Source organism: Silurus meridionalis, chromosome 1 (genome assembly GCF_014805685.1).
Source record: "Silurus meridionalis isolate SWU-2019-XX chromosome 1, ASM1480568v1, whole genome shotgun sequence".
Taxonomy (NCBI): Eukaryota; Metazoa; Chordata; class Actinopteri; order Siluriformes; family Siluridae; genus Silurus; species Silurus meridionalis.
Window position 1 is genome coordinate 22,405,567 of NC_060884.1, and position 72,089 is coordinate 22,477,655.

Consider the following 72,089-nt stretch of genomic DNA (forward strand, 5'->3'; position numbering starts at 1 on the left):
AACCAAGTAGAATAACTCAGAAGTGATGATTAAGGACAAAACATTATATATGGAAAAATGCATGAAAACCCACATTGCATTTCATACTGACTAACCTTCAATTGGACATGTTAATACATGTAAGAAAAAAAAAACATGACTGATAGAAAAGAATCATGTAAATGTAATAAATGATATTAATTTCTTCCAAAATATGTCATTAGATTTTTTTTACTTTCTTAAATATAACTTGCTCTCTGTTTTCCTCTGAAAAAATACTTAAAATGAATACAGATTTTATTTTGAGATTTATTTAAAAACAGATGTCTTCACATAATTGGAAATGGAATTTAGGACTTTTTTAGGGTGGGGTGCGAGCCTAAAAGGGCTCTGTTAGACCAGTTACCAGTTTGTGATTGAATATTAAAACAGAAGGTGCTTCTAATCATCAAATCTAATATCTTCAGCACATACATAAAGAAATTACATAAATCTCTGTAACTAATGTCCAATGCATAAAGTACAGCCTCAACCTAGACATATTTCCGAAGGTGGAGCTTGTATTGGTGTTGCTAAATATGCTAAATGGGTGAATTTACCTTTTACCATTTACCTGTCCCCTTCACAAGGTCCTTATTCCTCTTCACTCACCGTCTGATCTACCAGTTACAACCATAGACCACCCGGACTACCTCTTTCGTTCCCCATGCTTCCATGCCTCCATGCTCCTGGCTACGCTTCTAAGGAAGCACCCAGCTAAATTTACCATTTGCTTCAGTCAGCTCTCTCGTGTATTTATGTTGAGACTATAAAACACGTTCTAATTTACCCCCGGGTTTCTCCAAGGTGTTTGCCTGGCCCCTGGATTTTGCTGACGACGTGATCCAGACCTCAGCAGAGGGCTTCGCTCCGCCTCATACCTCCACTGAGGGCTTCGCTCCGCCTCAGACCTCCACAGAGGGCGTCGCTCCACCTCAGACCTCCGCAGAAGGCGTCGCTCTGCCTCAGACCACCACAAAGGGCGTAGCTCCACCTCAGACTTCTGCAGAGGTCATCGCTCCGCCCCATCATATCAGCCAGAAAGTGCTTCCTCCTCCAGATCCCCTCCACCCACCCTGGATGGGTTGCGAGGCCTTCCTCAGAGTGCACTGGCCCACCTGGCAAAGGTAGGATTGGGGCGTCAGCAGCCGCCCCTGGAGGAGGGGGTAATGTCAGGGAACCACCAGTCATGCCCCCCTCCAATGCTCACACTCTCGTTCAGCCTCTCCCTCCTACTAATCACCTACACCTGTCTAATCACCCACACCTGTCCTCCATTTACCTGTCCCCTTCATAAGGTCTCTATTCCCCTTCACTCACCGTCTGATCTACCAGTTATGACCATAGACCACCTGGACTTTCTACCTCTCTTGTTCCCCATGCTTCTGGCTACGCTTCTAAGGAAGCACAAGTTTACCATTTGCTCCAGTCACCTTTCTCGTGTGTGTATGTTGAGACAATAAAAGACGTTCTATTTTACTCCTGGTTTCTGATGCCTGGTCTATCCGTAACAAGGACATCGCATTCTGATTAGAAGAAACTATAAGCCATCTGCAATTTTGTTTCTGAAAACAATAAGATCACAATATTAATTTAATTGAAAACAGCAGTAAACCTGCAGTCTAAATCTTTTACTATTTCTTTTATTAAGTGTTTTATTGTCAAGCTGCCAAATGAATTCAGCAAATCCTCATCCACACAGAGAGTAATTATCACAATTCAGGGCTGGCTGGAAGTCAATTAAAAATTAAGTACCACAGAGAAAATGAAAATCGGAGGCATTTGGAATTCCTTTTAATTTTGATAAATGGGCAACAGAGCTGGGATAATCCATTAGATCTCCCCCTTCAGGATTTATATGTATTTAATCCATAAATAAATCAGAGTTGTAATGAATCCTGCATTAAATAAAAGTAGAGAGTTTAACTATGTGGGCACAAAATTAAGAAAGTGGGGATACTCGTAAATGGCATCACACAAAAGTGTAAAGGTTTGAATACTAAAAGTTTTTTGATGATATGCTACAATGTTAGCTTCTAAGAACAAAATCCTTAATTAGTTTGTTCACTTATATAATGGGAAATTCATCATGCAAGATTTGCAAACAGCAAATGCTGGATGGAAAATTACAGGATCTGATGTAGTTATATGAGGCAACTACATGTCAGGGACTCAACTCAGCTAGTTAGCGATCAAGATGCAAAAGACTAACTGTATAAATGGTGATATTAGCATAAAAGCCTTTTTGTGAGGTCCAAAAAGTCTTATAGCACTAGTGGAAATTCATTGACTTTATTTCTAGTTTAAAATAGCAGTTTCAATTACGCATTTTGTAAAGCAGTCTGTATAGATGGAAACAGATGGACAGACACAAGAACTAAAACCATGCTGCACTGTTTTCTTTAACTAAAGGTGAAATTAGAACCCCAGTGGCACACTATTTATGTGTACACAAATTGCATTGTGGGTAATAGAGGAAACTGTTAACCAAAGTAAAAACAGACAAACACGGTAGAAAAAAACCCAGAAGAAAATGCAACTCAGAACATGATTCATTACAAAATAAATCTTTAATGCAATTGAATATATGTTGATTATAATGTCATTCAGGATAGAATTTTTCCCTTAATATGTTTTTTTTTTTTCAAAATTAAGCTCCTGATGTCTTGGAACAGAATTCAGTATAGGTATGATGAGATAAATAAGAAACCGCTGTAGTATCTGATTATAACATATAAAGTTTTCTTTTCAAAATACTGAACTACCTACCTGAGGGTGAGCTGCTGTAAATGAGCCTTCTGTCTGTCTGTGTCTGTGTCTGTGTCTGTGTGTGTGTGTGTGTGTGTGTGTGTGTGTGTGTGTGTGTGTGTGTGTGTGTGTGTGTGTAAAAGTGCACTTATTCACAAGGGAAAAGTAGAAAAGTGCTGAACAACAATTTAATTTGCTTTCTGCCTACAGTCGAATTCAAAACATCGGCCAATTATCAGACTCACAAACAATCCTAAGATGGGGGTATACCTAGCTGTTTTAATACTCAAGGGGAATGCAAAAATTTAGTCAGAATTCCTATATATGAATAGTACAAATACTTATGTAGCTAAGCCTAGTTCCTGTATGCATGTGTGCTTGTAGAAACAACTGGCGTACTATAAGCATACAAATACAGATGGACAGATCAAACATCATATCAATTTTTTGAGCTGATAGTTCAAATTGCACTATTACTTTTTTAAGCATTAAGTTATATTTATTTGTTCATCCTATGATCCTATCATCCCGATGAAAGAAACTATGACTGATGAAAGAAACTGTGTCCAATGATGTTCCAGGACACAGTAGTAGTTTATAGGAACGACATGTCACATGGACGTGTTAAAATGTCAAATTGTTACGTTATAAAAGGATTAAACTTCTTTGAGGTCATGCTGCTTTGTTAAAAAATATTTTTTGTTGTATTATTTGTGCTTCAGAAAAAAACAAAAAACAAAACATATGATCATGATAAATGTGTAAGTATTTACAGTTATTTTGTACCAAAACTTCTTTTTAGTCATTTAATCTTGGAAGGACTTTCTTAGGCTTTCAAAGACAGAGAAAGAGGTTATGATTTATAAACAACAATGCCATTCAGAGAAGTAGTGGTCTGTTTCTATTCTACTGTGAAAAAGCATTTAATTGCTTTGGCATTTGCAATTTCAAATGTATGAGTTAGCATTTTTGTTTCCCCATGGGAAACTAGCTTTTGCCATTCTTTTTTATAAGATCGGGTAATTAAGTCTCTGGAGAATGAAAGCTTTTTCTCTCAGTTGTGTGCTGATGATCCATGGTGGTCTTGACATGATAATGCAGAGCCAACTTTATAATGGTTTCAGCCTTTAGCAGAAATATCAGGTAAAGCAAATGGCACCATCATACTTTTCCCATAATTTAAACTTTTGCTATAATTAATATACCAACATGTAGCTGTATATATATATATATATATATATATATATATATATATATATATATATATATATATATATATATATATGTCAGCATTTCTTTATAACTATCAAAGTTACAAAAATTCAAATGGCTTCTACTAAATTTTATTATATACAATCAACTGTTAAGTATTAAAACCACTACCAAATAGTTTTCTTTAGTCCTAATGTTCCTGCTTGTTGTCTATACCAACATGTGAGATACAATGGGGAAAAGGTGTTTTTTTTGTTCCTTGATGCTCTCCAATAGCACTGACATACCACCAATAGAAAGCAAAACAAAATCAATACAAGTTCCAACCTTACTATTAAAAATACATTCTATTAGCTATTCTATTCTATTCTATTCTATTCTATTCTATTCTATTCTATTCTATTCAACTTTTTCCTAATCTTAATCATTAGGGGTGTTCACATACCTTTGGCTTTATAATGTACCGTAAAATGTAGAATTAAAAGAAAAGTCTGTTATAAAAATGACAAAAGATCTGTAGGAGAACATAACCAAACCCAACTCATCACTAAAAGGTATACTCTATATATACTTTATACTTATTTATATATTTTGATACTTAACAGTGGTGTGAAAAAGTGTTTGCTGATTTCTTATTTTTTTTGCATGTTTGTTACACTTTGATTTTTCATATCATCAAAGTAATTTAAATATTAGTAAAAGATAACACAAGTGAACACAACATGCAGTTTTTAATTAAAGGTTTTTATCAATCAAGAAATCTCTTAAATAGGACCTGCCTGACAAAGTAAAGTAGACCAAAAGATCCTCAAAAACTAGACATCATGCTGAGAGCCAAAGAAATTCAGAAACTAATGAGAAAGAAAGTAATTAAAATCTATCAGTCTGGAAAAGGTTATAAAGCCATTTCTAAAGCTTTGGGACTCCAGCAAACCACAGGGAGAGCCATTATTCACAAATGGCAAAAACATGGAACAGTGGAGAACCTTCCCAGGAGTGGCCTAGCTGCTGAGCAAAAAGAAAATAAGGCTCATCTGAGGCATTTTGTTGATCCTCAAGACTTTTGGGAAAATACTCTGTGGACTGACGAGACAAAAGTTTAACTTTTTGGAAGGTGTGTGTCCCATTACGTCTGGTGTAAAAGTAACACTTTGAATGGCTGAAGAAAAACAAAATGGAGACTTTGGAGTGGCCCAGTCAAAGTCCTGACCTGAATCCTATTGAGCTGCTGTGGCATGATCTTAAAAAGGCGGTCCATCCAATGTGGCTAAATTACAACAACTCTGCATAAATGAGTGGACCAAAATTCCTCCACAGTGCTGTAACAGACTCAATGCAAGTTATCGCAAACGCTTGATTGCAGTTGTTGATGCTAAGGGTGGACCAATCAGTTATTAGGTTTAGGGCAAACACTTTTTCACACAGGGCCATGTAGTTTTTGTTTTCCCTCAATAATATAAACCTTCATTTAAACACTGCATGTTTTGTTCACTTGTATTATCTTTTACTAATATTTAAATTAGTTTAATGATCTAAAACATTAAAGTGTGACAAACATGCAAAATAAATAAGAAATCATACATTTTCACACCAATGTATACTTTAATGGATGAATGTCAGGAGTGATTTGTGAAAGAAGGGTATCTGCAAGAGTGAAAGGGAAAGTTTATAGGATTGTGGTGAGACCTGCTATGTTGTATGGTTTAGAGAAAGTGGCATTGACTAAAAAAACAAAAGGGTGAGCTGGAGGTGGCAGAGTTGCGATTTTTATTGAGAGTGACAAGGATAGACAGGAAGAGAAATTAGGTTTTTAGGCCTTCCTCTGAACGCTACTCATCCAAAACTCAGCTGCACGGCTTGTGTTCAACCGGCCCAAGTTTTCCCACCCCACTACTGCGCTCCCTTCACTGACTTCCAGTAGCTACACGTATCAGATTCAAAACAATGATGCTTGCCTGCAAGGGTAGTATGGAGACTGGTGAGCTGCTTTGGCGACCCCTAACAGAAGCATCTGAAAAAGTAGAAGTAGGAGAAGATTATACTGCATTTTAATTAATTAAAATGAATAAAGAAATGTAATTACATTTGTTATGTATTTAAACTTAATTATACTTAGTTATAATTTATACTTATTTATTATTGATTAAAATGTTTTAATACTAATAAATAACCATCATCAGTCATAAAAAATTAAACAGCACATGCACAAAACTGGGTAATCATTTTTGTTTGCTGTTACGTCATAGGGGGAATCGCCGGTATAAACCGGATAAAACACCACAACAAGATCAATAGAAGATTAATCTCTACGTAAGAATATTCGTGACTTTCCCCCGAGAATATAAGTATGTATAAGTATGTATATTATTTTGTAGTTAATTTCCGAGGGCGGATCCCAAATACGCCTGCATTAATAAAGCGGCAAAAACCCCACAAAATATAAAATGGAAATATAAATCTATTCAGCATGGCAGCTGCCATAAATTATATATATATATTTATATATTTATATATATATATTTATATATATATATATATATATATATATATATATATATATATATATATATATATACAATTTTATTTATTTATTTTTACTACTCAGTGAAAAGTAGTTAAGAAAATAACGCTAGCTTTGTTGGAAATAATGTGTTTTTTGGACGTGAAGTATTTCAAATTATTTCATGGAAAATGGTGTTTAAATACAAGGAAAGCAACTGAGGTAAACAATTTCTCAATAATCGATTATTTAAAACAAAGACACACGAAATTTTACTTCCGGCAACAACTCACGTCATCTGGGTGCTTATTTATTTATTTATTTTTACATAATAAAAACAAAAACAAAAAAAAGGCTGTAACAAGCTTAAATTCTAATAGAAAATATGTTAAATAGAAAGTACATTTTGTGAGTTAATTGTAAAGTATATAATTTATTTGGAATCTGCTAGGTGTTATCAAATTGGAGCAAAACCACGTTACGTGGAATCTGGTGCTTGCGAAACACAAGTTAGGGTTTATATCAGGAAGACGCCTGGGGTGAGTTGAGTATGTGAGTCGTGCAGTTTTATTGAAGAGCTTTCACCTTCTCACTTATTTGAAATGAAAATGCGGAGGTTTAGAGGGTTGTTTAAGAGCTATATGGGGGTGCTTGTAACAGACTTGATCAGTGATTTAGGTATTATTACATTACATTACAATTCGCAGCAAGAAGTGCTGAGACAGTGGAACTGCTCAGTAACCCTAAAACTGTATTTAAAATGTATTGGAGACCGAATGATTTATTAATGCAACATACAAAGATCAAAATCTTATTTTCATATTTCATAAACAACTAAAAGCACATTCTGTATTTTACTTCTACAGTATTTGGACACCTTGCAGTAAGATGTGACCACACTGAATCTTTACTCTTATTTTCATTCATTCATTCATTCATCCATCTTTCCATTTTTGCAGAGGTGCCCACATGTTTTTCAGCGAAGGGACAAAAACAACTCTTGAGTGAGGGCCTTGGGCTGAAAATAAACGTTTTGTTATACCAAATTTAAATTATGTAAAACTTAAATTTGCCACGATTTCTCTCATTTATGATTTCATAAAATGTAAATAAATACACAGAAAACATTACTTTGTAATCTGTGTAACTAATGCGGATTCATCTTTTAAGTTTTAGTTCAGTGCAACTTATAGTACAATAAAAAAAATCAATCCAATTTACTTTACAATAGAGTTTAATTTTTAATATATATGCATTGTCCTCTAATGAGAGACATGAAGTTGGTCCTTTAAACGTTTTTCCAACATTTTGGCATTTTTCCTAATTTCTCTCTCTTCTTTAATATGGCATGGTGGACCAAATCAAAGGTCACCCCAGGCCATATTTGGAGCTAGTTTGAGCATCTTTGATCTATAATAATTGCTTTATCCCGATCAAGAATTGTATGGTGGAGACTTTCCCAGGGACATTGGGTGTTTGGTGGGAATATAAGATGCATTGGTATACCTAATCTCAAAACATTGTTACACACGGTTTCACACTTACTGGTAATTTAGCATGGCAAATCCATGTTCTTGGGAAGTAGGAGGAAAGCCAGAAAGCTACACAAACATGGTGAGAACAGGGATGGTGAGAGACTGTGTGTCAGCTCGGTGTGTCAGCTCTTGAATCCGGTCTTGTGGGACACAAACAGTACACACTGTGCGAACTATAATTTCAAACATGGCTATGAAAAGGCAAAATGGCTAGATTGTGCATTATATACAGGTTCGGAAATACAGTTTTGAGAAGCAGTCTTTTATTTCTTAAGCTGTTTTTTATCCTGCCGGTTAAACAAAATGGATTTGTGCCCAAATAGCAAGCAGAGTTTAATTACAACCCCGGCAGCAGAAAATATAAAAATTGTAGTTTTTATGCAAACAAATCTGTTACATTTCTTCTTCTGTTTATGCAGACATGAATACAAGGTGCACACTGCGTAGCCTCAGATCTCTTTATTGTTTCCTAGAGACCAATCCAATAAGGAAGTTCTGCTCCACAAAAGTAAGTAAAACCTCTTTTATTTAGTATTAATAAGTGTTAGATTTCTTTCTTTAAAATGCTCACGTTTGCTGAATATGCGTTTTGTTTTGGGTTTTTTCAGTACAGTATGGCATCTTTTAAACACAAGAATGCTAAACGGATAGAAGGACTGGACAAGAACGTATGGTGAGACTAATGAGCAAATTGAAAAACACTAAAAATGACAGATAGTGGGTTTGAAAAGTATTCAGATTCCTTCCGTCCTTCCCACAAAATAATGCTGCCACCATCGTGCTTCTTCATAATAACAGTATTAACTAATTGATGAGCATTACCTGTTTGACGCAGTAGTTCAGTCCAAAGTCATAGACAGTGTTTAGTCCCAAGTGTTAAATTTTTGTCTCCTCAGCTCAGAGAAACTTTTTCTTCTGAAGCTCTTCTTTAAGTGGCTGTTATATTTGCTTGTCATATTGTTTCTGTCTAGCCACTCTAACATAAAGGCTGGATTGATGGATTATTTTTGAGGTCTTTGTCCTTTTTTTTTTTTATATTTCTGCAGGGTATTTTGATAGAGTGGCCATTGGGTTCTTGGTCACGTCACTGATCAAGGCTTTAGCACAATTATTGAGTTTGTTTGGAACCGCTAGTTTATAGGAAGTATTTCCAAAATTCTTCCATTCCACAGTGATAGAGCCAGGGCTCCTGGGAACATTGAGTTTTAACATAGTTTTTGTACCCATGCTGTCAACAATTTTTTTGTGGCTTTGTCATTGTGGGATTATTGCGTCAGCTTCATGTCTAAAAAGGGTCTGTATACTTTCCAAATCCAATGTACATATATGTTTTGGATCTTCTGTGCTTTCATTGCTTTAATTTTTCTTGGGCATTGCAGGGTTGCCTTCACAGCTTTAGCTGCCGATCCCTCCATTGTAAATCTTGGTCAGGGTCTCCCAGACATCCCTCCTCCATCTTACATAAAAGATGGTCTTGCACAAGCTGCAATGGTGGACCGGCTCAACCAGTACACACGTGGCTTTGTATGGCATTTACACACACACACACACACACACACACACACACACACATTCTTTTACAACTCATGTCATGTCTTTTCAGCTCATGATATTCCTGCAGAGTAAACTTTCTGAATTGAAAACAAAAACCAGATTAGCGCAAAAAAAAAAAAGAAAGTACGAATAGTTGTGATTATTGCTTCTGGTAATTTTTGAGCAATAACTACAAAAAAACATGACACAATAAGAGATGTCTGTCTTGGGATTTGAAATGACAACCTTTCTCTGATGGTGCAGTGCCTCAAGCTTTTTGTCCTTCAAGAGATACAGTTAAAGAAACTATGTGCAGCTTTGTGTAAGCCCAGTTTATAGTTAATGTGTAGCCATGTGCTAGTACTGACCCATGTACCTAATGTACATTTGGGAGGATTAAAAAGTAGCATCCACTAGGTGGCACAGCAGAGCCAAATGTCAACTTGTTGAACGAGTTGTCTTGGTGCAATGACCCATGAGCGATCTTTGAACACATGCACCACTGTCGTCACGATGGTTGTCATGAGTTCTATCTCAAATAGAAACCTGTGGCTTTATAATTTGAAGTGTGTATTTATTTAGAAGATTGTTGTATACTAGCTGAAGGCTACATTCAAATGCAAATATGTGATGAGCTGTGAGTGTTAAAGCTCAGAAACTGTCTTGAATATTATATAAGCATGCACGGTGAAACAGCTTTAGTTAAGACGATAAGCCATTCTGCCACAACCTTTTTTTATGGCTACTGCACTCCTATCTATTGTGTTGCATCCTTTTAGATGTGCTGAATAGAACCAGGTGCTATGATAATAGCAGTATTGTCATTATTTTACAATATGCTTTTCTGATCTATTGTGCATATCATTTTTTTTTTATGCTTTTTAAACAGTTTTTAATAGTTCAAAATAGTTAAAAATTCCCCATTCCAGAATTTTTGTACCATTTATATGTTTCTATAAACATTAAGATACTATTTAAAAATTGAGAATTGGGAATTACTTTTGTCATATTGCTCATCCTTAGGTTTCAGTGAACACAGGTTGTGTGTGAAAGGTAAAATTTTAATTTGTATATTTGTAGTTAAAATTATATATAATCCTGGCCTTAATCCTGGAACCTGTAAAGGTTCTATAAAGTGTGTGGATGTTTATTAGTTCAAATCCCTGCCAGAAAATCTTTTAAATCATACATTAAATGTGGGAAATTGTAAGATCATCCCATAAACTGATCTGGTATTAAATAATCAGCTTTGGATCTAGGAAAATAATATCCCTACAGAAAATGGGGTGTGTGTGTGTGTGTGTGTGTGTGTGTGTGTGTGTGTGTGTGTGTGTGTGTGTCATGGTGTCATTTTCAACAGGGTCACCCAAGTCTGGTAAAAGCGCTGTCTCAGGTGTACAGTAAGGTGCACAACCGTCAAATTGACCCTTTTAAGGAAATCCTGGTTACAGTGGGAGGCTACGGGTCTTTATTCAGCACCTTTCAGGGCCTAGTGGAAGAGGGAGATGAGGTAAGACAGTGTGAAGGTTTTGCAATTCATCCAAAGATCTGCTGCTCCCTCTTGTGGAGTAACTCAGCATTTCTGCTCTTTTCCTTCTCATTTATACAGGTTATAATAATTGAACCCTTCTTTGACTGCTATGTTCCTATGGTTAAGATGGCAGGAGCCAAACCGGTTTTCATACCACTTCGCCTTGTGAGTTTCCCCTCTTTTGCTGTTTCGTAGGGCGTGTATTCTACAAAAAATATTGTGAACAAAAGAAATAAAACAATCTTATTTATTATATCTTGTAGAAATCCAGTATGAAGGGAGACATTAGCAGCGCAGACTGGGTTCTAGATCAGGACGAACTTGCCAGTAAATTCAATTCCAAAACAAAGGCCATTCTTATTAACACACCTAATAACCCCATCGGGAAGGTGAGGCTAATTCCCGGTCGGGAAGTTTTTTGTAAATGCTGTCACACATTTACCGTAATATCGTTGCTAATGGCTATTTTGTGTTGGTAAGCAGGTGTTCAGCAGGAGTGAGCTGCAGGCTATTGCAGATCTCTGTATCAAGCATGACACATTGTGCTTCAGCGATGAGGTCTACGAATGGCTCATATACAAAGGACATGAACATGTCAAGATAGGTACGGCATTGCGTCTGTAAAGCTTTCACAGTCTACTTATACTCTATGGGCAAAAATTGTGGACTCCTAATTATAAGATTCATATGTGCTTTCCACATTTACTCTCCATTTGCAGTTTTAATAACCTCCAATCTTCTGGAAAGATGTTATATTAATCTTAGAGTGTGATTTCTCATTCATACATAAGGATGGTACTGATGTAGGGTAAGGAGGCCAGACAGAGGGGTGCAGTCAGTGTCCCAATTCATCCCAAAAGTGTTTAGTAGGTTTGCGGTCTCGAGCTCTTCAGCTTTTCATGGATCTTGTTTTGTGAACAGGGGCATTGTCATGCTGGAACAGGTTTGGTCTACTAGTTCAAGTGAAGGGGAAATGTAATGCTACCACATCCAGAGGCATCCTATACAATTGTGTGCCTCTAACTTTGTGGTAACAGTTTGAGGAAGAAGCACATATGGCTGGAAAAGTCAGGCATTTCAATATTTTTGTCCATATAATCTAAGTAGAATTTGGGAGTTAAATGAAAAGTTATGTGTTTCCCTTTTTTATAAGACTGTACAATGTGTCAGCGGCTGAGTAGCAATCCTGTGGATGTTAGAGACAGCTAACTACTTAGCAGTTGAGTGTTAGGACCTGTTTATCAGAAGTCCAAAGTCTTAATCACTATGCTACAAATCACTATGTAAAACTATGTACTGAATAAACCCATTTAAATGTAAATTGTAATCATTATGCCATGTTTCTCTTTCTGTATAGCGACACTACCTGGCATGTGGGACCGAACCATTACTATTGGAAGTGCAGGAAAAACTTTCAGTGTGACTGGTTGGAAGGTAATTTTGCAGGGAATAATTTATCTTGAATTGTTGATAACATTTTTGAAAATTGTATTGTATATAAGTAATATAAAGCATAGTATCCTTATTATTTTTCTTTTTTTTTTTTTACAGCTTGGGTGGTCAATAGGGCCAGAGCACTTGGTCAAACACCTCCAAACTGTCATGCAGAACACTCTGTACACCTGTCCAACACCACTACAGGCATGTATTAATGACATATAGGATTACAATTTTGCCTTCTGCTGTGATGGAATGTGAATGTTTAATTGTTCCTGTGTGTATTTTTAATTTACACGTTGGTTATGGATTTTGTATGTAGTAAGTGCATGAGTCCATTAGTAATAGGAATCTTATGGAGTGGGAAAGTAAAGCTCAGTGGTTAAGACGTTTGTCTTATGATTGGTAGGTCATGAGTTCAAATCTCAAGGTCTTGTTTTTAACCGTCAACTGCTCAGTTGTACAAGTGTCAGTCACTCTGGACCCTGGTGCTCTGTTTAAACAATTTATTTTAGTTTTATAAGTCTTGTTTTTTTGTAAGTGAAAGATTCCAAGTTTCAAACTGATTTTACCAAATAGGCTGATGACCAAAATGTTTTATTTAGGTCACATCAGATTATAACACAATGCCAGTTGGGTTTTTAGTATTTCTTCAGTATAATGAAATGCTTTTATTTTAGGTGAAATTATTTATTCATTTTTATATTCTCTCTGCCTTACACACACACACACACACACACACGAACGACAGTGTCGAATTGTTTTTGTGTCTGTGTTGGTCAATAGGAAGCAGTTGCACATGGACTCCTGCTTGACTGCGAGCGCATGGGGCAGCCTGACTGCTATTTCTCCAGCCTAGCTGAAGAGTTGAAGGGAAAGCGAGACCACTTGGCGGCTATTTTGAAGCAGGCGGGGATGAATCCTGTAGTCCCTGAAGGAGGCTACTTTATGCTCGCCGATGTCACAGCTCTCAGTAAGGAATGATTTTGTCTGAATAAGAAAACTAAATTGGGACACGATTTAAAATGTTGTCTTCTCGTTCCTGTGTAGATCAGGATCTTACAGGCATGGAAGGTGACGAGCCGTACGACTACAAATTTGTTAAGTGGATGATAAAGGAGAAAGTACGTCAGAACTTTTGTCATTTTTAGCTGAAATCACCAAACCTAAAGTACATTATGCTGATTTATTCTGAACTCTGTTCCTTCCAGAAATTGGCGGCCATTCCTGTTACAGCATTCTGCAGGGACGAATCCAAAAAGCAGTTTGAGAAATTCATCCGGCTGTGTTTCATTAAGGTAGGGAAGAATACACTTTATCAAAGTACTATAAAAAATACAGTGGCCATAAATGTATAACATTAGTTATACCTCAAATATAGTTCTGTTTAGCGTCAGTCTTATTCTGCCTATAAATCCATTCGAAGATGGATTGTTATTTGCAGCGCGAGCGCCATGACGACTTTAAAAATATTAAAGAAAAACTGAAAGTTTGTCAGTTAAAACAAAAAAAAAACCCAGTTGCAGCTAGGCTAGAGCATTGTTTATTATTTCAACAAGTATATATATATATATATATATATATATATATATATATATATATATATATATATATATATATATATATATTCAAAGTGTATATCTTATATAAAATCCAGTGATGTTTACATTATCACAATAGCCTACTTCATACTTACTCTTTTTGGTTTTCAATAAATTGCGCTGTTTTATTTACCAAATCAATAAATGTAAGCATACAAATTCAGTTAAAGTTACAGTAACTATTCTTTCTGCTTAGAGGTTTCTATCACTTTTACTGTTGATGTGGTTATGTAGTGCACATTTAAGGTTTTTAAATGCTATATATAATATGATCTATATTCCTATATCTATAGTATACAGTGATCCCCCGCTTTACCGCGGTTTATCGCGAAATTGCATTCGCCACATAACTAATTAGTTTTGCTGATTTTCCCGGTCTCTCACGGATAACACGTAGACCAAAAAACTTATAGAGACTCGTTTTTATGGCGTTTCATGTTGAAATAAAGAAATGTAGTGAAAAAAAATAATACAGTACTGTATACATAAAATAGCATTTTTGGGGTGGCATTTTTTTTTTTTTTTATCGCTGGCGGTTTTGGAATGTAAACACCACTATAAACAGGGGAATACTGTATATTGATTCAGTAGGGTGGGGAAATTATGTCCATATCCTGCTAGAAAATTTACATTTTACCCCTCATTTTGCTGTATAGTGAAGGCAAAAATGTGGTTCAGTGTGTTACTGTAAATAAATTGCTGAAGAATTACTAAATACTGATTTAGTCGGTGTGTCTGAGTAATTTATAATAAAATTATAATCTTAAAATAAAGTTAGCAATTAAAAGTAAAAAAGAAAAACTAAAACAAGTGGTCATGGCTAAGGAAGAAGAAGAAGAAGAGCTGGTCTAGATGACCTTGTAATTTTTTTCTTCTGTGTCGACCATAGTTAAAATTTTATTAAGATGCATATTTAAATAAATATATAAAAGTGCAGAACTGTGCTGTTATTCCCATCTAATAACATGGTGTATTTTAAAGCAAATGAATATCATTTAGAGCTAATTAATAATCCCAAATGCCTCAAACTTATTTTTATTTTTCTTCTTTACTGCAGCAAGACAGTACGCTGGATGCCGTGGAGGTCATTCTGAAGAACTGGAACAAAACTTGACCTTCATCAATCACTGCAGAGAAGCTTAACTATTCCTCTGATTATCTTTTACAGTGTGTATGTGTTTTTAACGGAAAGTATTGACGGAGATGTAACACAACATTACAAAAACATTATAGACAATTTCACTTCACCACTCAGGGACTAAATAATATTGCTGCATAATTATTGGTATCTGAATGAAGGCAGATAGTAGTAGTAGGTAAAACCATGTTAATCTTTTTAGATACTTGATTATATGCAGTTGCATCTGCCTTGTATTAACTAGGTGGACTTTTTCTGGATGTTTTCTGTGGAATGTTATTACTCTGTTTGGTTTGGGTTAAGAATTGAATACTGTGTGATCTCAATAAACTCTACTGTTAATATCGTTTTTTGGTGAGATGTCTTGTGTAATACAGGTTAGTTTGTGTCGGTAATTTTTTTTTTACTCAACTGCATTCTCAAGTCTCAGGTAAATCCCGTTTGTCAGCGTTTTTTTGGCTTGATGATGTGTGATTCTGCGGCATAGTCAGGGATGGATAAAACCACAATGTTAAGCTTACAGATTTGGTCAATTTAACCTCAAGATGTGGTTGGGACAAATCAGAACCTTTTTTTTTGCTCAGGTGTGGCAGAAGAAGCATCACTGCTACTCTTGTTATTGATTTTTCCTGACTGTATGACATATGACATCCTTTTTCTTGTCAACAAAAGCCACAAAATATGAAATTCTGGGTTCTGAACACCTACATGCTTTTCAGAGGCTGCCCCTGGTATACTTTTCATGTGTCAGGATATGCAAAAAAATATATATTTAACAAAAATGTTATGATTCATTGCACTGACTATTGCTGTTACTGTGCTTCAAGTAGCAAAGACTCAAATTAAGTCAATATGCTAACTAATAACATGAACTGTTACTTTCTCTGAATGTATATTTAGTGCATGCATTCCTCTACAGCCCTTAGCAGAAGGAAGAGACAGAGACCAGACTCCATTGTGGGTACAGAGTGTATTTGAAAAAGTTTTGGTGATACACAGAGTGAAATCATTGGCAAAAGTCCATAACTGCTCCTTCCGACAGATGGGACAAGTCTGCTGCGTGTTAGCGGTCTATGGATTAGACCCTTGTATTCAGGGGTTTCATCCAGCAGGAACGCTGGGCAATGCCCAAATGTCCACTTCCTGATTTTCAAAACAGGATTATTGCTTGGCACACAGAAGCGTGAACTGTGTGAAAACATCTCCGACCGAACGTCAGGAAAGATCTGGGAAGAGTCACTCTATGATCATCATTTTAAAAACAGACTATTAAAAAATACAGGCTACATGGCATTTCCATGTGCCAAAAAATATACACTTTGGTGTTCTTTTTGATGAATATACATTTTTACATTCCGTTTGTCTGGTTTATGTTTGCTCCGTGATGTGAGCTGCCCTCTCCTTAATGATAACCATAAAATTCATATATTTAAAAAAAAAAAAAAAACACGCACATATGCATACCATACAGCAGATCCAAGATGCTAATTTCCTAAAAATATAATATAAAACTATAAGTTACATTTTTTTCAATTATGATATGAATACATGTTTAAGTGGAACAAATCTGAAAACCACCAAAGATGAAAAAAAAAATAATAATAACTTCTTTCATCTTCTGACTGAAGTTGGGTGGTCTTGGCCAAGTTTGCATACAGAGCCGGTTTGGCGCTTTGTGCTGGAGGTTTTCAGTACCTGATGCTGACTTTCTGGAAGCCCTCGTCTATGTGATGAGTTTAAGGCACCGCAGGGAGGAAGACACTAAATAAATATGCAAGTCAAAAGATAAGTGTTGTAAAGTTGGGATTGTCCATGAGCTTAAAAAAACAAAAAAAAAGTCTTAGTGTTTTGTTGGTTAGACTTAGTGTGATTTTCAGAAAAACGAGCACATTATTAGCTTTGAACATACGTTCTGTAGTGTTTTCTCTGAATTGCCAGCAAAAGGGGACTTCATTATAGAGTAAAACTTGTGGAGTAAATGTGAACATCACTTATGAGAAATCCCAATGGTCTTGACTAAAAAATAAAAAATATGGCTACCGTGACTTTTCCAGCTGAATCAAAGACTTGGTAAAATATTTTTAGTTAAAGGGGGAAAAACAGTGCCAGATAACACATCTAAGAGCAAAGAGAGGGAAGTGGTCCATACAGAGACGGGCTCTGGCTCTGAGAATGAGCCTCATTTGTCCGTTTGGTTCACAGTATTGAGTGTGTGTGGGCTGGTGATGGTCAGCTGGAAGAGCTAACACCAGTCAGCGATGTAGTCGAAGTCTGTGAAGAGCTCCTGTTCTGAGGTGGTCAGGATTCTGGGCTCACGTGGAGGGGTCAGGATCGGAGCCTCTGAAGTGAACTCGTCATCGAAATTACTAACATCCTCCCGTCCTTTAATGGTGGGGATGAACGGAGGCCGGCTCTTCTTAGCCAACAGAGCAGACCAGTCCGTGTTCTGGTGGGGAGAGGAGAGAAAGACGTTAAATAGAAAATAAACAAAGAGGGAAAAAATAAACCTTAAAAGAACATAAGAACAGAACAGAGAGAAAAAACAGTCAGGCAAAGAAGAGATGATTGAGACAAGACAGAGGAGCAGGACATAAACAGGAAAGGGGAAAAAAGAACATATGAGAACAAAGAACAGAACTGGATAGATGAGGAGAGATGGAAGCCAGAGCATTAGATACAATAAAGGGAACACCAGAGAATAATAAAAAATGAGGAGATCAATAGCACAGAGCTTATAGAGTGCAGACACACAAATGGAAACATTAGAAATGTATGGAGTAGTAGAAAAGAACCAGTAGCAAGAAATTGTGCTTTAATCTCCAGAGCAACAACTTGTATGGTAGACAGATGGCATGCCAGGTTTTCTCACAGAAAAAAACCCGTTTTGGTTAATAATACATTGGGTTGGCATTAAATACCGAAAAATTCATGAAACTGCTCTTAACCATGAAAAACGAAAGGAGACTTAAGTGTGTATATCATCTTGTCCCTTATCCCTATGCCATGCATACAATTACACGCTTCCAGTTATGAAGGCTAATAACAGCGAGTTCGGCAGACTACACTTATTCAGAAAGCGTTTCTAACCTCATTTACACGTAGATGTGTGGCTACATTTAAATCGATTTCATTTCCAAAATAATTCCAAAAAAAGCTTTTATTATTTTGAACGATGACTAAAAACCTTGTATAAACGGCACTTCTCGTATTTAGCATCATCTTAATATAAATCAGCTTCTATTCCTCAACTTTAAGTCAGTTTGGACATATAGAAATAAATGTAAAAAGCCAAATTAGACTTAAAATCATCAATGGTATTTACAAATTACACTAGAATTACATACATTTTAAACCAATTTTACGCTGTTGTGATTTATACACAAAAGTACATTATATACATACGGTATATCTGCATTTGATTATGGCTATTGATTATACTGCTCGACTTTCCATATCGCAGTTTATACTCTATTGATGCGACTGATTAATTGAAAATTAACTAAATATTTTTTTCAGGTTGTTAAAACCTGCTTGTTTTTGTAGCTGTAATATTTACAAAATGACTGAAAAAGTGTACAGGATAAAGACTGTTTCATTCTAGCGGTTTTTGGTTGTCTCTAGTTTGTGTGTGTGTTTATTATCGGATGAAGGAATTCAAATTGAAACTGAGCGTACTCTAAAAAATGGATGCTTCTTCACTTCTTCAGCGTCTCGCTCTCCTGCACCGAGGCGCCGCTCGGGATTTCTCCTCAACAGCTGGAGACAGATGAATAAATTAGAGCCCAAACATAAGAAATCGAGTGTACACAAGTTTCTAAATGCGGAATTCATTGTGTCATTCAATGAACGAGACTCAGACTGTGGTTATATGAGCACTTACTCGTCTCATTATGGAGATAGCCTCTGTGGAGAGGAATCGGGGGTAACGGACTTCATCGTTGACAATACTGTCAAACACCTCCTCTTCATCGTCACCTGGAAATGGAGACTGCAGACACAGAAGAGGACAAAACCAAGTGTCAGGAAGATCATGCTGCTGTAATGGGTGAAGTGATCAAATATACATTTATTTAGATAACGCACTGAATACATCTCAGTCAGTTTTACGCTTCATCTCACATTTTAGCCATTATTGAGTTAGTTACCTATGCGTAGCAAATTATTTAATATTATATCACGGTTGTGAAAATACTTGCTTCTGACTGGCTAGCCAGAGCCAGTAATCTTAATCTTCCATAAACCAGTTGTCAGATATGTTATTATTCTAAAACCAATTTCTAAACTAATGCTCCTGATATTATATTCTTATTCGAGACTACAATCATTCACATAGTCATTTATATAACAATTAATAATGTAGAAAGGAATAAGGTTATTTCTATATTTTATATAAAATATAATATATGACTATAATCTGACTGCTAGTGTATAGTGTTGGTGGTCATCTCCATTCCTATTTTCACAGCCTGAGTGAAGTTCAGTGAATTTCTCACCTCTCCAACCAACATCTCAAAGATGAGCACACCCAAACCCCACCAGTCCACAGCACGTGTGTATGATGTTTCTGTCAGGACCTCAGGAGCCAGGAACTCGGGAGTGCCACAGAACGTACTCGTGCGATCTCTAAAGCCCATTCCTAAACACGGTAAGAAAAAAAAAGCCAGCAAAACTGTCAGTGTTACATGGAAATGAATATAGTCAGACAATAAATTCATACCTTTAGATATATAAATTAAACAGCGTTGTGTTATAACCCATATTACACAAGCCAGTTCTGGTCCACTAATTTGATGTGTCGTTTCGAGAGTTTCTATATACCTCCTATAGCCACACAGGGATATTTCACCATGTATCACTAGAAATAAATACAGTAAAAGTAAAAAAATAATTTTTTTTCAGAAAACTCTTTTGAAACAGCCAGCTAGCTGACATGCTAAGTAAGGGTGGCACCTTTATGTTCTTCTTCATAGTAATCAGATTACTAAGAATTAATATTAATCAGATTACTATCTCCATGCTAAGTATGCTCCACATTATAAACCGAAAAGCTCCGAGCTCCATGACCTGCCTGAGGCAATGTAGTTAATTATGCGCTTTATTTCACAACAGATATAAAACTTGTAGGACGATTTATGCATGAATACTTTTTATGTCAAGATCCACCAGAGGGCCCTTAGCAGCACACATACCTTCTTTGCAGAGCCCAAAGTCAGCAATCTTTACATATCCTTCAGTATCCAGCAACAGGTTATCCAGCTTCAAGTCCCTGGAGGATTCAAATCATAAATCACATGAACACGATCCAAAGTAAAGAAAAAATTGTCCTGATTGTGTTTGAATGAAACGTACCTGTATACTATTTTATGCTCGTGTAGAAACTGCAGGCCCAAGACCACACAGGCAGCATAGAATCTGCAAAGGAAAAACAAAAATTTTAAAAAAAAGCACATTAGTACATATTTAATTACAATTATAAATTTGTGAAAGCTGTGCTATTAAAGACTGCAGCCAAATATTAACCAAGAAAGATAATCACTTAACTAAAAACTAACAAAAAAAAAAAGGCTTCCATCAGGCAAATGCATAACGAAAAGAAATAGCAAACAATGTTTTAATTGATGTCTTTTTGTAATTACCCTTCAGATTTCAGCACAAGGATTAAGTGGTGACTAACAATTTAATGTGTTCGTTCTGAATTGGAGCTACAAGGCTAGAAAAAAGTACTACAGTCCTATTTCATCCAAAAAACCCAAATACAGTGCAACCTCGATACTCACGATTTTACGTTCTATGACTCCTCATGAGTAACATTGTACACGTACCGTAAACTCGACAGAATTTGTGAATTACTTGTCAATTTATTTATTTACTACATTAAATGAATAATCCAATAATAAAATAATTTTTCAAAACTTACGTAATTTATTAGTACAAACTCTGGTTTGAAATGTTACTCCGAACTTTCAAGCATCCTGCGAACTATCAGATTTTTTACGAGTTACTCTTAATCCGGTTGCAAATGAAAAGTCTTGAACTATCGAGCATGCGAGTGTCAAGGTTGCTAGTATCAAGGTTCCACTGTATTCTAAAGATATTTAACACGTTTTGTAAATAGATAACCTTCAATACTGCAAGGATAGTTCACATGAAATGTAAAGTTGAAAGTGGAATTATATATGGGTGACAAAAAAAAAAATCCCGTTATGGTCTACAGTTTGTGTTCACTTTTCATCTGGGTGAAACAGATCCCTGCAAATTAATAAAGTCAAGAAAAGTTCTGACATTTGACAAATAACCTTTATCCTGAAATATATTGAAATATGAAATGTATTTCTATCCTGATGGAAAGTACTGTCTTTCACATTGATGACCTCCACACTCCAAGAGTAAACATCTTATATATATATATATATAAAAAAAAAAAAAAAAAAAAGATAAATCTAAATTTCCACTACTATAATTAAAAACCTAGTAACGGGAATAATTTGTAAGAATTATGTTTATCTCTCCAGTACCAAATTAGAGAATTCTGTTTTGGTTTTTAACCAAGGCACCATAATATATTAATGTTATTGTGTAATATAATCTAATTCAGTATTATATACACCTGCTTTCCACTTGCCTGGAATAATTACAGAATAAAAAGAAAACAATGATCTAAACAATATTTGACAACACAATGATTAAATGCTTTAAACTGAACCACAAATAGACTTGTGCACAAACAAAATGAGCAAACTACATTTGGAGAAAGGAAGAAGAAATCTTGTGTCTTCAATCTCTAATACAGGACAATTGACAATAGGCTATAAACATTTCTTTTCGCACAAAAATTCCGGTATATTTGCAGGCGTAAAAAGGGTGGTTTTAGATTCTGTACTTCCATTTAATATTGAATGTGGTCACTCACACTGCACGTGGCTCGGAGAACACATCGGCATGGATGTGCATCATGAGGTCCCCTCCTGCTGCATACTCCATTACGAAACACACATGCTCCTTGGTCTGGAAGCAAGCAAAGAGATTGACCAGGAACGGGTGTCGGACACTGTTCACTGTCTCGAAGATCCTCTTCTCGCACATCAGACTGTGGAAAAAGCAAAGGCTCTTTGTCAGGGTCCAAAACTGGCGCACATGAGCCATCAGACTGATGAGCATGCAAGAACTACATAACCAACACTTAATAAATCAGTGTAACTGCTGGACTGGAATTAAATTAAGTGTTCATCTGAAAGAACAGCCAAGTCATCCCTTAAAAGATAAGCTTACATTAATGTTCTTATTGAATTTTTTTTCCCATGTTTTACTGTTCTTATGAGAGTTTTGCCCATCGTTTTTTTTTTCTTTCCGATTTATATTAATAGCATTTAGCAGACGCCCTTATTTAGAGTGACTTACAACTGAGCAGTTGAGGATTAAGGGTCTTGCTCATGGGCCTGGCAGTAGCAGATTAGTGGTGCTGGGATTTCAACCTATGACTAGGAATGCACCGAAAGGAAAATTCTTGGCCGAAACCGAAAACCGAAACTCCGAAAGAAATTATGCCAATTATTATTACCATTGCATTTATGGCTATGACTGTGTACTAAACTTACTAAAATCAAGGCATTTCAATTGCATAAATTAATATTAAATTTTCAAAGAATAAATCAATTACAAATTATGAAAATATTTATTTATAGCACATTGCAACAATGCACAGGATAAAATAAATTACAATTCAAACTACAATTCAAAGTGCATTCGGAACAAGTGCAACTGCTTAAAGATACAATACAGCACTATCACTGGGAAACTTCCTGCCTTTTCGAAAACGTCCACCACAGACGGAGTGCGCATGCTCGGAGGGGTTTTGCTTTTCAGTGCCGCGTTCCTCTCATATTCAGCATAGCGATCGGGATGTTTGGATTTCAGGTGATAAATTAAACCCGACGTGGAGAAAGTTTTTGCAGACGAAATTTCGGCATTACATGTTTTGCAAATCGCTATCCGTGGGTGTTTCTCAGATATACTGAAATACGTCCACACCGCAGACATGTTGCTTTAGACATGCACGTGCGGGCCGCGGTTTCTGTTTGCGTCATCACATCAAACTGTTTCGGCCGTGTTTTTTCGGTGGCCGAATATTCGGTGCATCCCTACCTATGACCTTCCGATCCAGAGTTTAGTGCCTTAACCACTGAGACACCACCTTTCACATGTTGTTGCTCTGATGTCACATGGAGTCAACGCTAGGAGAAATTTTTTCACTCATCCTATACATAGGGGATAGTGGCAAGGTTTTGCTATTAGCTACTAAAAAACAGAAGGGCATGTGCTTCTTTCCTTGCTGGTCATTTTGCACTCAATCAGAAATCCAACTTAAGAGTGATATCTGAGATGGCACACATGATTGTGTTGATTTCGAAATTGAAGCTTTTGCACCTGTTTTGGTTGAGCACAGGAAGTGAGGAAAAACTGACAGACTAAAGCACTGCTATCTATATATAGGTAGATATAGGTTTCCATGGTCACCAAAATCATTCAGCAGCTGCAAAGCATTGTGGGTAATATACGGAAGGGAAAACTGAACAAAATGCTGGTAATTGCTAAAAAAATGTCAGCAAGGTGTTTTTTTTTTTTTTGTTAACCGTTCAGAATCTCAATAATTTTATACAAACTAACTTTATACAAACCCATTTTCTGACTGGTCATGCTTACCTGTCAACTTCATCACGAGCAACAATATCCCCTTTCTTCAGAGCTTTGATGGCAAACATTTCCCCAGTGTTCTTGTATTCTGCCAGTAAGACCTGTTGAATAATTAAAAAGACTTGACTGAAGCTCAAATACAAGCACACACAAAAAAGAAATTCCTCTGACTACTGTTCAGAGAAAAGGCACTCAGTGAGATAATGTAAAATCCATTAAACAGCTATTACCTTTCCGAAGTGTCCACGGCCCAGAACAGCCACACAAGAAAAGTCTTTGAGACTGAACTGGATGTCTGGCTCTTCCCTACAAAACAAGATAAATATGATTAGACTTATTGGACATCCTAATTAAAATCAATATAACTTAATAACTTGATGGAATGTAGCTGTAAAGTGTGTATCCAGGAGAAAGCATTAATATTGCACCTTGGTTCAATATGGCGCTGTTCTATAAGCTCTAGATCAGGCTGCTGAATTTCATCTTCCACCAGACTATCATATTCCGCTTTAGACACTGTACTGTTCCGGCTGTCGTTCAGGAAGTCAAATGTGGCTAACGCATCCTGAGGGTGTTTTAAAAAAAAAAAAAAAAAAAAAAAAAAAAACAACAATTCAGATAATGGCTAAAGATTACACATTCATTAACAACAAGAACAACAACAACAACAATAATAATAATAATAATAAAACACCAGCACAGAACCCATACAGGGAAAAGTTTTGTGGATTAGAAACAAGCACTTTAGCACAAGTAGGCAAATAACTAATTAAATCAATCTCTTGTTGTGCTTGGATCTTTTCATACAGTTCATTACCTGTACCTCCTTTCCATCAGGGGTTTTGGTTTGTGATGGTGGTTCCTCTTCCTCTTCTTCCAGCTCAGCAGCAGGGGTGGGGTAACGTTTTGGAGGAGGAGTGGCGCCTTTGTCAAAGTCTAATTTGGTCACGGTTGGATCACTGAAATAAAAGGTCAAAACACAACACTGCTGACAAAGTGCCAGTTTCCGTTTTAGTCCTGGCCCCTGGCCACGTTTGAGTCTGGAGTGTTTCTGGCCAAACCAGACATCTAACCGAAGGACATCTCATTAGAGCATTCAAATACAGATAAAGAGAGGAACTAAAATCACTTAAACAAGAGGTAACTATTTTACCCACAGCAACTAAGAAGTCTTCCAGCCATTTAGCCTCGCTCTTCATCAAATATAGGTTATAATTAATATCATTCATAAAAAAAATATCAATATTTTCTTTGATTAGCTTTATGTGAGGAGGTGAAAATCTTTAATGGTTGTATTTAGACAAATGAACCAAATAAAACATCTGTCATGCGTCTGAAAGCCTCCTTTGCTGACTGACAGATTTATATAGATTTTATAGATATTTTAACAATATGGAGTTAATAAATTTGATAGTCAATATGGCCATTTATATTTTCTTTTTTAAAGGACTGTACGAAGCAGCAGAAGATAATATAAACACAGCATCTGTGATGTAGAAAGAAAACAATTTACAAAACATCACTGCCAACTAAACAAGGGAAAAGTGTTTTGCTTAAATTTGCCATGGGATTTTGGGGAGCCACCATCTGAGCTTTCTCCATTCTGGTGTGAATGGATGAAAACTAACAATAGAGTGGTTAACCATAGTGGTTAGAGTTCTTTGTCAGAGTTTAAATACCAGGACTGCCAGAAAACCCAGAGTTTAGCCCCTTAATCTTATCTCATAACCTTCAACTTTATGATTGTGTGGCAACCGATTATAATTTTAAACAAACATTTTTCTTGCACAAACCTGACATGGCATTACTATATCTGGAGCTCTAACCAGCTACAATTATAAAGGTTACTGGAACATCCTCCCTCCAAACATATGACCAGCTAATTTCAAATTCCTTTTTAAAGAAACACAAAACAGTGTGTTTGTGAGATTTATACAATAATATCAAGCATAGTATAAATACTGTTAACATTTATTTCAGTCAATCTAAAAAAGCTTAAATGTGCAAAAAACAAGCACTCACAGAAATAGTTCAAATTCATCGTGGACCACCGCCAGTGATACACATCATGTAACTCTAGGATTATATGGGAGAGAGTGTGTGTGTGTTTGCGCGTGTGTGTGTGTGTGTGTACCTTGACAGAGACGGAGAGTCCGGATGGCCGAGCATTCCTGTTTCGGGACTCAGCGCTGATCCGAGCTCAGCCACTTGAGGACTGAAGGAATTGTTGACTGATGGTATTGCCCTTCTCATCAAACGCCCCCATGTGGCAATGTTGATGTTCATCTGAGGTGCACGAAGGAATGTTTTACCTGGATAAAGAAAACAATGCACATTACATTAAGCAATCGTAATGTTTTATCAATTATTCCAGTCTCTGTAAATGAGGATTGGTAAAAGCTGGTGATTAGATACTGGTCACTGGATAGTTGTGATGTAATTTCAGCATTATCACTGAATAAAACAACACCAATATATGACCAAGTTAACTTGTAATGTGTGTAAAGTGACTGTAAAACGTGTTCATTTACAACAGGTTAACACAGTTTATGAATCCCAAACCAAACTAGCACCATGACCCAAGGCATTTATGACTATGAGCTTACCTTGCTGTTTTGAAAAGATTTTCTTTTGCCGTTGTAGTTTTGGTTTCCTCTCAATGACTGGATTGAAAAATGTAACCTGGGTGGAAAACGAAGGAGAAAAGTAAATACAAACAACTGGATATATTTTGTAATGCCCGTCAAGGTTAATCATCGCAAAACTGAGCGTGTGTGTGTAAAAACAAACATGGCGGCACCTCGGCAAAGAGTGTTCCTTGAGGCTCCAGGTAGAGGCACATGCCATGACGCTGATTGTCTAGGAAATCCTCCAGCCTCAGAAACTTGACGGCACACAGGGAGCGCCAGTCCCTCCAGTACACTGAGATCTCCAGTTCACGAGACTACACAGAATATAATAATACAATTAGTGTACAGTGAATTGATGCTTTTGCTTTTTACTGCTGTCTGGTAGAGCTTAATATGCGTCTAACAAACATGTAGATTTAAAAACAGGGGGAACTGAGCCATCACAGAATCCAGGGGGTCATGTAAATATCTGTATATAACAATCAACTTACAACTGCTGTATTTCTAAACAGAATGAAATGTGTACGCATAAACCCCACATAGGCACAATCACACTAAAGAGCAGAAACGAGAGATTAACCAAGTCCTAACCATGTAAACTGTATTAATCCTATCTGTGCTCTTTCCAAATCTATATGAATTTCCCGAAAGAGTTGGTACCAACTTTACTGTTGTACCAGCCTTCACTATTCTGGAAAGATTTTTTACTAGATTTTGAAGAATCGCTGAGGGAATGTGTGTTTATTCAGTCAGAATATTAATATGGTTAGCATACTATGTTGCTATATACACTATATGGACAAAAGTGTTGGGACATCTGACTTTTCCAGCCATATGTAGTTCTTTCCCAAACTGTTACCACAGAGTTTGAGGCACACCATTTTATAGGACAAAAATGGATGTGGCAGAATAAATTTTTTTCCTTCACCTGAACTAGGGAGACCTAATCCTGTTCCAGCATGAAAATGCCCCTGTGCACAAAGCACGCTCAATTAAGATATGGTTTACATGAGCTGGAGTGGAAAATCTTGAGTGGCCTGCTATGGAGCTCTGACCGCAACCCTACTGAACACCTACTGGGATGAACTGGAATTCTGAATGCACCCCAGGCCTTCTCACCCTGCATCACTACATGAATTTACTAACACCTATGTGGCTGATTGAGCACAAATCTCCACAAGCACAATCCCACATCTAGTGGAACAAACTGGAGGTTTTTAATGGCTAAATTGGTGCAAATGTGGAACGGGATGTTCACAAATCTTATGGTCAGGTGTGCATTCGATCTGGACAATCGTTGGTTCAGACACTTTATTAACTCAGCAAAACAATCAATCATATTTCCCAGCACTCATTACATTTCAAAAACATTTTAAGTAGGGTAACATTGTACGGTGATGTAATGGTACAGTGTTGGTATCCGACAGCTCCAGGGGCTGGACTCGGGTTACAGTTTTTGTCGAGTTTGGCATATATTCCCTCATTTCCATAACGATTCCCTCACACCTCTCACTAACATTTATAGGAGACTCTAAATTACTCATTAGTGTGAATGAGGGCATAATCTGACATTTGAATGGGTGTGGGTGACTGACATCTGTCCAGGTTGTGATCCTTCCATGTGTCTGTTGTTTTCAGAATAGAAGTCAATGTAAACTGCTTTTCACTCATGGTGAAAGAATAAATGACTAAACCTTGGTGCTTGAAATCTTTTTGCGAACCCTGTACCCCCCAGATGATGGACATCAGCTGCTAACGCAATTGCTACAAACAGCTGGTTGTCATTTATAACAGATCGCTGTGGCCGACAAGCATGTCTTACAACCGAATACAAGCTGTACAGCAAAGTCACTGGTCAACCAGACACCTGCCATGTAGTCAGCTGGCCAACTTCCCACATTCTATTTAGCAGGCTGTGTGTAAGAAATGTGATAATATAAACAGAACACAAATGGTGATTAGATTAGCTAATTTGTCATCCAAATAATATCCTGATACGGCATCATATGTTTATGATTACCCGATCGAGCTCCAGTGTGAATTTTTGGTCCCAGGACTGGTTGCTAATTGGTCTCCAGGTCGTCTGCCCCACAACTGTGTTATCCAGTTTCAGAACAGCGCTGATCTCATCTGAAGATACAACACAAATAATTTTACATCGCTGGATATAAATGCTGAAACATGTTCAATTCAATTCAATCCAGTTCAGTTCATTTTTCATGTATAGTGGATTTAACAATCGACGTTATCTTAAAACAGTATTGTGTTCCATCCAAATAATCGACAAATTTTAAATAGAAGTCTGATTTTGTTTCCATTAAAACAGTAACTTGCTGCATCCAAAACTGTTTGAATTACATACCAAAAAGTGCCAAAGCTGTCTATCTTAAGTTAGACCGCTAGTTAAGCTAGCTTCATTTAAGTTCTAAAGTGTAATACAGAATATATTCAGGCTTTTTGGATATTATGCCTTTTTACTCAGTAGCATGTATTCAAGTGCCAAGATGTACAATATTTTCCAAAATGTCCCAGTGTGTTTTGAAACCCTTTCTATATCTCCACCAATCATTTAATTCCAAAAAGTAGAAATGCTGAAGGCACTCAACTGGACAGCTCGTCTGTTTTGGAGAGGTTTCTGCTGCTGCCTGATTTGTTCTTGTTTGTTCGGCTCATGAAGGAGGAGCGTGTTTCATTTGGGCTCCAGCCGGGCAGGGACACAGATGCTGCTTTAGACCGCCCTGGAACATTCTCCAGTAGATCCTGACAGCCCATGAGCCTCACCTCCAATGTTCCTGTACACAGCAACCACAGAAAAGGTTTTTACTAAGAAACAGTCTATTCTAAAGAATATACTTCGACTGATTATTTAAGGTTGACTGCTGAGGGTAGTCCAGGTGTTTTCTCAAAATGAAAGTGCAAAATGGGTTTGTGAGTTGCCAATGTGTATGCCGTTCATTACACTTTACAAACTAGCCTGGCAGTTGATCCTCATGTACGCTTTTACCACTACCAAGTTATTAAAACTAATAAAATGACAGAGTTCGTCAGTAAACACACTGTTAAGTTCTGTGATATGCGTGTCTTTTATTCCAGCACAAAAAATAGCTGTGATCATTTTTGCTCCAAGTAGACTCTGATGACTGACAAGCCTGCTTACATTTCCAAGCACATCATTTATTTTCAGTAAGGGAACATATTGTCTGCCAAGTCACATTATGAATGATCTATTGGAAGAAATCAAGAAATTATTCAGCTCCCCAAACCAAAACCAAACTTCACTTCTGGTCAGTGATCTATGCTTAACCGTCTGAAGGAGGAGCGTGTTCATTTCCGAACCACACACTCTTTTCTAATGCTTCATAGTCAAAAAGATTCGATTTTAATATAATGGTGTACCTTCACCCTTCAGTGTAGAATCAGCCACTTACCCGTGAGAGCTGCGGGTTTAGCCACGGTGCTGTACTGGTTGTGGGAGGAGATGATGCTCTGGCGTGGGCTTTGAGTCGCCGCCACCATGTGAAGCTCATCGGAGATCAGACTGGCCTTTGGGTGGCTTTGCGGCAGCTCGCTCAGCCTCTGCTCCAGAGAATACCTCAGTAGGTCCAGCTTCTGACTCGACTCGTTAAAGCGTGCCTGGGCCTGAAGTCAGATTTGGATCAGTTATCTCAATACACAATTATACATTTGATTAACATACTGACACTATGTGACTATTTCGGTGTGTTGTGCGCATAGAGAATAGGGAACTTTCTTTCCTTTGACAATTTCAATAATTATTTGCATTCCATCACTTATGAAATGCTAATACAGCCCTAAAATTATGTTCATCATTCTTTCATTACGTACAAAAAGTATATTATAACATGGCTTGTGCACAGAATATTTGTGGAAAAAGCCTTAAAGCATTAATAACGATACATTTCAGTGGAACTGTACGATATAGACCTCTGAACACATTGGAAGGTCAAACAGACATAAGGTTTCAGTGTAACGCTTAAGTGTTACACTGAGAAATAATGGTCTTTTATCCACAAGTCATGAGCCAAAGACTCTAACGTCTGACTCACATTCCACATAGTGTTGATACAGAATTCACACTGCAGCGTGAACAAACGTTTTCTTTCAAATGTGCCAAAATTGAAGGACAAAGAAGAACTGCACTTTTGTCAACTATAATATATTTAATATATTATGTTAAAGTGTGATCTGAAAAGCTTTGGACAATAAAATTTTTTTTATATATATATATATATATATATATTATATATATATATATATATATATATATTTATAAATCTATCTAAATATTTTTCACTTTTAGCCTCTATGCTTTTGCATTTGAAAAAAGCTTAAATGGGTATATAGCTTAAATGGGGGAAATTAATAACAAATGGTTCAAATATAATTATATTTGCTTTTGTCATTAAAAATAAAATGCACCTCTGAATGAGCTTTTTTCTCTGTGACTTTCCCTGAGCCGAGAAGCTTCATGACGTTCTTAGCTCCCTCGGCCACCGCAGACTCGATCCGGAAGTGATGCCGCAGCTCCTCCAGCCGCAGATCCAGAGGACTGATTATAGACTTGTTTGCAGGCACTGTACGGTCAGAGGTAACCAACGTTAGCTTTAGCATCCAGCCTAACAGCCTGTACCTTCTATAAAACCATGCAGTTAGCAGTTGTGGTCGAATCATGGGCAGTTGATGGTGAAGGTAATGAATGTACAGGGTCCGTGTTTTATATACAGCTCTCTTTTTAGAAATTCTACTAGGGGTTGTTTATATCTTACACCGTACAAATACTAAAATACAGGTCACAAATATTTCTTTCTGCTTTGGTATACTTCTTTTTAGCATAAGATCCAATGACACCCCACCTTTTCAACCTAAATTCATTCAAATTTTTTCCCATAGATTTGAATGATCCTCCTTCTGTGAAGTGTCTCCTGTGTGGACAATACTAGGGCTGAAATAATTCCTCGAGTAACTTGAGTAATTAGAATACAAAAAAGCATAGAGGCAAATTATTTAGTCTATCTAACTTCACACAAAGCACCGTGTTTCCCCAGGGACCATTATTACTGATGCACCACCCGCTAATCCCTGGACCGCTCTGGACAGGTAAACACAGAAGATGCCTCAGAATGAAAAATGGAGAAACGGGAAGAAAAAGCGAGAAGCTAAGAGAAGATTCAGGCAAAAAAAAAAAAATAAAATAAAAAAAAAAAAAAGACAGAACGTTTCCAAAGTTTGGGATCATTTCAAAATAAAACACTGTACAATGCACTTTTAAATGCAGTGTTTAGGTTTAATTATTATTTATGTTTATGGACCCTTGTTCCAAGTCACCTACCTGACCACTAAATTTTGCCTCTTACAAAAGATTCAAGATTCTTATTAGTGACAAAAATAGATATATGCAGGATACAACTTGCAGTGAAATTAAAACCCCATCAGCTGCTCAGAAATTGTACATTAAGTAAAAGGATTTATAAGTATAAAATATAAATATGAGAAAGCAAAATAGTAAGAAGATATGGGAAAATATATAACAATAGGGTGGTATTTAAAAGAAAATAGCCAAAAAGCCTTCAAAGAAGACTGTAAAGGCTTATGTCCAAGGAGATGTAGTCAGGCTGAAACTTGGAAATTAAGCTGCACAACATAAATGCAATGTTGAGGTTGTTTGTTATGTTTTTAATACTATTATTTTAATGTATGCCTTCGTTTTAGATTGGTTGCCTTCTTTTAATTACAAATTGATTTCTATATTTTATTTCTATATTTGTATTTTGATGTCATATGACAGTTAAATGCACTAAATGAGTTACTTTTCACAGATATTCTTGTATGTAATTTCAGCAATAAAAATATTAATTTTTCTTAAAAAATATATATATTACTTGTTCATTTTAAGAGACCCGTCTTATTTTCTCTTGTATATTTAGCTTTGCTCTTTAATATAAAATAATTGATAGCTGCAGCCCTACACAACACTACCGTATTTGTTTCTGCCCCATGAGGACAATACTACCATATCTGTAGCTGTCCCATAAAAACAACACTACATACCTGTAGCTCTTCCATGAGCACAATACTACCAGATTTAAAGCTGTCCCCTCAAGGTCAACACTACCATATTTACAGTTTTCCTTTGGGGCTTTTAGATGTTGCAGTGTTTATACTCTTAAACTTGATCAATCCTGGAAACATAGGCGCTATTAGGTCACAATAACATCCGCGTAAATAAAGTAAATTATAGGATTTAAGAGCTCTTAGCGCAACTTTCACACAAGGATTATTGCTTTTGACAAAATTGTGACACTCTTCAAATGTTTATATTAGTAAGTATATTATTATTAAGAATAATAAAAGTTGACTTTAACAAGGCCTCAATCCATCTCTCTCTTATTTACACACACATCCCAACTGAAAAAGGCCTAAACGTACACAGGTGAACTTCTGTAGCTACAATAATAATATGTCCTGGCGTAAGATCACTTCCATTATTAAACAGTGAGCAGAACTAGAAAATCATGCATCTCATTAAAACCTTACCTTCATTATTGTCGTAACTTGTCTCAGTGGTCTGACTCGCTTTGAGGATCTGCATACGGATGAACTCAATTTTGGTCTTGCTGTCTTGCAGCATTTGCTGAGCCATGGCAAGCAGTTTACGATCCTGTAAAGAAAATAAAACTTCAAGATGGTTGTCTTTAATCTAAAGCCTGTCATTTTCAGAAATAATGCTTAAACTGTAATCCTGGTATAAGACACACAACATTCTTGGAATGATAAAGTGTTATGTTTTCAGATGCATTACACTGATGGCGCTGTTTACTTCAGTACACAAATGTGAATATGTCAGACATCTCCAAAGTGCTGCTTTATTTAAAAACTGTTTCCTACAGGAAGTGTTTTCCACTTCTGCAGGAAATCCTGCATGCATGAGCCTCTATGTTACACCACCATTAGATTATCATAAAACAAATAATCCTGCTAGCTGATCAATCACAATCATTAGCATGCCAAATAGTATCATATTGTAGCTCAGCAGCTGCCGATATGTAATTCTAATTTTCTATAATATCCTCACAATTGAATTCTCTTTAGCTTCCTCACACATCACCAGTGTTGTATTTTATATGCTTAACTTCTCAGGTGCCTCCCAGCTTAAATGAACAAATACGAATTGTAAAGCACTGGTAAAAGAGACAAATAAAAATCTAAACATATCCTAAACTTAAACTAAAATACACAAGTACCATTAGTATTTTTTTTTCCAGGAGCTGGAGCAATAATACTCCTATAAACACAAACGTACATACAAAGTACATTTTGTTTAAAAAAAAAAAAAAAAAGTTCCAAGTCCCATTCATTAAATATATGCGCACACACACACCTCATTCACATCACTCAAGAAAAGTCTCAGTATATGACAGAAAGCCCTGGTTGTCCTTCATGCCAAGTGAACACGGCCTTGTTTTCTAAATCTCAGAACCGCTTTTATCGCCCTTAATCCGTTTTTGCATGTAGCAATGTGCACACTAAATGATCGATCACAGATGAGGCTCTCACACTACATAATCCATCACCTGGAAGCATGTCTGATTCCCAAATCCCCCTTTCTCACGAAAATATATATGAAAGCTGCCCATCATGTGTCTAGAGCAGCTGGCTATGCTGATAGTGTCTGCATATTTTTTTTTTGTACTAAAAAAAAGAAAAGAAGAAATAATACGAGACAAATGTAAAAGGAATATTGGTTGTGATGCAACCAATGATCTGTTTTGCATCGCAAAGCAACACAGCTATTTTTATAGTTAGGAATCATGTGAATTTGACAAACATTTTGGCATGCTAAATAATTTATTACAAAAGCAATATCATTATTTAGTCCTCACTCCATCAAACAAATGGTTACAGGATGCAGAGAAACTAGTTTATGCTTTTGTTACATCTAGATTAGACCTGTAATGCTTTACTGTCTGGGTGTTTGAGTGCATAAATAAGCTTTAGTTACTTCAGAATGCAGCAGCAAGAATCCTGGCTAGATCTAAAAAATATCACCCAACACCCGTTTTAATCCGTCTACACTTCTCCCAATTAAAACGTACACTAATTAAAAAATACTTTTACTGACGTACAAAGCATGTAACGGTCTCACGCCACAGTATTTGAGAACATCTGTACCATTATGACCCCCCCATGCCTACTAAGATCAAAAGGTGCAGGCTATTTGTTGGTACCACAAATAATGAAGACTACAGCAGGGGGCAGATCTTTCTCTTATAAAGCCTCACAGTTATGGAACAGCCTTCCAATTAGTGTTCTGGACTCAGACACAGTCTCAGTGCTCAAGTTGTGGCTAAAAAAAAACAACATTTATTTAGTCAAGCTTTTTATCGGTAGATTTTTCATGTGATCGTGGATATAGAGTGTTCGGTGAACTCGGATATTGTATGCTGAGTTGAACGTGTGTGTCACACGTTCAATTCAGGTTTGTTGACGGTGGTGTGGCGAGTCGTCAGTTATCCCAGAGATCCCTCATGTCTGGGTTACCTTCTGGATCTCCCTTTTAGTTATGCTGCCATAGCGAGTCTTGCCGGAGTCACCAACTGCACACTGTCCTTAGCCTCAATACAACAATAAGGATACTTAATAATCCATTTCGCTCTTGCTCTCGCTCGTTAAACATGCTCCTTAAGTACCAGTGACCACTGTTCCTGCCCTTTTCCTCTCCTCGGATCTGCCAGCTTCGTCTCGGCCTGCCTCTGGATGGTGTTTTCTTCGATTGGAGGCCACTCTGTGCAGCTGGGGATGTTTTTCATCACTGGCCTTGTGATCCATGAAATTACAGAGTAACAGGAGCTTTGAGGATGAATTTGGACCGTACTTAATGTCAACAGTCTGCTACACTGACTCAGGACTACAGTTTGCATTTGATCGCTATCACTGCACCCCTCAACATCGTTTAGCTGTAATAAATGGACATTCGATGCCACCCACATGAGGATGGGTTCCCTCTTGAGTCTGGGTCCTCTCAAGGTTTCTTCCCTATGCCATCTCGGGGAGTTTTTCCTTGTCACGGTCATTACTGGCTTGCTCATTAGGGACAAACGAAGAACATCTTATTCATTCTTTCTCACCGCATTATCTGTGTAAAGCTGCTTTTAGACAATGTCCATTGTTAAAAGTGCTATATGAATAAAAATGAATTGAATTAAATGACTTAGAAGATTTGGTCATTAATCCACAGACAATAACACGAATAGCCACAATGGAGGCATGCAGCAATTTGTTGCTGAGGTGGGGTTTCCCCAAAATTATGCCACATTTAATTTACCTCGGAAGCTGAAGGTCAGAACTCGGAACAGAAAAGAAAAAAAAAAAAAACCCAGATGCGTCTTGTTTGTTTCTGTAATTTTATTCATTATTTATAGTCTGATTATATTTTTCTGTAACGTCTACAAAAGAACAAGGAGAGGAAACTGCGTAACACACAATTAAGCATTAATATGACAACTACTGGCAATACTGAATGTGTGCTAGGTTAAACAATAAATAAAATAAATAAATACAAACATTTCAAATATTTAATTTTTCAGCTTTGCCCCTCACCTTGTACCAACACACATTAACTTATTTATAATAACCAACATATCAACCAGGTATATAACTATACTAGAGCAATATGACAATAGTTGTATTATTCATAACATGGTCATCAGCACTGAAGATCATTAACTTCATTTCCACGTATGTCCATATACTGAAGGGTTATTCACTGGTAAAAGTCAGTGTAGTTGTGCAAACATACAACTGCACGTTGACTGCAAACGTATATACAGTGAACATTTACATAATGCTTTAAGATATTATCATGAGTTTTCACTGACTTTCAGATTCTTCTCCCATTACCTCTTGGTCTTGATATACTCTTTCTTGTGTAAATAAAAAAAGAAAGCCAATGTACCATTTCCTTTGCATTTACCATGGAACATGTAAAAGGTCCATACAAAATGACCATATGGCACATAACCTTGATATGTACACACATTATAGACACACTTAATAGCTATGCACAATGTGACATACAATATTGCCATTAACTCTGAGACATGTTTCTAGGCTCTTCCACTATAGAGCTCAGTTGGGCTGTGAGCTGCTCTTACCAGGTTCAAATAAATGTTATGTACTTTAACGACATCATTTCAGCCCACATTACTGACTCACATCTGTTTCCATTTCATTTTGCATTTACATTACATTTACAGCATTTGGCAGACGCCCTTATACAGAGCGACTTATAACTGAGCAGGGGAGTGTCCTTGCTCAAGGGCCCAGCAGTGGCAGATTGGTGGGGCTGGGATTTGAACTTGTGACCTTCCGATCCAAAATCCAATGCATTAACCACTGAGCTACCACGTCCCAGTACATTTCATTTCAGTACATACAGCCTTGTCTTAAAAGATCAAAGAGCCAGTATAGGAAGATGGATTTGTACCAACTCACCTGAACTATCTTTGGAACAAAATCTTCACACTGTTTGTTCGAAAACAGCAGCTATGTGCCACTTTACATCATCCGGGAGCTTTTAAATCATCCAGTTCATCATTAAGACTTATGCACTACATCGCACCGACACAGAGACTAAGAGCAATTTGGAAGCGTGTTACCTTGTAGGAGCCGTTGGAGTACATCTGTATCATATTCTCAGCGCCTTGTTTCACTTTGAGCTCGATGTCGTTCTGCTTCTTAAGTGCGGCCAGACGGCTGCTGTTGGTGCTGCATGGAGTGTCTGGAGTCATAGGGCACTCTGAAACTTAAAATAAACAAACAAATACATTAAAACATCTTTTTTATACATTAGAGGACAAAAGCACCTCATACTTCATACTTAATTAATCATATAGGTTATGTTAAATGCACCGGACCAGACCAGGCTGCTTTCTCAATTTTATTTCCCTCAACCACATTAAAAAAAAAAATTCTATGTGAAACCTGTAAGATGACTTTGGCCACAAAGTTGTTCAACTAGAAAGGGAAAATGTTTTTATTTCATCGTTTGGCCAATCAGGTTGCAAGTCTGAGTGACAAGTGAGACAAACAAACATCGAGGCGCATCTAAAAAATAACAGCTAGTCAATATTGTGTTGGAACCAATAATTAAACACATATAGAAGATAGAAAACTAGGATATTCAGTCAGCCAAGACTATCTAAGGCAGATAAGAGCGTTGTGTTATGATTACACTGTTGGGGGTGGGGAGGTGTCACGTGAGATCTTTTTATCACATCAGCACACATGAAGCTGAAAGCAGAAAAAAAAAGTGAAAATAGCCTAGAGCAACACAAAATATGTTACAAGGTTCATTCAGTTTGCTTAGTATTACACAGAGCTGGGGCAATTCCTCTCAGAATCAAATAATCGAGAAAGTTTTTGGAGACCACCACTAGATGCAAAAAAAACAACCAATGTCAATGAATGAGATACGAGAAACTGGAAATTGGGGTTAAGCAGGTGCTTTTTTTTTTTTATGTCTGTGCATTATAAAATTGCTTTTCAGAAAAAGGCTTTTCAGACTTGACTGGATTACATATAGAGACACAATTCTCCGAAAATTCCTATTCATACCAAATTGGGAAAAAAAAAAAGTTACAGAGGCCTCCACTAGCTTTCCTCTACTCTAAGAGCTCAAACATTGCATGTTGGTCCAAAGTGTGATGCTAATATTTATTAACAGGGTCTGGGTTACTAATCTAAAAATCTGGGGTTCAAACACCAGTGCCACTAACCTGCCAATGTTGGGCCCTTTAGCAAGGCCCTTAATCCTCTTTGCTCCAGGGGCACTGAAGCACCCAAACTTAACAATAATTTCGGATATGCTGCAAAATAATTTTCTGGTAATGAAACGCAAAAAATAAAAAGTGTCTTACGTTGACAATTTACCCACACCAATCAGCACAGTTATTTAAAAAAAATAAAAAAACGTGATTGAGGGATTTTAAAAGACGACTTAAGACTTAATCTATAGCTCTTTTTTGTTTTCAAGCTACTCTTGTTAAATGCGCTCTATCAATAATGTTTGACTTGGCAAAGAAAAAGGAATGTGTACTCTAACCTACACGATGTTTATTCTGTACATTTTTATACTATGAAATTTCTTTGTGCTTGACCCCCAAAATACTTCCCTCACAGTTCAAGCCTCAGGGCCGGGATTCTAGACAGGGATTAAGCTCAGCATTAGACTAGAGCGTTTATAAACGAACAACCCCAGCGACAGTGTAATTTAGTCTAAGACATGGATTAACCTGTGTCTGGAAGACTGGAATTACTCTATAAAGCTCACTATGTATAAATTATGTGTGTGATTTTTTTCTGCAAGGCCAAAAAATAAAAGCAACCGAAAAGATTTCACACAGAAATGCATGAACTAAACGGTTACGCTCTAATGCTGTTTTCATTACTTTTATAAGGAGCTGGGTAGAGCCTGCCTTTTCTCTCCAAACAGGTCCAAATCTTCACTGCTAGGAATCCCACAAGATGTCGGAAACAGAAAAGCGTGTCTCGGTGAAAACCACACGGCGACGGAACACCTCGGGGGAGAAAACAAACTAAAAGAGGGGGCTAAGGAAAACACAAGGAGGAGGCTTTCCAGACAACACTCTGACCTTTCTGAACAACACAGACTGGAAAACATTAGCTTAATGTTTAAGACTGCACTTAGCCTACTGTGACCACTGTGCAGGAGGCTGCGTGTGCTTGACCTTTGAACCTGCTGACATGGCACAAGACTGTGGGCCAAGAACAAAGATTAGATCATTTTCACACTCGATTTGGCTTTTCCTACACCATCAGCCACCCACACACTCACAGATGTAAGAGAACTGCTCTGGAATCCGGAGTGATGAGATCATATGCTCTCGTGTCAGGACAAGCACGTACAAGCACACATCCGGAGGTAAGAGCGAGGTTTCACCTTTATATAGGCGAAAGAGCCCTTATTAACAACACATTGTTTCACTTTCTTCGTTCAAAACCCCCATTCCGGCTTTGCAAAGGGAAGACATTCATGGCTAGATCCATTTTGCAAGCACAGACCAGGGAAGCTAAGATGCATAAGAGAAAGGCTTTTGGTGCCTTAAGTCAGATACCAAACAAACATAAGCAAACACTTTTTTTTTTTTTTTTTTTTACGAGGTCCAACATTTATTTTTGTCCATCTTAAAGCTGCAGAGACGACATTTTCCGCCACACATTTATATCATCCAACCTTATCCAATTTAATCCATTGTAGATGCCGATATCATGAATCCACAAGGATTTACCATGCTTGTTGAATTGTACTCATCAAAAGCACTCTTAAAGCAACATTTAATACCATCAGACACTGTGTGAATGCTGCCTTGCTAACAAACAGACATGCAACGAACAGTGAACTGAAAAAGCAAAGCAAACTCTGCTCTATAATTTACTGAGAGGAACCACAGCATCTTCATGCATTTCAGATAGTCTTTAAAGAGAGTCTGACTTAAACTATCACAGCGGGAGAATGGGTTTGGTCATTTTGAAGCTCCTATAAATTGTGCACATAAGCTATATGTAAAGCAACTTTCATGAATGGGAGCACTTCATTTCTACAATATAGTATGAAAATATAAAAGCTGCTGCTCATAGACAAACAGTCATGTCTTAAATCTCATTCAGGAACTGAACAGAATTCTGAGGCACAACATTCAGCAGAAAAATAGACGATCACGGCCTGCTGGATGAATGAAACTAACCTTTGTTAACATTGTTTCAAATGTTAAAACGAACGACAGTTGTGAAGTAACAGAAACCAACCGAGACGAGGCACTGAGTCATGCATGCTTTACAAATTGTTCTCTTGGTAAATATTACGCAAGTAACAACACTACTACATCTGAGAAACAAAGACAGCTTTCATTAACTGGTCAAATGAAAACTGCGATTGCAGAAAATGTAATAAAAGAAAAAAAATAAACAAGCAAATAAACAAACATTCTCACAAATGAACATGTGAACAATTAGCTTACAGTGAAAAGAACCACCAATACTGACCAAACCACCCCCCAAAACAACTCATTGTTCTTGTATTGTCTTGAACTTGAAAGCCATTCTATCTGTTACATGAGCTAGAAATGGATTTTGTTTCCATTTGTCCAAAACCAAACACATGGATCCATGTTTTCATAGCTCCTTTTTCAAAATTCCAATATCCTTTCGAAGTAGCAAATTCTAAACAAATGTCTCAATTTCTTGATATCACGCTGAAACCAAAAACAAATAATCTCAACACTTTTTGAAACTTTTTTTTTTTTCAATTTGAACAATTTATAGTTTTATGTTTCCTGTTTTCAAAACAACCGTAGTTTAATTTTGACTGTTTTCTTCATTACCTGAAATGATTCTAACTGATTTGGTGTCATCCAGAAGAGGACAGGTTCTTTTCTGAGTGCTCATGTTGTCTCGGGGAGTTTTGTTATTGACACTGCTTCCTCTGGTTTGCTCATTAAGGATCTGAATCTAATCCGGATTTCTTTAAAGCTGCTTTGTGACAGTGTCTATTGTAAAAGAGAGGACACGAACACACAGAGGTCGTAACCCTGGCTGTGAATCCCCACTGGTCTCCTCCATCCCAACCTCATTAAAGAGGCAGAGGAGGAAGGATTTCTAACAAAGTGTGAGCGATTGTGCAATCTTACGCTAGCCTTGACTTGTTGTGCACGGTTTAATATGTTTCCCATCATTCTACTCAAACGTTTTCCCATACACACAAACACGTGATTCTTTGTACTGAAAGGTAATTCTTCCTGGATGCACTGATCAGTGTGAAAGAGGCAGATGTAGAGGACATGGTGGTATGAAACGGATGATCCGCTGTGGCGACCCCTAATGGGAGCAGCCGAAAGAAGAAGAAGAAGAACTACATTTTATGATGTAACTAATATTAATTTGACTTCATTGAATTAATATTGAATTAAAACCGAAAATTAACATTATGTAATTTGTGAAGGATCTGGGTGTGGCAAAATATAATAGTGAGCATTAGGTGTGCATCTCCATAACTGGGGATACATTTATATGTCGTTCACCCAAATGAACTCTTCACTACACCATTAGATTACTGTATAACACACATTTTTTATATATATGACATATAGTGAAATGCTTTTTTGACTGTCCGACTTGGAAACATGGAAGCAAAGAAATACAATATAAAGATAAAAATCTGAGTAAAGTAACGTAAAAAAAATAAATAAATAAAGTAAAAAATTATATTAAAATATAGTCTGACTATAGAGTATTAAAGGTGAAGGATAAATACATTTTATTAGTTGTACTGCAAAAAAGTAGCGCATCAACTAATAATTACATAAATATTTTTAAAAATATATCTTTTTTTAAAACAGTGCACATGTTAAAAACACTGCATTGCGATACCACTGCCAACTTGTATCTGATGCACGTTTTTTTTAGATCGATGCATTACATGGTTAACCTTTATGCGAATCGGTGACTCTTACAAATCCTAGTGAGCATGCCTGAATAAAAATATGTCCAATATTATTTCAAGTGTACGGTCAATAAGATCTATAAAATAGCTTAAAGTGGATGAAGTCAATTTCAGATAAATAAACAAACAAATAATCGTCAAACCCATATGAACTATAGATTCCTGGGAGTTTGAGGATCCCACTCAGAACCACAGTTTAGACAGACAGAATGCTCGCAGTAAATTAAGCTGACCAAATTAGATATTGCATGCTAGGTTGCTGGATTTCAATTCACAAATATGTAAATTAGAAATTGGGTGCTGCTGGAGGCTTGCTGAAAGCTCTAAGGAAAAATTATCATTAAAAAAAAAAAAAAAAAAAATTCACAAGAGCCAAGCGTTTACACAATATGGCCATAAGTATGTGGACATCTGATCCACCCCCATTTCTGGTTCATCCCTAAACTGCTGCCACGATGTTCCTGTGCACAAAGCGAATTCCATGAATACGTATCGTGCCGAGGTTAAAGAGAAAGAAGTCAAGGCCTCCTCACACCACTTTTGTGCATAACCTCACTAAGGCTTTTATCAGAACCCATACAGCAACAGTCAAAAATGTTGGAAAGTGAATTTATTCAATACAAGCAATTCTGCCACATTAGATGGACTTAAAGGTAAATGGGAAAATGATATACAAGAACGAATTTCAGATAAACACCAGCTTTACTGGTCTAGGGTAAAACGAAGTTCAGAGAGGACTTTAATCCCACACGTGTCAGATAAAAGCAGGAACCAGCTACGTTATTGCATATGTTCTAGACATGCCCAAAGTTATATCATTTTTGGAGATTTATCTTTGATAAATTGTCAAAAATATGCCAAATACCATTAGAACACTGTGTACCATGCACGTATGTGTATATGTGTACAGAGAACCCCCACTCTACTGTGGTTCGAATCTTACACCCCGGTTAATCGCGAAATTGCATTTTCTCATGACTAATTTGTTTTGCTGGTTTTCCCAGTCTCTCACTTATAGCACGATAGACCAAAAAACTTAAAGGGATATATATGGAGTTTTATGTTGAAATAATGAAATTTATTAATAAAAATATAATTAGTAATTATAAAATGAAGTAATATGTTAATACATTACATGTAGTCACTATAAATGTGATACAGTGTACTGTATTTCTACAAATTTACACAAAAATGCTTCTCGCTATATTCTTGCAAATGTTTTCTGTGTGTGTTTAAACTGTGTGGGAGGATGATTAATGGTTTTAACAATAATAATAATAATGAGAGGAAAAAAAAGCATTTTTGCGGTGGCCTCCGTTTATCGCGTTTTTTCTTTTATGGCAGGTGGTTTTGGAACACAACAACCGCGATAAACGGGAAATTACTGTATATGTTTCTTGTTAAACACTTCCAAAAAAAAAAAAAAAAAGAGAGACTAATTAAAATGAATGATTAAAAAAAATAATGTTGGAAAGCTAATCCAGAAGAGTGGAGGTTATTAAAACGACACATGAGCACTAACTATGAAATGGGATGTTTAACAAGTACATATGGGTGTGGTGGTTGTGTGTCTTTTTATACATGTAATTACGTCACAACACATAGCTATAGAACTGTACTTTGAACACTGTTCTTTACTAAACTCATGCACTATAGCTTGTTTGAGAACTTTGATCTATATTGCTTTGTAAAAAAAAAAAAAAAAAATTGTACCTCGGAGCTCGTCAGGGTCTTTGACCACTATGTGAGCATTGAGCTCCTGTAGCTCCTGGTGCAGCTCCTCCACCTTCTTATTGCTCTTCTTCAGCATGTTGTCGACATATGCAAGGCTCTTCTTGTCTGTGGTGGCTTTGCGTAGGTTCTCCGCTCCTTCCTTGATCTTGAGCTCTTTGCGGAGCTCGCGCTTGATCTCATCCTTTATCTCGTCCAGCTTCTGCTGCACCATGGTGTCAGACAGGTCCAAGCTGAGACCCATCAGGCTCAGACGATCCGAAACCATGTCACTTCGAGCTTCACGCTGTAAGAAAAAGAAGAAAGGATAGTTTGTAGGGACAGATGAATAGAGAAATAGAAAGACAAAGAGAGAGAAGGAAAAGCAATGTCATCAGGCCGCATTGGGATTTAAATATTATGCTGGAAATTATATGGTTTTAAGCGCATGTACACAAGTTCCCATGGGGTGGGGGACTCTATTGTGGTGTTGCATGTTGCTAATACAGACTTGTGGGCAGGAAAAAGGTCACTGAAATAAACAAAAATATATTTCCTTGGTTTAAACCGTCTCTACAAGAAGCTGGATTTGGTCATCATTTTAGGAATTCAGAATTTGTTGTGCCTTTAAAATAGTACATTATTCACATTCTACCAAGATTCCACACGCATCTCGTGTCTAATACCCATTTTTGGTTTTGTTTGCTGCATTTATGCAAATGTGTTTAAAATCTCTTTAAAGCCTCACACGAATCACATGGTGCAGTAAATGTCATGATTAAGTGGTGCTGAAAGCATCTGGATGACACGAACATACAAACTCTTGTCTATTAAACACAATGTTTTGATGCTGCACTGGTCGCGAGGTGGGAATACTGGACAGACTAACAAAAGGCACCACATACACACAGTGACACAAAGGGATGCAACAAATACACCTACTGGCATGGTTAAAGGGTGAGAGGAAACCCACACAGACAGAACAACATGCAAAACTCCACATGGAGAGTAACCCAAGCAGAGGATCAAACCCAGGAGCTGTGGGGCGGCAATGCTACACGCTGCGCCTCCACACTGCCACTGATTTAATCACCAGGCAAAATGTGCCATACTGAATAAAACACAGGGAGAATATAGGATTATGAAGTGTATAAAGTAACTATACTATGAGCTGAATACTACAAGGTTATCTTTTTTTTTCTTGTTGTTTTATGTACCACAGTGTGACTGCATAATATACAGTAGATCTAGTACACTGCAGATGCACTGCCTGCTACTACACTGCTTACAGAGAGGACATGATAAGGGTGAAGGTTAACAAAGCCTTCAAAAATACAATACAGTTCAAAGTAACTATGAAGTGTCGATCAGCCTTAGATTCCCAGTACACTTCCAGAAAATGCTCACTATTCCCACATCCTTTTTTTTTTAACCATGACGAGTTACCCAGAAACCGTAGATGGATGTCAGAGGCTTACTTTGTTTTGACTCTTTATCAATAAAAGGGAAACAGAAGCAGTTCTCCGATTTCCTCCTGCCTTCTAAAAGCATTTAGGTAGAATAGATCCACGTTAATTCAGATAAAAATAACTGTTTGACCTTCTGTTTACACTAAGACAGCATTTATTTTGCACTGTGGACCGAGAAACATATCGATTCAAATGTTTGGTGTATTTTTAGTCTCGTGTCACCAATTCACAAGACCCATTCAAATGTTAAATTCTAAATTCAAATCATCGGCTCAAATAAATGAAAAGTAAAACAACTGGCAGAAATGATGCAAGCGCCTTCGATTTGTACACATGCACAGACATATCCTTGTGCCCCAAACATTTCGTTGTCAGACTTTTTTGGGGGGCGGTGAAGGACAAATTATGTAAATGTTTACATGCAAGTTCACGTTTGTTCTTTAAGAAATAAAAAAAAAAAAACCTTCCTTCACGAAATGTTAGACAGAATATGACCTGCGTAATGTGATTTATTATGTCTTCAATTTGGAGCTATTTTTGGAGAAGTGTTTGTGAAGCTTAGCATTTAAATGTCATGAAAATAAAGCAGTAGCAGAAACTACTACAGCATTTTCAACAAACCTATTATATGCACTATGTGCTATTGACACTCATTTGGTGTCATCTTTAGACTTGTGCCTTTTTTGAAGGTCATTCTTGTTATCATTTCTTTCCTGATAAGACAGAGGACACACCTTGAACTAACCCGAACACAACAGGTTAGAATTTTTATCATCGGCTTTGTAGTCGAACTGTAAACTCTGGCCATGTTATCAATGTGAAACATATACACACACCTATACACACACCCAGACAACTGCAAATGAGTTATTTGAAGTTACTCAAAGACCAAATGCTTGTTTAAATTAAACCATGGCAAGGCTCCAATTTTCTGTTTCTTTTTTTAATTCATGACCAGTAAAATGTTTATTTGTATGTACAGGCAATTTGGGACTATACATGCTCATAAAATAAAAATAAAACAATATATGTTTCAGATCTTATACATATGTGACTGTGGATACTAAGCAAAATATTTATTTAAATTTAATAATTCAATATTTTATTTTAATATCTACTTTTTGATATTTCAGGCAAGCCGTCCTATGTAGAAACTTCTTTGGGGAAAGAAAAGAATATACATACTGTTTATAAAAAAAAAAAAAAAAAAAAGCTAAACAGACATGCACCAATTTTTATATGAAATAAACGCAGCAAAGCACCACAGCCAATTAGAACATAAGCAATATGTACTAGAGACCTACTGGTCCTTTTACAAAAGCGTGACTATGGCCGAGTCATCCCCTGTGCAGAAAAGAACATAGACGTTCCTGTTTATAACACAGAACTACCTCACCATAAGCTTAGTCAAGTAGGTTTCTGGCCAACACAGGAGCATTCACTTCTCTAGTGGGCTAATAAATGAATTAATAATTTGTCCACCACTGCTTTAACACGCCAGCATGTCTGTGTTTTGTCTGTTCTGAAATGTTGTTTCTGGCAGAGTGCTGGTACCAGGCTGCAACCAGGGCAAAAGGAAAACAAGTGAAAGGGGAAAAAAAAAAAAACAACTAGCTTTCCTCAAGCTATCAGCACCTATTTACTACGTTTTTGTGCTTTACTGAGGTAGAGTTAAGTTTCTACAGACTCGACAGGGGTGTGGTGTATCCCAGGCACCACTGGCTGTTTTGCAAATCAGTCAAGTTATTCAGGTCGCCGCCTGACTTCCTGTTTTAAAAAAAAAACAACGTACAGACACAGATCATGACCAGTGAACATGCAGGTTACTCACTGACAGCTGCTGGGATGATTATGGCAAAAAGGGAAAACTGTACGTTTGTCAGTTCTTCTCTGATCAATTGGTTACATTTTTTTTTTTTTTTTTAGCTACACTACACTATTACACGAGTCAAAAATGTCGCCCATCTATTAAGAAGTCTCTTCAATAAAACAAAAACTGCTTTTAAAACATGAAAACATTGTAATATTTCTTACCACGATATCAGTCATTCCTTTAGTAGAAGTGAACCCTGGCATTTTCAAACATTCGTCTATCACACAAACAGCGTAATCGATGAGAACCAGAGACAACAAAAATGTGACATCTTTACTAAAAGTTGGAATCTAATCTCTGATACTGGACCACGCAAATGAACACAGTGTCTGATAAGCCCGGCGGATAATCGTGGGTATAAGTGAAGTGGGTGGCTTTTCTTAAAATAACGCAACAGCCTGTGGGACAAGCACAACCACAGAGTCTCCTAATCTGAAAAAAAGGCCCTCCATTCAGGAGAAGGTCATTTATGAGAATCAAAAAAGAAAGGAGTGACTTTGTGTAATTACACACACCTCAATAGAATATTTACATACAAATCAATTTTTTTTTTTTGAGTTGCGAGTGCCCCAGTGCAGCCTCTTTTTTTTATATCTATAATGATCTTTTTTCATAGCTTCAAGTGTGTTGCACATTCTAGAGCTTAAACCTACACAACTCAGTTTTAAAAAAAGGGAGTCTATGTATGCACGTGTCCACACATGATTCTTACAATCTGAATGTTGAAAGCATTTGTAGACAGGAGTGTGCACTACTCTCGCTAACACATGTATGCCATATTAAACACCACTCTCCCCAGAGCATTACTATGGACTGGCTCAGCACTGCATGGTATTTTAATTCATGCTACAAGCACCACACATGCCTGTTCAAAAACAAAACGGAGATTCAATTCATAATTTCACTATAAATAAATGGCCGGGCTGCCGGCTGTGAGCAGTCATTGAGCTGCAGCCAATGTCAATACTGACTGGTATATTCATCATGTTGCACTTCATTAGTGCTTGTTTACGGTTCTTGTTCTGTGCACATGTTTACCAAGTTCTAAAGTGATGCTGTTGCAGTATGTATAGTCGATACAGTAAATCTAAAATGTCTATATGCCCCTGTTCAAACTGCAGTTTCTGTATTAAAATAAATAAATAAATCACTTTCAGACAGTGAAAAAAGAACAAACAAAAAAAGGTTTGATGAAGAAAACGATAACGAGGTACGTATAAGTGCATAAGTTTGCACACCCTTTGACTAATACTCTGTTAAAGCACCTTCTGTTTGTAATAAAGCTTTCGGTCTTTTTAGATAAGAGCTTACCAGCTTTAAAATTGTTTTGATTTGGCAAACTTAGTCATTTTTTTTTTTATATCCGACAGCATTTTGTTTTGTAGCAATGCTCCAGATCTATCAAATTATGTACCCAGTCCTCTCCAAATCCTTACACAAACTTTCGATAGGCTATTACTCTAAGCTCCGACTGGGCCTTTTCAAACATTGATCATCATCTTCTGAAGGCAGCCCTTTGATGACTTGGATTTGCGCTTTGGGTTGTTATGAGGCTGGAACATGATTTTTATTTATTTATAAAACAGATGAGTATTTAAAGCTTTCTGTGTTTATCTCCATTTTGATTACAACCCCAGTCCCTGCTGAAGAAAAGCAGCCCCATAGCATGACAATTCCCCCACCATACTCCAATGCATGTTTGGCGTTTTCTTTGTTTAGTTTTAGTTCAAAACATATATCTTTTCAAATTATACCCAAAAGGTTTTCATATTAGCTCAAATTTTGCCACTTATTTTTATTTTATTTTTTTTTAAGGGGTGTTGCCTGTATTTTTTAGTAAAATAGCGGCGTAGACATTATTGTATCCATCGGATTATTCATTATTTACTCTCAATAAGGACGAATGCACACACTGTCGAGAGACACAGCCTCATTGTGCAGCTAATTCCCACAGGTCTGATAGCGGGTGCTCTATAAAACACACTGGCACATAGATGTTTACTCTCTAAACTGTTTAATGCTAGCAAAAGCATACAATGGTGCAAAGGTCATTCAGGATATTTTGTTTCACCACTCATCTTTCTGAAACAGCTTTGATATTATAACTCCAGTCTAGTGGACTAGACCTTCTGCCACTAGATAAGGGACTAGAGGAAATGATGGTGGAAGTGGGTCCGACGCCACCTATTTTCTTTTTACAGGGCCACAACTAGAGCGAGGCAAGACATACGAAAACATTTTAAATGCAGCAGATTTATAGTGCGGCTTCTTGTTCTCCCTTATGCGAGAACGAAACACGAATGAAGCAGTTACCATCTTTCCACTGACATCGTGCTGGCGTGAGTTTGGGGAACAGTAAAACTTTTTCTTTTTAGGAACCTGCCTGGTGCCTCAATACTATTATATACTCAAACTGCTGAAGTTTCCGAATGAGTGGTATAAAAATAACTGTCTCCTTATTCCTTATTGGTTGAATCAGTCCTTCAGAAATCGAATTATTGTAGCACAGATAAAAGGCTGTGTTTTTTTCTTTTTTTTGTTTGTTGTTTTTTTTTAATCTGACTATGTAAAGCAGGCCAGAGAAAGATACATTTGTTCAGCTCAAATATTGAAAACTCTGATTTTTCTATATTAATTGTGATAGAAAAACCCAGCAGTTGAAGAACTGACACCAGCAGTGGCATGGAAATGGCTAAACGTGGATTAGGGGCTCTAAACTTACATGTCATGCTCTGAGGGTAAGCTCACAAATGACAGCACACGCTCATGTAGATGAGTGAAGTGAGGGTGGGAACGATGTTAAGGCTAACACAGAGCTTGTGTGGACTCGCTGTGAACTCTAAACACGTGTCAATATTGCATATTCATATCATAATTCCTGCCAAACAACTCAGGAGAAGAATAAATAAGTGAGAAGCCACACAAGACATTAAAAGTTCCAGTTGAGACTAATAATGTGCATAAATTGCGTTTTTTTCCACAACTTCACCCATTTCCTTCGACCGTACCTTTCTTTAGGCAAATCAGTAAGAGCCTCTGCTGACATCAGAGCTGATTTATTAGAAATGAATTAGAAATTCACATCTGTATTCCCACAAACATACTTAACGTTGGCCTGAAAGATTCAACAAGGAACTGTTAGTGGAATTTAAGACATCAGGTACCAAAGGATGCACAATCACAATTTGGAGAGTCCAACATCGCCAATGCTTTAACAAGCCAGACTGAACTTTGTGAGTGAACAGCCACATTAAAAATGTCAAATAAAGCAAAGTAATTGCACTGTTTGTGTGTGAAGGAATAAGGGTAAAGCTTTTAATCCAAAGAAACCCATCTTAGTTGTGAGCCATGGGGATATTGCGTTGGTGTTTTCATGGAAATGGGATCGGTCCAACTTCAAAGGAATCAGATAATAAGGAAATATTATCCAGAAATGTTAATGCAAAATCTTGAGGCATCAGCTAGTGAGTTTACACCACAAAGCCCTGATCTAAACTCTATAGAAAATGTGTGGACTGAAAAAGCATGTTCGAGCAAGGAGAACCACAATTCTGACTACGATACACTAGTTGAGAATGGGCAAAATTCTCTAGCAAAAGTTTGTTGTGAGAAGCTTATGGATTTTGAGCTCTCTCAAGCATTTCGAGTCACCAAATATTACCACGACCGTCACAAATACGGCATTCCTTAGCTACACGACATGACCTTGTATGGAAATAAAGTAGATCCGCTAGTTGACTTAACACGTGCTTGGAAACTGGATTAGACCTAGGTGTATGGAAACCTTTTTCAACCATACATGTACTTGCACTGATAATACTGTAAATGGTCCACAATAATAAGGTTAAGTGAATACAGTTCATGCTAAATCAGCACCTCCCCTACAACCTAATCCCAGTTGCTGTTCCTATTATTAGCATGAGCTTCAGAGGATACAGCTTAGAGGTTTGTCTACGCACATCTGCCAGGAATCCTGCCGGCAAGATTATTTCAGCCTCCATGTCATTGTCGCTACTCTTGTACCCGTGTTTTATGATACTTGCAAAGAATACAGTGAAACCTTCTGTTGAGGTTTCAGAACTCCTGCATGGCTTTGGTAGCACTGTGTTCTAATCTAATTACATACATTCTATACAATATTGGTAAAATAGATTAAATAGTAAGATATAAAAGTATTACTTTAGTGAGTCACCAGTCCTAGTGCACAGAGCTCGTGTTACTGCTCACTATAACTACCTGTGAATTTGATTCATTTCAGGATTTTGGTCCTTTGTCTGCCATCAAAGGAAACTACTATATTTCTTGTTTTCTAACAAAACTGTGTTTAAATAATAATTTGATTTCATTGGCCTTTAATTACATATACAGTGGTGAAGGTTTCGATAGGAATGCTGTGAATACAACTGCTCCTATATAGGGACGAGTATGCAATGAAAATCAGGTTCATAAAACTATGATGCAATAAATTTTCCTCCAGCAGATGTGGGCATTTTTTGATTATCTTAACGTCGTCTGGGTAATTTTTTTAGAACACGTAATAAGATCAAATCACATGCAGGGGAAAGACCAATTGCACAAGCTGTGTATGTGTAGCACTGGTTGTAATCTTTACTGTACATTACCATGAACTATATTTTCACCTGTTTTTCTCTATTTAACAAGAAAGATCTACAATGCATGCAAAGTTCTTAGGACCTCTAAAACAGCTCTAAATGATAGCTTAGCGCCACTTCAACGCACATACACACCGAATAACAATAAATAAACTAATTTTTTTGCCCTCTATCAGTCTGTCTCTCTCTTAACCATAAGCATAAGTTTACTTTCTGTTATGAGACTTGAGTCTTTCACTCCCTCCCTCTCTCTCATAATCAAGACTTTTATTTTAGCGAGTAAGTTTTTAGTTTCAGCTGTGGAACACAATGATGCTCTAGAGCAGGGGTCTTCAACTAAAATTGCTTGAGGTCCATTAAATGGTCCTGAAAATGACATACCTAAATACATGAATTGATGCTTTTTGCCAGACTGAAGAAATGAGTGTAGACAACATTTTTATTGCACACATTATAAATGAAAAAAAAATAATAATAAAATAAAATATAAAGAAAAAAAATAAAAGATCAATAAAAGAAAAACACTAAAGTGATTATATTTCTGCTGAACTGCGATTACAGATCATAAGTAATGATGTTAAAGATAATGCTTCACTAGTTTAATATTCATTTATTTATAAATTCACTTCATATTTTTCACGTATTGTCTCTTCCTTACTAAATGTTTCCAAAGTCTCTTCTATGCTTCAGGTTGCAAAGGTAAAATATCACCAGTAATATCATTCAGAAGCACAAGCCGGCAAAAAATAAAGTGGCAGTGTTGGGAAAAGTGCAAGAAAACCTTTTATCTGTTTATTTGTACCTTTAAATCCATAAAAATGTAAACAACCTCAAATGAAAACGAAATAAAATCATCGGTTGGGTTGAACTGAAAGATTGAAGCATCTCGAAAAACTCAGTTTTCAGCATTAACTTTCCTTATTTTTGAGAATGCCATTGTTTTTCACTCACTGAAAGTTTCATCTGGTTGCGCATCGGTCACTGCACGCGCAACTGCAACTGCCTGCACGCGCAACTGCACGTCTGATCGTAGCAACAGTGAGCACAGTAACTGTAGTAGCCCTAAACTGCTCTACTAATCTGCTCTTAATGTGTTTAATATAAATTTGATTTTATTAGGAAATTGCGTTCGGCATACATTTATTTCATTATGTCAAAAAAGGCTTTGTGGTCCAGCCAGACGCATCTTGCGGTCCGGATTCGGACCGGAGTCCGCCAGCTGGCGACCCCTGCTGAGACTGGCTAATGTTTGCATCTAACTGAATGTATGAGTACACAAAATGGCACCATGCATGGCCTGTGGTTGTTTGGCGTGTCTCTTGTAAACGTCGTCCAAATGTTGCATCACCATTGTAAATATCGGGGGCAAAATGTCTCACCGTGTCTAACTTGCGTCTCAAAACGCCTACTTATGTACTGTTTTAAACAGTTATTGAGCACTAACTGGTTTTTCTATTGTGGTTAATTGCTGTGCATGAAAAAGCTAAGCATTACAGTTCTGCATGAAAACCAGACAGACAGGGATGTTCGGTTTAAAATGTGCTGTTTAGTAGATGCCAATTTCTAACCTCTAGTTGAACATAAAGTCTAATATCAAGAATGTGAACAATGCTGCTCATATTACTGCAGCTTTATGCGTCAAGTATAAACTGGCCTTTCAGACTAAAGAAAAAACTCTTTACACATTCCTACACACTCAAAACAAGACAAACAATAGTTGCTGCACATAGAACTCAATCAGCTGAATTTAGTGTCAAATGTACCTCCATAATGAAATAACTGACTATGAACAGGATATGGCACAATTGTTAGTATATCTGGTATCAGCCAATTGACATTGTGCCTTGAGGCACTGTTAACAGTGTACAGCTTTCAAACCATAAAAATTGATCGCACTCAACAAACAAAAATTTAAAAAAAGTCCTTAAAAAAGGGCAGATTCTTCTTACTGAAGTCTAGAAAAAAAAACATTGGCATTGCAATCCAATGAATATATACATTTATAGTAGCTTAAATTCCTCATCATAAGAACAAGCAGTCTGAAAGTTCAATGCTACGAAGGAGACAGAAATCATGACAGAGCAATATGATGGAAAATGTTTCAATATGCAAGAAAACAGTTCAAATATGATATTTTTAACAAGTAACACAAAATGACAGGATGCAGTACATTTTTATAAAACTAAATCTAAAATATAAATACTAAAGCTCATTTTACCATTTTCATACTGGTCCACTGACATCCCGTGGTTGATGCATCTCTGTATTCTACAGTGTTGTTGAGTGACAACTGGTATTAAGAAAAAAAAAAAGGCTAATTATTTCAGAAACTATCAAACATTTCAACAATTCAACAATCCCAATAGTTAAAGCAATATGAAACCGGTAATATCGTTTCAGTGACTGGTTCAGTACATTTCTATCAATACGCCTTAAACTTTCCTAGACTGTGATCCCTTCTTAACAGTTTGCTCCACACTGCATAAAAAGCATGGAACAAAAATCAAGAAGCTGCAGAAAACCATCGTTTGGGAAATCTGTGCAAACATAACTAAGCCTGACGCAACAGCATGCTTTACATGAGTGAGCACCTGAAGAGGAAATGTTCCAGTGTGAATGCCTGTGACTGTATGATGACTTATCTATTGTGTAATCAATTAGAAAAAACTTTAATGTTACTGTAGAGGGTAAAACTGCTGATAACAGAAGTCCCCATTATATAAACATGTTACTATTTTTGACCTATGCAAATCCTCTACTGTTCTGACCTGCTAGCTGGATTTGCTGAGAGCCAGAACGTGAGCATTGTGTGCTAGATCACTTTGTAGAGTGATAGAAAACCTAGTTGTGTTTACTGAGATAGAGTTACATGACGATAATGATACAACAGATACAAACATGAACCACATTTGTTAACACAAAGGTGCATTGTAGCATCATTTAGGATATCGCCCAACATTTAATTCAATACAAATTCATACTAAAATAACAGAATAAAATCTCAAACAAATACAAAGTTAGAAATCCAATATCAGCATGCCCTATTTCCGCACAACCTATGCTTGTTTGAGGGTTGAAAGGGTTTATGTTTATTGACAGGTCTTAAATGTAGTCATCGTTAATAGCACCTATCTTTACACGTGGTCGTTATGTTTTAGTTCCATATCGTATATCAAATCAGTAAAGGCCTGTTTAAACAAAACCTGTAGCATCTGTTTCTGCTTTAACTGTAACAGCGTTGTCCAAAAGTCTGAGGCTGCAAGTGAAAATTCTTTCATTACAATTATCTTCTCCCAAAAAAAAAACCTGGAGGAAAAGTAGATCCAAGAAAGATTAGCATGAATGATAAACATGCATTCGATTAGGCGTGAACTCCACAAGTGATGAACTATGTTGAATCAAACCCACTTGACCTGTGTTTCAATGGAAAGGAGAACACTCCCATGTCCTTTTTTCATACAAAGGAATTACCATGGTCTATATTGTACATTACCTTCATTTGTTTGAATAAATTCTTAACATTAAATAAGCCCATTTATACAATAAACGACACTTTTCTCAGATTTTTTTAGACCCCCTGTATATTGGCTGGATTATAATACTAATTATAAGATTTTGGCACCTTAAAAAAATTACAAAAGTACAACTGCACTAATAAAGTGTTAGTACCAAAGTAGATATCTGATTTTGTTCCAAAAATCTACATCCTGATTTGAATCAGAATGCAGCTCCATCACAGTGAATTTGTTTTTAGCACAATGAATCGCTCAGCTGAGTTTTTCTTGTATTCTATCATTGTTCAGTAGCTTCGAGGGGAACTGGCACTGTGATGTTCTACAGGATACGCTGCTAATAATAGCTCTGGACTTGAGTTCCCCCACCACAAGGCTTACTAACGTAATGTACATACATACACCAAAGCACAAAGTGGGAGAATTCTGACACACATACATTTGCGCGCACACACACACACACACACACACACACACACCAGGTCTCACATTACACAGCCTCTTAATCCCTGTAGGTTTCTGGGACTGATTTTGGACAGGATATTATTTTTATATGATGTTTCCCCATTGTCTAATAATATTACTGCTGAACAGGGTGATGTGCTCGGCTCAGTTACACTGTTATACAGTAATATCACTGGGGAACAATTAGGCTTTAGAGCGGCCATAAAATCTGGACTTCACTTCCTGAAAACCTTAACATTTTATTTATTTTTAAACTTACAGCATGTTTGTTCAAATATTCAGAATTCTATTTTTGTTTATTTATTACTGGTTAGTATTAAAATTGTATTTCAGACATGCATTAAGGAGGTCGAAGTTGTTTAATATGTGTTCACTTGGCAACTCTTATTAAGTGTTATGGGTTGGAAATACATGACATAATTTGTAGTGGTAAATGTGGGTGAATATGATTAAAGTACAGAAACCTGTGTGTGTGTGTGTGTGTGTGTGTGTGTCCATGGCTTTGGAGCATTAACATTACCTCAGCCATAAAGAATCACACAGTACAGCTCATGGGTGGGACAGCGTGGAGCTCTGCTGTCAAAATCCCCCAATAACTAACATTTTCCTCTGACTAGAGATTAGATGATTTTTCTCTATCGTCAAAAAATACATTTTAGTATTTAATATGAATCCGTCCAACAGAGCAGGAAAAAAAAAAAATCAGTGTTCTGGGTTAGACTGGGTCTTATACCAGATTTAGGCTACAACTGGTTTTTTTTTTTTTTTTTACTCCTTACTCCAATAATATCTGAATGAAAACCGAGTAATTAAGCAAACTTAATTATATGAATAATAAATAAAATTATACACAATTCTTCATCCCGCAGACTGAACCTGAAGAAAGGAAATTCTCCCAAACCCGAATCAACAGTTGGATTTCTAGCTGATTGGTTGAGTCCCAAAGTGTCTTCCTGCTGGATTAGTAGTGTGCTCTGTAGGCTGCACGGCGCCATTAAAGTCATACCCTGTGTAGAAGACTTGGGTAGGGTACATTGTGCAATTTGGGATTCGGCACTTATTTCCTATAGGCCTTCAGTTCCATTGGGAAACGTCTTGTAATTAATCTGAAACCGACCACCCAAAAAAAACCCTATATAAAACCCTTCCCCATGAAATAAAAGTTTTAAAAACGTGAATATACGCAGCTAATAAGAAACTCCGTGGGTCCAGCGACAGAAATTGTAAGTTTTCTTACCTGCACGGAATCGGCCGCCATTTTCCCCCCCTCAACTTTGAATCAGAAATTCGGGAGAGCAAACAGGAGCGAGAAGGTCCTAAGGAAGTCGTCAAAATCCAGCTCGTCTGCCCTCCAGAATCTCCTGCTTTCCGACTTAGAGAATTGAATAAGCTCTCCGTTGTGTGGCTTTTCCGCCGCTGCTTCCCAGCTTCCCAATTTCCATGTCGGCCGCTTATTAAACTTCGTGCGCCAAAAAAAAACTCTTCCAGTATAACGAAAATGTGAAAAGAAAATGTAAGAAAGCTATGCAATTAACCCGAAAGGAAATGTCATTAAAAGTTGCTGGGAAAAAAATTAATTTGGAAGGAAATGCAGCCTGATTTTCAAGGGAAACACTCTCCCTGTGCGCGAGCCCAAATCAGCCACTTTCGGTCATGTGATCAGAAACTCCATGCACAGAAGGAGGAGGCACGAGCTGCGGGCTGAGCTCAGGACTCGTGTTGTGAGCAGAGCATGGAGAGCGGCTCCAGACTATCTACCCGCCGCCATTCTGTTCCACGCTGTCTCTCAGCTACATATTCAACAGCTCTCAGCTGTACACCGCAGCAGCACACCTGACCCAGCTCTTACCTTCCATGAGGAACCATCAAACTTCACCTGCCAATGTCAGGGACATGCAGTTAGACACTGATAGTTCCGGTTCCCCAATCTATTGGTCAAGAGCATATGAGGTGCACAAACTTCTTCCTGTTAGGGGCCTAAAATCATACTTAAGGTCCGTGGGCCAAAAGTCAAGGTTGGGTGAAGTAAAAATCCACGTAGTCACATTTTGAGAAAGATGAAGAATGTTATGTTTCATAATGACAACTTGCATTTTTCCAAACAGCAAAACTTCCCCTTGTCATGTGCCACTGTCTCGCTGTAAATGTGTCACACAAAGCATGCTGTACAGTCAAATTCATTTATATTGTCTATATTTAATTATAATAAAACATTTTTTACAATTTGGAATACAACGAAAATGTTTAAATAGACCTTTTTGTTGTTTAAATAGATCTTTTTTCCCTTTATTTCACTTCTCACATGGCATGGCCGGCCAAATCAACAGACCATTTGTGCATTGGACTTAGACTTTTGGTCACTTTGCACAAATTTGAGCAAACCAGAAAAGCATTTGCTAAATGTTTATGTAAGAAAAAAAGACCATTATGAACTCACTAAAAAGTTAGTTCATTGCCATTTTAAATCTAAACGCTCTAGCTGTGAAGTGGACATGGATTTAGATGACCTTCGCCACTGGATAGTGATCTCTAACCAGTTGTTTTTGTGTTGATAAAATTATTGTGTTGACACCTGCCCTTGGTAACCTTTTCCTTCCTGCCATATGTTACTCGTGAATGCGAAATAGCTAACAGCTAACATTAAATTCCTCATAGCTGTGAATGAGTTTGCCCTGTCATGCAATGGTGTCCTATCCAGTGTTTATTTTCACCACGTGTCCAGTATTCCCAGGATTTACCATGTGCCTGACCAAGATAAAGCACGTTTTTCAAAACACATGAATGATGAAACATTATGTAAAATCATTTTATACTTTTCTGGCCACAACCTTCAGAATCTTCCGAATGATTAATGTACAGTACATGCCTCTCTGTGCACTGCTATCCATTGGGAACTCTCAGACACAATGACCTTTTTGGTTTACCTTGATTTTTTGAAGAGTTTTATGTGAAGCACATAGTAGCGAGTAGATGGCACTTAAAGATTACTGACAGACCATGGTAAAGAATCTGTGCTTGGACATCTGCTGTGTCAGTGTGTCTTTTGTTATATAGTATATATATATATTTGTTATATAGTATAGGTGGCTCTTTGCTACACATTGATGAAAAGTCCTAGAATAACTAGCAAACTTGCTCTGCACTACACAAACACAAAAATGCGAAGTTGTATGCTAAATCTGACACTACTGTCTTCCAGCCAAACTATACACCACCTACTTTAATCTCTAGTAACATAATCCTAAGTATGGTATGGTATGCAGTTTGAACTGCTGCTTATTTCAGTTCAACTACAATGCTTCTTGCATTCTTACACCAGGAGATTCTAAAGTGACTTTTGTCATGCACGCTTGTCTTCCTTACTCTACAAACATCCTCCATACCACAAACAGCTAACACTTAATTTTATATAAAGTGGTCCCCCGGAACTCGCAAATCTCAGAAAATCTCACAATTTTGGACGCACCCCTGCAGCCCCTATGGTACCTTAGTGAATTCATCTAGACATTATGTCACTTTAATACAATAATGTGTTTTCGATTAAATTTGTTAGTGAAAACATAGTTTAAAATGTAATTCCTAACATTCCTGAACATTCGGTCCTGCTGCTGTTAGTTAGGTTCCAAAAGAGGGTCCGCAGTTTTTCTGAGCTGCCAGTTCTGAACCGTAAATTATCAGGGGTTGACTGTATATAATTATGAAGTGACTATAACTGATCACTTTATATAAAAAAAGACTATATATAACCAGTAAAGGCAGTGACTTGTCAAGTCATGGAAACAATATAATTAACACAACATATAAACAACACAAAGAATGAAATATGCAAAAAAAAATTGCAGTATGGTTAAGGATAATAGAAACTTTCATGCAGTGCAGAACATGACTGCTGTGTAAGTTCATGAACTTTGCCGCTTCTTCTGTTTTAGGAAAACCAAAGTCTTTGTAGACCAAAGTGATGACCATATTGTTTTCGATCACTCTACAAAACTTCCTTGTAATTTGAGCGCGTCTGTCATTTAATCATTATGACCACTAAACTAGCAAGGAATCTGGAAGTTGAATGATTTTACACCTATTATATTTCCCCATCCAATTGTAATATAAACAGAACTGTACATGAAGATAATGTCAATGTAAATGGCATATTATTCTTGTGTAGCCTACATGAAAGATTAAGGAAACACATAATAATGTGTCTTGTTGGTTACAAAATGAGAGGCCTAAATGCTGGTTGAAACAACATGAGCTTCAGCTGCAGCAAGAAACACAAGTGCAGGGTGTGTGCGGGTGTGGGTGTTTGTGTATTTGATTTATTTACATATTCTGTATCACCAGTGATGTCAGCTAAAGCTATACATCTAGTATCTGGTGAAGCACAAAATAAAAAAATTGTGAAAATTCAGCACATTCTTCTAATCACAAAGAAGCTTATATATAACATATTTAACTTCTTCTAACAGATGGTCCTGACTTTTACCCAACATTTATGCTACTGAAGCTACAGAGTGTAAGGGGACAGATGCCATCTCATATGACTCATTTGCACAGCAAATGTTTTCTCCTTATATACTGAAAGAAAGTTCACCAAAACCACTTAAAATAGAGTGCAAAAAAAACGAATTTCATAGCTAGCATGCAGTATTTTACATTTATCTTGAATCTTATTATTAAAAACAGTGTATTAATAAGTTGTTTGAGAAATTTGATATACACAGTTTTTCTAAACATTCCCAATATAAATGTTTTTATGGAATAATATTTGCTCTAGGAAAGGATTATTCAGATAATTGTGGCAAAGAAAGACTAAAAAGGAATAAAAGATTTTCTAGGCCACAGTTTTGGAAAAATGTAATGGAATATTTTGGTCCAATATCCTGTGTGTGAAACCATATACAGTATTTATTTCAAACCAGAGAGTAATAATTGTTTTCTCATAAATTTGTCACTGGGTATGTGTTATCCCTATAATGTTTAGTGTGTAAAATATTAGTGAAATATTTCTTTATAGTGGACTCTAATAAATAAAAAAATCCTTACTAGTCGTTTGTAAAATATATATTCATCTGCGGTGTTACTCCTCCAGACACTGATTTCACATTTAAAACCACATTTGCCACTGTTGTGTCTTCTGCTCATGAGCTCTTAAGGAAACTAAAGGCCAGAAACTTCCTGTGGTAACAATCAGGCTTCCTGTGTTAGACCATGTGGACCTCTATCAGACATGATAATCTTTTGTTGCTTTCATCTAATAGGTTAAAAAAATGCACACAACAGTATTGTCTGCGTATTATTCAGAGGTTTGAAATGGCAACGGTCTCCCAGTGTTAACAATAAACAGAAATCAGAAGAAAGAAAAGTGTGCTTGCTCTTGAAAGGTTACCGAGGGCAGGTGCGAACATAACAATAAAATCCTAGGTCAGCACCAAAACAGCTGGTTAGAGATCACTCTTATTAATCTGCATCCACTCCTGCCCTAGTGCATTTATATTGGAATTGCAATGAACTACCTTTTTGATGAGTTCGTATTGGTCTTTCACTTTTCTGCTTTAAATTGGATCCAAATCAATACAAACAGGGAAAAAAACACGCAAATCTAATGAATTGTAGGAAATTCATCCTGCTGGAAAAACATATCAAATGTTTTAACTGAGGAAATGTACTAAAAAATTAAGTAATTTTTAATTTAATGTCTGCAACAGATCTCAAAAAAGTTTGGATGGGGCAAATAAAGTCTTGAAAATGTAAGTGTTATTAAAATTAAACAGTTGGAGAAATATTTTGCAACTAATTAGGTTAATTGACAACAGGTCAGTAAGATGATTAGGTAAAAATAGTGTATCTTAGAGAGGCCTGGTCCCTCAGCAGTAAAAATGTGCAGCGCTTCAACAATCTGTGAAAGACTGTGTCTACAAATTGTGGAACAATTTCAGAATAATGTTCCTCAACATAAAATTGCACAGCAGTTGTATATCTCATCATTTACACATCAAAATAATCAAAAGTTTGAAAAAATCTGGAGAAATCTCTGTGCACAGGGGACAACGGCGAAAATCAATATTGGATGCCCCCAGGTGGCACTGCATTTGAAAGTCATGATTCTGTAATGGAAATCACTGCATGTGCTCATTAACACCTCCAGAAATCCTTGTCTGTGAACACAGTTTGCCATGTCATCCACAAAGGCAGGTTAAATATCTGCAAAAAACACAGCATGCGTGAACATGACTCAGAAATGCTACCATCCTTGTTGGGCCAAAGCTCATTTAAAATGTACTGAGGCAAAGTGGAAAACTTCTGTGGTCAGACAGATCGAAATTTTTTTATTTCTTTTTGGAAACCATGGACACCACTTCCTTTAGACTAAAGAGGAGAACTTTTGAGCAAATAGACTCCTGTATCAGACACATATGGTGCAACATTCGAACTTCAGCAAAACTTCAGCAACTGTTCTCCTTAGTTCCCAGATGTATACAGACAGAAGACATGATGCTACCCAGTGGTAAATGTGGCCTCGTCCCACCTTTTTAGAGACCTGTAAAAGCCATTAAATTTTAATTTACCTTATTTTTCCTTACAATGATTTATGTTCTCAATTAAAGCATTTAATGTTTCTTTTTTTTTTTTGTTTTATTGTGAATAGAATATGGATTTACAAATTATTGCATTCTGTTTTTATTTATATTTTGCACAGTGTCCCAACTTTTTTGAAATTGGGGTTGTAGATAACAAGCTGGTTTTCTAAGTGACTATGTGGCTAGTAAGGCGGTTTGCTACTGTATCTAGCTAACAATAAACGTTATTAAGTCAGCTGTCATGGATAGATTTTTTCCCTCACAAATATTAGATAGGTCCGTTCCCTTTGTAAATCTTCCCTTGTTTACATTTATGCATTCAACAGTTTCAGCCACCATTGTTTGCTTTTATTTCCCTTATGAAAATCACTTTAGATTTCTTCTGGGTAACTTCTGCGTTTGAGGTTTGCAGTTCTATTGATTCACTCTCCAGATTTCCAAGCTTTTATCGAATAAACTTCACTTGAGCAATGAAAGCAATTTAACAGCTCTTAAAGAGGCGAGGTCTAAACCATGGGAAACAAGTGCGGAAAAGTCAACAAAGGCATATTGCAAACAGAGCTGGAATGCAACAACCTTAGTTGTTTTAGTTGTGTGTTTCCCAGTCTGAATGCATACACATGGAGTTTTAGTTAGTGATCAAATAATAATAGTGACACTTAAGTTCATGTGATTTTTCCGTAAGAGGCTAATCCAGTTTTCAAGAAAAGTGTGGTGGGAAAATCAGTGTACCTTTTGCACCTGTCACATTGAGAGGCAGGTTTGTGCTGACTTTAGTGTGTGCATGACACAACATGCTGTGTAGAGACGAAACCGTCAGCTACCTGTTCCACCTGAGTAGCGAGGAAACACCCGGTCTATGTGTCACCACTCCCCTTCTCTCTCTCTCTCTCTCTCACACACACACACACACACACACACACGCATATTGTGTATGCGTGTGTGTGTGTGTGTGTGTGTGTGTGTGTGTGTGTGTGTGTGCAGTATCACTTCTTCTAAAGCGATTAGCTGACGAAGGATTAACTTGCTGCTGAATACTACCACTCTCCTAGTTTCTATAACCTCACATAGTTCTCCCATGCGACCTTACCATTGACTTCCCGTTCACATAAAATGTCTTTCCATTTCAGGACACCACACTATAATGTACTATATTATCTACATCAAAACTACACATTGCACACTGCTCAGGCACCTTCTACTATTATTTCCCACAATTTCAGTTTCTCTACTCCTCACTCGATCTTCATTTTAAACAACCTTGTGCCCATATTTCTTAATTTTTTAGCTTTATATTATTATTCATGCACTTAGGTTTGAACATTTTCTTATGTTAGGTACTGTCTTTGTTTAGGCACTTAAGGATCTTTTTTAACACCTCTATCACTTATGTAAACTAACCTTTCACTAATTTCTTTTAGATAATGAATCCTCGCACATGCGTTCTTCATATCAGCACTGTCAATCAAAAGCTACAGTACAAGGACAGTAAAGAGTATTAATAATTGTATATATCTTGCTTTTATATTTGATCTTACTTCAGCAAAAAGTGGCTATATAACGGTACAATACTTGTCAATTTGGTGAATGGCCTAGATCATTTTCCCTGTGTTCATTTATGGATATATGGATAAGATAAGATATACTTTTATTTGTCCCACAGGGGGAAAATTCTCTGTTACTGCAGCAAAAAAAAAGAAGCTTGGGAAATTAGATTTCTTCATTAGTTTATTTGCCATTTCTTTTATCCATTACAACACGAGCTTTTGAGAAAAAAAGAAAAAAAAAGAATTACAAATGAAACTAGAAACTAGTTGCTAAAGGTAATTCTTTGCTATTTTTTCAAACCCTGCTGCATGGTCTATATGGCAAATGTTTGTGGAGTATTTTTACTGTTATAAAAAAAATCCATTCTGCTGAAAAGATATTCTATTAGATTTTAAAGTGTGCTTGTGTAGATTTGTGCTCATTCAGTCACAACGGTGTTAGTAATGTCAGGTACTGATGCAGGGTTAGGAGGTCTGTGATGTAGTCAGCGATCCCAAATGTGTTCAATAGGATTGAAGGATTGAATCTCTACAGGCCATTTAAGATATTCCACAACCCGTGGAAGCCACAGGGGCATTGTCATGTTGGAACAGGTTTGTGTCTCCTAGTTGAAATGAAAGCAACATTTAATGATATTGCATCTAAAGACATCCTATAAAAGTGAGTGTCTCCAAGTCTGTTGTAACAGTTTGGCAAAGACTCACATATGGTTGGAAAAGTCAGGAGTTCCAATACTTCTATATAGTGTATCTAGACAATGTCATAAGTGAAACATTTTTGAATTGATGGACAGATGTTTTCTTAGATGCAATAAATTTGCATTATGTTGGCTTTTTGTTACAAGTTCCAAAAGCTAAATTGTCCTACAATCACCAGATCACATACAGTATAAAATTCTGGCAAGCAATAGAGAAAGGGAGTTTTAATAGACTAATTAGGCTTGTGTTATAATCATAAGTTAACTGGGTAAGTAACTGTTATGCAACATGAGTCAAGAGCAGGAAGCACTGAGCATACTCAATAAGAAAAGCTGCAAAAAACAATAATAATATACAATAATTCTACTAATAATGAAATATTAAACAAGGAGAAAATCTTTTTATTCCTAAACTGTATTTTGACTGCACTCCAGTGGCCCAATTCTGATATTACAATCCACAGATCTTGGTCTTGGTTTTTTACACTAATAAATTGCACTTTATTTTTGCAAGTAGGCATTTACAGACGTGGGCAAATCTGTTGGTACCCCTAGAAAATACATATAAATATTTAACTCACAGTGATGTTTTACTATTTGTAATAGTTAAACTAATTGTTTTCTAAAATTCACTTAAATGCAAGTTGACGAGCCAGAATGCTGCTGGGAGAATGTCCTTAAGAGAGATGGCACATTTGTTGCATGGTGACCATCATTTTTTTCAAATAAAATATAAGGTACCTTCTGTAAAACATAGAGGAGGCTTGATTATGTTTTACAGCTGCTTTACTGCAACTGACATGGGGGAGCTTTAAATCTGTACAGGGCACAAGAAAATCTCAAAAATACCAAGCCATTCTTTATTGAAACCTATTGCCTTAAACATAAACCCATGAAACATAAACACTTGTCTTCAGCTCAGTGTCAGAAACACAACGTCTCAGCTCCTGCATTCTCCAACAGGATAATGACCCAAAAAATATAGCTGAAAAGCACAGAGGAATTGATATAACACTGGTCTTTTTTGAAGTAGGCTTTTATGAGCCCTAATCTGAATCCTATTAAACATCTATGGAAAGATTCAGTATGGAGAAAACAGCTCTTGTGCCTGAAACAGCTGGGGCAGTTTGTTTATGAAGAGTGGGACAAACTACCTATTTGCAGATGCAAATGTGTAATTTAGAGCTGCAGAAATAACTTGCAGTAATTACCTCTATTCTAATCGATTTTATGAAATGTATTAGGTTAATTGTTTAATATTTTTTGTCCATGCCATTTTCATAGATTTCATTATTTAAAATATTATTTCAAAATTTCAAAAAAATTTATGATAAGTCTGATTTGTATTAAATATGGAATAATCAGTGATGGGCAGCAAATATTTTTGTCCATTTTAGGTATTTTGGAGAAACTTTTTTGTGTCCATCTGCAGCTGAATCTGAATGATTAATTTCTCAATTTTTCTGGGTATGTTTTATGTACAATAACAAGAACAGATTATTTATTTAACAAAGCAAGAGGCAATTTCACAATCATATATAATGTTGCAAGGCCGCAAAAGATAAAATGCAATCCATAATGCTGACATTCACCCACATATATCCGTTACCCCAGGGGGCAGAGTGTAAATGTCTTTATTTAGACTTTTCCAAGAATCATGTGATAGTGTGGACAGGTGAACAGGCAGCCAGGATTAACAAAAGCAAATTCATAGGTCAAGGTCAGAATGCAAGAGCATTAGGGGAAACTACACAAATGTAATATGACTACTAGACACTCTGACATTAGAATTAGCATTGTTTAGAGAGGACTTTATGAAGAAATATCAACAAAAAGAGAAGTGACAGAGTCTCTGCATTAGGTACAAAAAACACAAGTAGGAGAAACTAGACTGAGTGAGAATGAATATCTGGAGCCATGACCAGGGGAAAACCAGGCTCTCTGAACCGCAGCGGACAATTCAGGTTGTTATAATAATTTAATTAATTTTTGATTGCCACAAGGTTGGAAGAAATTGTTTAGAATATCTTTGGTAATTTTCCTGTACTAAAATGACAGTGATGTCCTATTCCCCCGTGCACAAAGCGAGCTCCATGCAGACATGATTTGCCAGGTTCATGTGGAAGAACTTGAGTGTCCTGCACAGAGCCCTGACCTTAACTAAACACTTTGGAATGACCTGGAATACTGATTGCATCCCAGGACTTCTTGACATTAATGCCTGACCTCTCCATTGTTCCTGTGGCCACACAAATCCGACAAACATGATCCAAAATCTAATAGAGAGCTTTCCAAGATATGTAGTGAAGGTTATTTTAACAGCAAATAGCTTATAAATAAATCCACAAACATTGAGTGAATACAGGTCATACAGTGTATATTAATACTGACTTAAAATTAAAAGTGGACTGTTACTTTTTTTCAGTGAAATTAAATACATTACAATTATATATAAATGTAAACCTCAGAATTGAACTTTCAAAGTACAAAAGACAACAAATAAATGTCTATGGAATAATTTGTTTCCCTCTGACCAACCAATCAGAGGATGAAAAAAATGCTGATGCTTTTCTGTGAGGTGAATATGAAAGCTGAAAAAGTTTTTTTAAGGAGACTATGGTAAAAAGCCAGCAGAACAGACTTTGAAGGCCCTGGGCAGATTAGATTGACATGGCAGCACATAGAGGCTTAAATCTGATTGGACAAAAAATCTAACATCCACATAAACATACTGGAAGCAGTGCAGCCAAGAGAAACACTACGAAATGAAGAGAATAAACTGTTGGGAATAAATTACTACAATTTCATTGAACAAAGATTAGAATTTAGGTAGTAAATGTAGGTCAGTGCTTCTGATAGTGTTTAGGCCAGCAGAGAAGGCTTTGTTGGCCCTGACCGCCCCCCACTATATATATATATATATATATATATATATATATATATATATATATATATATATATATATATATATATATATACATACATATATATATATATATATATATATATATATATATATATATATATATAGAGAGAGAGAGAGAGAGAGAGAGAGAGAGAGAGAGAGAGATAGCACGTAGATTAATCCACGAATAAGAATAAGTGTTTCTGGATGCAGTTCATCCTCTCCACCAGAGTGGGGAGACAAAAGCCAAAGCAACCTCAGTCAAACACCAGAGTGTTGGAAATTAATACCCTGCTCAAGGCCCTTAGAGATGTTTAAAAGGGCAGGTGTTCAGAGTTAATAAGAGCCACAAATGTCAAGGTTTAAAAGCCCAACTGCAGCAAAACATGTTAAAATATACCAAATAATATTCCAACAAGAATACTAACATGAATTAGTATATAACGGTAAAATAGACATAAAAATAAAACATTAAACTGCAAAGAAAACCTATAACTTCTACTATATGTGTTAAAAACTAATTTTAAAGGTGCTCTGAAAGTAAGGGGTAAACAGGCAGGTGCTGGGGCTCTTGCATTTGTTTGACCCCATTGATACTGCATGTTTGCCATTGACCTTTGCAGAGTATTTTGTTTTATACACATTCAGAATCCGAATGTCTGTGTCTTTAGAATGTTTAATCAGCATTACATTGTTTTAAAATGCTATGGTGTGTCTCGGGGTTCTGATTATCATGTTAATCAGAACAAACCAGTTGAAAACAATTACATTTGCAGCAGGGCAGGTCCTGTGTCACCTCTAAGGTTTATGGATAAAGGTAAAACTAGACCCGGTTCACCTGTCAGAGTCTTGTGTGTTCATGCATTTCATCAGTTCAGAAGGCTTACAGTTTTAGCAATCAGCACTAAATATATTAATTAAGGGAAAACAGAGGGTAGGTAGTGACAGGAGGCTTTGGCTCCTGCTGTTGTATTTTTTTTTAGTCACAATGATTGACTGAAAATGAATTACTTGCAGTCTATTCATTTGAACTGAATTGAAAATCTGAAGACTAAATTCAAAAGTTGATTCGCATAATATAAAGGAGCTTGAAATGTTCTGCATGGTAAGAACCCTTTTATAAGACATCCCAAAAATATGTATACATTGGGGAGTTTTTGGTGTTTATATTGTCTTCTTAGTTTATATTGTTTAGAAAACAGAGGAAAGCTGTTGCAAGGCTGCGATGAACAATTATATGCATAACACCAGATGTGTTAACACATTTCAATTGTGAGTGGGAGAGAGTGAGAGAGGTAAAGAATATTTCATACAACAAATACATTTTGCTAAGAGGTGTTAATTTCTTTGATGTATGGAGACCTCTGGGACACCTTGTAGAATAGAGACTGACTGCTTCTATTCTCTCTAGTTTTAAACTAGTCATGTGTGCACCATGAGTGTGCGTTGTTTGCATGCTCTCCATGTGCTTTCGGGGTTTTCTTCAGGTATTCCAGTTTCCTCACCCAGTTCATAGTCAGACACTAAAAGCTGATAGTTGTGTTTATGCCCTGTTTATATCCCTCTGCATTGCTTGGCAAGTTTGGCTGTGACACTGTGTAGGATAAACATTATAGAAGATGGACTGATGCATGGCTGGTTGGGTGGATGGATGGATGGATAGATGCATGGATAGATATTTTGCTCATAAAGAGTGGCTGTAATTCTCTCTCTCTCTCTCTCTCTCTCTCTCTCTCTCTCTCTCTCTCTCTCTCTCTCTTTCTTTCTCAAAAAGAAAATGCAGTTTGTCATACTACCAAGGACCTCCAAATTGTAAAATCACTTATCCAGATGACTTCACCATGTTGGAAAACTATACAGGAGCAACTTAACTTTGCCCTTGACTGTTACAAAGCACTGACACTAGAGGCTCAGTCCAAAAAAAAAGTAAAGCAGTAAAGGCTGCTTGCTAAAATAATTACACACATTTGACTTGTTTATATTGAGCTTTTCCCATACAACTTAGTGTGCAAGTTGTTTCTATGGAAAAGATTGTATATTAGAATAAGTGGAATAATTATAATAAACGTGTAAGCTATGATGTGATGGAAAACTATTCCTAACACCTTCTGACCAATCGGAATTAGCAGTTAAATGCAGTCAGAAACAATTATCTGCATCAGTGAATTTAATACTGAAGCCCGAATGTCATAAAAAGTTTGAAACTCTCCGATACATGCTTATGCCCCATCGCAAGCGTGTGCGTTTCTGAAGCAGATGGTGTTCGTCATGTTTATAAAGCAGTATATGGGTCACAGTGTAAACTGGGACGCTGAGACATTCATGAGTTCGAGTTCATACAGACGTCACCTAAGCCACGTTACATACACAAGGCCAAGTTAAACTTGCAAATAGTGCTGAATATTTAAAAGGAAAAGGTACTGTTGTTACAAATCAGTGAGCAGGAGACCTGTATGAAATCCTGCTACAAGCCCTTTCCCAGCAAAACCTTTTTCATGTAATTTAAACACATATTATGGTAACTCTGTTAGGATTGTATTAGTTTTACAAGGGGGCTGTTGCAACTCTATCCTTTATTAGTGGTACAGAGTATTTTAATTTCTTTCTGGATCAGCAATATCAGTTTTTTTTTCTCTTCCCACCCTGGAAATTTCTAGTCCAAAATACCACCCCCATCTACCCAGAAACTCAAGGGTGGTCTGTTCAGTTTAGTCCCATCCCATCCAGATAGACATCTCTGTAATATTATAAGCAGATGTTACATCTTGTGTTGGAAGACATTATGACTGCAGCTTCTTGTGGCTATATGCTGCAGCTATGTGCTTCATTTTAGCACACGCCTGACGCCGAAGAAGTTTTAAACACTGGAAATCATTGTCATTCCTGAGAACCTGTTAAAACAAAAGAAAAAGTAAAGCAATTGTGCTGCAAGCAGTGCCATTGTAATCACAAATAAGGCCTAAAGACACATTCTCAGTTCATAAACACCACAAAATCATGACTGTAGTCTTTCAAAAAACTTGGTTTTACTCAAACATCCAGAAAAGACATCAGCTGGATGCCCACTTGTCCCATGTTTAGCTCACTGGATACAACAGGAGACATGCAGCTTATGCAGATGTTTTATTACAGACCTTTCTTTCAGGTGTTTTTATCAGCATTTAATTAACATTCTATACCTACAAACATTCTGTACATCACTGAACTAATTTATGTACTAAGAAATCACTGTGCTAAATGTTTAAAATAATATCTAAAAATAATATATAATGTATAATAATATATTAATAATAATATAATATAATGTATAATAATATATAATAATAATAATAATTTATAATGACTTCAGTGCTGTTTGTCTGAGAAAGAGTATTTGTTTAGATTTAGCAGAAGCAATTAAATATATTCATATATGCAATATTACTGTAGATGATATTTTAATGTTTATACTACCAAACAGTCTGATGCATGCAAATATCCAATTATGTATCTTCTTTCTTATCTTACCTCTGCAACATTTTCAGACCCTTTGTTTAATTAAATAGACAGTGGCAGTCTGCTAACTATTTTTTAATACTTTGATGACATAATAAGTGCTATGTATAATGCTCGGACATAAGCGTTCAATACAAATTAACTACATTATCTCTGTAGCTCCAGTGTAGAAATTAGGAACCAATCTACAGACTGCAAACATGTTTGTCTGACAGAGCATTTGGCATAAGGGAACTTGTGTCAATTTAGGTAACTGCGATGCCACATAACGTGTTTAAATATTTAGTTAGTGTAATTAAAGAATCCAGTTTTGAGCTTTTTTTTTTTTTAAAGATTAAAAACTTGGTTTGTAGAGCACTGTATGTTCAGGATTTCTTTTTGCATCTAAACCACTAGATGATGCATTTATATGTATTTACAAAATATAGAGTTATATCATGTATGTACTCTACAAGGAAAAACAAGTTTGTGGACACCTAAATCTTCTGGGAAGATATTCCTCTAAATTTTGGAGTGTGTTTGTGTAGATTTGTGATCAGTCAGCTATGAAGGTCCTATTAAAATGAGGAAATGATGTAGGTTTAAGGAGCTTGGTCAGTCAGTGCTCCAATTCATCTCAATGTTCATGTTCAATAGGGTTGAGGTCAGCGATCTATAGTAGGCAACTCAAGCTCTTCCATTCCAACCCATGTAACCAAATATTCATGGAGGTTACCTTGTGCACAGGTGAATTGCCATGCTGAAGTAAAGGGAAAATATAATGCTACCACATCTTGTGTTCCTTAGCAACATCCTATATTGTGTATAACAGTAAAAAGGTTTTTGTTATCTATATAGTGTCTTTTCTATCCTGACATGAAAATAGAATTTTAAATTTTAGCTGTGTTTATTTTTTTCCTATAGAGGGAGCAGTTGTCCAATAAATCACTAACACTCATTTGTCATTTAGTTTTAAAAAGTTTTACTGAAAAAAGGAGTGAAAACATCACTTTAATCCTATACATTTTATTATCCCTTTTGATATGATTTTCAACAGCCTTCCACAGACCCCATAATCTTCCCTGATGTAAGTCACAGTATTTTGTAGTGGGTTCCTGGTTAGGGAGGGTAGTGAG

At 36.6% G+C, this 72,089-nt stretch overlaps 2 protein-coding genes across 10 annotated transcripts; one reads left to right on the top strand and one right to left on the bottom strand.

The window, feature by feature from the left end:
• The first annotated feature begins 6,224 nt into the window (after positions 1-6,224).
• Positions 6,225-15,602, top strand: LOC124392173 (kynurenine--oxoglutarate transaminase 3-like). Of its 7 annotated transcripts, XM_046858959.1 has the most exons (15): positions 7,351-7,361; positions 7,438-7,482; positions 8,433-8,521; positions 8,622-8,686; positions 9,393-9,537; positions 10,907-11,056; positions 11,156-11,242; positions 11,341-11,466; positions 11,561-11,681; positions 12,435-12,511; positions 12,629-12,718; positions 13,301-13,487; positions 13,565-13,638; positions 13,726-13,812; positions 15,173-15,602. In XM_046858959.1, exons 3-15 carry the CDS (start codon positions 8,435-8,437, stop codon positions 15,227-15,229), a joined length of 1,353 nt encoding a protein of 450 aa, XP_046714915.1. In that variant the 5' UTR covers positions 7,351-7,361; positions 7,438-7,482; positions 8,433-8,434; the 3' UTR covers positions 15,230-15,602. The 7 variants fall into 7 exon arrangements, with proteins under 7 accessions (XP_046714895.1, XP_046714909.1, XP_046714905.1 ...); XM_046858939.1 differs by lacking the exons at positions 7,351-7,361; positions 7,438-7,482 and adding an exon at positions 6,225-6,323; XM_046858953.1 differs by lacking the exons at positions 7,351-7,361; positions 7,438-7,482 and adding an exon at positions 6,264-6,288.
• A 602-nt stretch (positions 15,603-16,204) lies between these two features.
• Positions 16,205-57,971, bottom strand: pkn2b (protein kinase N2b). Of its 3 annotated transcripts, none has more exons than XM_046849094.1 (23): positions 56,992-57,971; positions 53,996-54,067; positions 43,826-44,129; positions 37,251-37,396; positions 33,130-33,253; positions 31,015-31,169; positions 30,003-30,213; positions 29,181-29,366; positions 28,595-28,704; positions 26,745-26,888; positions 26,551-26,626; positions 26,079-26,256; positions 24,768-24,903; positions 24,373-24,509; positions 24,175-24,250; positions 23,954-24,045; positions 22,164-22,340; positions 20,603-20,665; positions 20,443-20,519; positions 19,747-19,889; positions 19,134-19,241; positions 18,929-19,009; positions 16,205-17,699 (listed from the first exon to the last, which is right to left on the bottom strand). In XM_046849094.1, exons 1-23 carry the CDS (start codon positions 57,010-57,012, stop codon positions 17,496-17,498), a joined length of 3,021 nt encoding a protein of 1,006 aa, XP_046705050.1. In that variant the 5' UTR covers positions 57,013-57,971; the 3' UTR covers positions 16,205-17,495. The 3 variants fall into 3 exon arrangements, with proteins under 3 accessions (XP_046705050.1, XP_046705041.1, XP_046705058.1); XM_046849085.1 differs by having other exon boundaries at positions 24,762-24,903; positions 56,992-57,968; XM_046849102.1 differs by lacking the exon at positions 53,996-54,067 and having other exon boundaries at positions 24,762-24,903; positions 56,992-57,968.
• Positions 57,972-72,089: the final 14,118 nt, after the last annotated feature.

Coding starts and splice junctions, on each gene's coding strand:
- LOC124392173 (XM_046858930.1), top strand. CDS start 7,081: ATGAAAATGCGGAGGTTTAGAGGGTTGTTTAAGAGCTATATGGGGGTG. Junction 8,522..8,621: donor GGAAGTTCTGCTCCACAAAA/GTAAGTAAAACC, acceptor GGGTTTTTTCAG/TACAGTATGGCATCTTTTAA. Junction 11,243..11,340: donor TTTTCATACCACTTCGCCTT/GTGAGTTTCCCC, acceptor TATATCTTGTAG/AAATCCAGTATGAAGGGAGA.
- pkn2b (XM_046849085.1), bottom strand. CDS start 57,012: ATGGCGGCCGATTCCGTGCAG. Junction 30,214..31,014: donor AGAAAAAAGCTCATTCAGAG/GTGCATTTTATT, acceptor ATCTGACTTCAG/GCCCAGGCACGCTTTAACGA. Junction 17,700..18,928: donor AGAAGCATCCATTTTTTAGA/GTACGCTCAGTT, acceptor TCTCCCCACCAG/AACACGGACTGGTCTGCTCT.